The sequence below is a fragment of the Amblyomma americanum genome, chromosome 3 (genome assembly GCF_052857255.1).
Source record: "Amblyomma americanum isolate KBUSLIRL-KWMA chromosome 3, ASM5285725v1, whole genome shotgun sequence".
NCBI lineage: Eukaryota > Metazoa > Arthropoda > Arachnida > Ixodida > Ixodidae > Amblyomma > Amblyomma americanum.
In genome coordinates this window covers 117,559,797-117,631,885 of record NC_135499.1, presented here as the reverse complement: position 1 = coordinate 117,631,885, position 72,089 = coordinate 117,559,797, and the positions used below count along the sequence as shown (strand labels likewise).

Sequence of the window (72,089 nt, the reverse complement as noted above, 5' to 3'; positions counted from 1 at the left end):
CTTCCTGAAAGCACGCCTCTTCGATGGGTTGATTAAGTTCAAAATTACTTTTGGTCGACCCATAGTTAATGGCTAGTTTACATCGTAAACATATCAGTTTGCACACTCTGATCGCATTGTGCTATATTGCATCAGTTATTTAGCGTGATCTCTGTGTGCCTGGAATTGGGCGCCCTTGCGGTGGATAAAGATGCGTAGTAGCATCCGGTAACTTGGCAGCGGCCGAAAGTACAGGGGTTCGTTTAGTAGCATATTTTTTTTTAACGTGTCTTCATTTTGTCATCTGTCATGCCACGTACATTCGTTCATATTGTTTTCTAATAAGCGCTTTTAAACTTGATTCGTTATTGCGTGCTTTAAGCTTGCCTTCATTTCTATACCCTCAGCCGTATAATATCAGCAAACTTGTACGCTGCCAGAAGGCCCGCTCTCAGCAGTTTTTATTACACTGTGCCGGCGTAGTGGCGCATTCGTTGTGCTTTGTCTTCACAGGAAATATAATTTTTATGAAGCGTTTAATAAGATTACGATGTTGTTATGATGGGCTGCCTACTTTGAATACACGGACTGGTGCACACACAGACTCGCATGTCGCAAGGGCCTAGTTACACAGTTGATGCCAACAGGTGGCCGCTTTAATTACAGTGGCGCGCATGTTAAAAGTACTGAATACAGGCTCTTAAACAAGCTAACAAACCGTGATGAGTGTCACGAGTTTCGAATTCATTTTCTATTTTATATACTACTTTGGAAATTCATCGCGCCTAATGTTAGCATCAATTTGAAAGGAAGTTAGGTGCTGCCAGCACAGACGTGAGCCCATTGTAGCGCTGTGCTGCAAGTTAGAAGAAAAGAGTGAGGCGTAATTATCTCATAGTGCTGCCTTTATCATAACACTTATCAAAGCATAACATGGAGTGCAATTAACACGACAGTGGCAGTGTGAACAAAACACAGCAGGGTTACTCGCTCTCTCTCTCTCTCTCTTTACTCACCTTTTACCACTCATGCCTTCGTGCTGCCTTCATGAACATAATCCACTAATAGCCATTTGCATATTGTGTTCATTTTCGCAGACAAGTTGAGGCGCACTACACGCCTTCTCCCACCTGGAGCTATATCGGGCGCGCTATCGCAGTGGGGCCTAGCGGCCCGACCACCTGGCTCGTATTAAGTGCGGGGTTGGATCTCCAGTGCCGCCTGTCGGTAAACATTCCTCCTGGCCCAGGTGATTGGGTCCTCTAGGAAGAAAAGCTTGGGATAGTATGCTCCAAACAGATACGCTACGGCGTTGTTCAACTAAGCTGTTTTCGCGCAAAGGTACCAAAAGGGAGCGTTATCGCATACCGGGTGGTTTTTGTACAAATTACAGCGTCGATATGTTAATAGCTGTACTAGTGGTTTTCGTCCATTTGTGTTAGCAGTAGTAGCGGCAATAGTGAGATTAGTGAACGGACTAGTGCGTCTAGTGAGAGAGAAAAGTGGTAGAGGAAAGGCAGGGAGGTTAGCTAGAAGAATGTTCCGGTTGGCTACCCTGCACTGGGGGGAGATATGAGGGGGGCGTAAAAGAATAATAAGTAGAGATATGCGGTCCGCAGCAAGCACAACAAGCAATGACACAGGCACTGAAAGTCACAGGCCGCCGAAGCTGTAGCCTGCACACCTTGAGAGCTGCCGACCGCTGCGACTTGAATTGAACAGATCGAGAGTCCTCCATCACTAACACAAGGCAGTGAGGCAGCGCAGACGTTACAGTGTGAAGAAAGGCTGCTTGCCGTTGTGGCTGATAATGTGTTTGACAACGTAAGTGATCTCGACTTCTTCTCAGAACGATGAAGCTGGAAGATGCGTTGTGCCAGCTATTAGAGCTGCAAACATTGAATTGCACAAATCCAGCATATGTAGTGCATTGCGACCAGTGCGTGTAAAATTGCATTATTGTGTATATCGTACAAAAAAAATGATTGACGACTATTCCGGTACCACGTCGTTACTATCAGAGCTGCGATAATGCAGCTCGGATACACTTACTAGCTAATGAGGATCTGCTGTCTGTGGTCATGTGATCAAAGTTGTGCTCACATGTCTACAGACCCGCTGCAGCGGGTGCCACTAGGTGAACGGTTTCCGGGCGCCGGTAAAGACAAACCGATAAATCTGCGGCGAACTCCGGCAGGTTGACTGAGCTGGACGACTTATTATTACAGGAAAGGTTGTCGAAGTGGCATCGCCTTTTAGTTGGAGCAAAGACGACCCTATCCAACCTGTTTGAGAAGGATACACCCACGGTTTCTACACCGATTCTCTTTTGAGAAATCGCATGACTATTCATTTCCGAAGGGCATTGCTAGAGATTTTTCTGCCACTGTGCTGTGTTTTACTAAAGTAAGTAGGCCCACGACCAAATTGTTTGCGTTTACAAGGACTCCAGAGGGAAATAGCAAACCAAGCAGGACCCTAAGCTACATGGATAGGCGATCGGCTTAGAACACAGCCAACTTCTTTTCTGCGCAGAAAGGTAGCTGCGTTTCTCACAAATTCGCAAATGAAATTCTCCATACCCTCCAACATTCACAGGCCCTCCAGTCTCGAAAACGTTATGCAATATTTTTCGAGTGTGTTAACTAGATCCCTCCGCCCAATAAGATGCGCCACTTCCGAGCGTGAATGGCGTTGAAAGGTCACTATTCTGAAGTTTCTGAGCACAACGGCTACACTCGAGCCGAGTGCATGAATGCTAGGCGAAAGCCTTAGCGTTCCTGTTTGTGCGTCGTCTTTTTGTTCGCCTGTGGTTAGGTCTGTTGCAAATTAGTGACTGTTCACATTCTTTTGTACGCTCCCTGCTTTGCTTTTGAAATTTTTCATCGGTACTTGCACATTTATGGCGAAATAATGTTACGTGAATCCACGCGGGGCGTCACTCCATGTACTTCGCTTTTGCACAATTTTAAGGCTTATGAAAACAATGTTCTCGACAAAAACGACATATTTGTTATCGCATGATAGAAATCTATCATTCCAGTTCAACTTAGTGTTCCTCTTAAGTGTCCTTTTAAGTGTCCGTTTTTTTTTTGCTAAAATATTGTTTTAACAATCAACGCTCTTATCCAGCGCAGCGAAAAATAACCTTTAAGCTATCATTGCAGTTTCTATGCATGCAGAGGCAACTTCTGACATGAACATTCTGTTTAGAAACTGAATTTGGGACGAGCTTGAAAGCACGTGAACATTAAAGCATACGCTCACCTAGTGTTGGTTTCGAATAACGCGTAATGTGCAAAAAAAAAAGAAAAGTGCCGATCAGGTGCGGACAAAGGGTGAGCACCAATACTGGTGTAGAGATTTACGATGTCAGTGCACGTTAAAGATCCCCAGGTGGTCGAATTTATTTCGGCGCCCTCCACTACTGCACCTCTTTCTTCTTCCCTTCTTTCACTCCCTCCTTTATCCATTCCCTTACGGCGCGGTTCAGGTGTCCAACGATATACGTGACAGTTACTGCGCCATTTTCTTTCTCCCCAAAAAACCGATTATTATTATTATTATTATTATTATTATTATTATTATTATTATTATTATTATTATTATTATTCCTTGTGCCTACGATGATGTACTACATTCTATCGAATATGTTATCACTTCTCATAGCAAGCACAAACTACTCATTTTAGGGGATTTTAATACTCCAGGTATTAACTGGAATACCTTTACATATTCTCACAACAATCATTATGTAGTTAGTAAGTGCAACCGGCTTTTAAATTTCACAGCTTTTAACACCTTGCAGCAACACAATTTAATTGAAAACTGTTGTGGTAATGTTCTTGACATTTGTTTATCTAATTTTGAAAATGTTCGAGTCTCGACATCTGACATCTCACTTACTCGCTGTGACAAATTTCATCCTCCAATTCTAATAACGGCTTCGGTTTCTGTCCGACCTTCTGCTAATTCAAATCGTGCGCGGAATTCCCCCCGTTTCGCTTACGCACTTGGCGACTATGTTGGTCTCGTCGGTTTTTTCTCTTCCGTCGACTGGTCCGTTTTAAACGAAATCAGCGATGTTGAAGAACAAGTCCGTCGCTTCACTGAAATAGTTCTCAATGGTATGCGCCAGTACATACCTGTGCACACTCCTACTCGTAGCAAGTTTCCGTTCTGGTTTTCCAAGGAACTTAGAACAGCGCTGAAACTTAAGGAGCGGGCCCACCATAAAGCGAAACGCCCTGGGCTGGATACATGGGCAGCTGAATTTCGCCGCTTGCGTTCTCTTTGCAAACGCCTGTACAAGCGGGATCATGAGTCCTATCTTGAATATTTAGAGAATAGTGCCTCTAATCGTCCTGCTGAATTCTGGCGATACGTTCGCAAACGTTCGAATAAATCTGATAGTCATATTCACTTAGTTGACTCTCATGGGAATGAAATTCGGAATGTCGCTGACGGCTTTGCTCAACACTTTTCCTCCGTGTACAAATCTCCACGTTGCGATTCCGTACGCCTTCCAGCTGGCGCACCTAATTCCGTTCTTCTTGACGAGAAGTTGGTAAGTGAGAGTCTTAAGTGTTTGAAACCATCTTTGTCCCCTGGACCTGATGGCATTCCAGCCGCCATAATAAAAGCCTTCAATAGTACCTTCGTCCCTGTTTTAACCACGATATTTAATAAGTGTTTGAAAAATTCTGCCTTTCCCCGCGTGTGGAAAACGGCGCGTGTTTTCCCTGTCTTCAAATCAGGAAACAAATCTGATGTTTCGAACTACCGCCCCATTTCTCTTCTTTGTGCAACCTCTAAGCTTCTTGAATTAGCTTTGCACAAAGTACTTTCCTTCCACCTCAAACATGTAATCATACATAATCAGCATGGTTTGATAAAAGGTCGTTCTACTACAACTAACCCTGTGACTTTTACGACGTATACATCAGCTGAAGTCCTGCAGAGGAGTCAGGTAGACGCTGTGTACTGTGATTTGAGCAAAGCTTTCGACGTTGTTACTCACTCACTACTTCTTCAAAAGCTTCTGCTGTTTGAGATCGACGTTTCAATTGTAGCCCTCTTACGCAACTATCTTCTTGATCGGTCCTGCTTTGTCAGTGTAAATAGACAGACCTCATTTGTTTACACTCCAACCAGCGGAGTTCCTCAGGGCTCGGTATTAGGCCCGCTTCTGTTCTCTGTTTTTATCAATGACGTTTCCTCCGTGGTCAAAAACTCCTCGTTTCTCCTTTATGCGGACGATATAAAAATGTTCAAGGCAATACATACTCTTCATGATTGCTTGTCATTGCAATCGGACATATCCGCCTTCTCTGATTGGTGCTTGATGAATGGACTCACTCTCAATTCATCTAAAACCAAGGTTGTCTCATTTACGCGTAAAACGCACAGTCTTCTCTACTCTTATTCTGTGAATGGTAGGCCGCTGCCCAGGGTAGATGAAATTAATGACCTCGGCGTACTTTTCGACCGTAGCCTCAGCTACTCCTCTCATACAAAACGCATTGCTCTACGGGCTATGCGTACACTCGGCTTCATCTGCAGGCTTTAGAGAGAGTTTCGATCCCCACTTCCTTTCTTAAAGCTCTACCTCTCCATATGCTTGCCGCTTTTGGAATATGCGTCTGTTGTTTGGAACGGCACTTGCCAGTCGAACTGTGAAAAAATCGACAGAGTTCAGCTAAAGTTTTTACGCATATTTCAACATCGGTTTTCTTGCAAAACTTCCAGCTCTCGTCCCAGACGGAGTAACTCACTGCAGCTTCCTTCTCTTAGCTGCCGTCGCGTGAGGGCAGATATAATTTTCTTGTATAAACTTCTTCATGGTCACATTCTGTGCCCTCAGCTCCTAGCGCGTATCCTTTTGCGTGTACCGCGAAAGAGCATAAGGGAATTCAGACCATTCCAAGTTTCTGCGCTCCTGCACTCCCTCTCCCCTCTGGACAGAATGCAAAAGCTGTTTAATTCTCTTTGTCCCCGCCTTGATATATTCGAAAATTCTCTCCCTTCCTTTATATTGGATGTCCGTGACGTTCCAATTTGAGCACTCTTTTTCTCTTATATAACTTCCCCTTTCATGCATTTTGTCTTTACTACACTTGTGCGTTTGCACCGGTATTATATTGTTTTTTCTCTCCTTAATTGTTCATCACGTGTACTTGTTTTCATTAATATTATTTCTTTAATACTGTGTACTCACGCCTGATTGTCTGTAACACGTTCACTAATTACGTTTCTTATTGTGTATGATTGTATTTCTAGCTTGTATTTCAGAGGTTTCTTATTCGTTCATATTAGTATTGGCTTTATTCTTGTTTGTATTTTGCTATATGCTGTACTTGGCTGTTATCGGTCGTTCTTATGTTCATTCTCTTTGTTTATTGTTTCATTAGTTATTTATATGTCTGTTGCCTGTTCTAGCTATTTTCATTTACTGCTGTTCTCGCTGTTTTCTTGTTTTCGCTTTTTTGCTTCATGCTTGCTGTCACGCCTAGTTTATGTGTATTTTTTTTCTATCGCCTTGACTGCTGAATTACCTCCCCTGAGTGTCTTCCTTTGTAGCGAAATAAATTTACATTTTGTGCGTGTGAATGGTGTACCAGCACCAAGACCTTTGGGTTGTTCCTGGGCACTGAAAAATAAAGATTGATTGATTGATTGATTATTATTATTACGCCGCATGTCGTGAGAATATGGCTTTTAACATCTGTAAATTCTTCGCTGAACGAACAAATGAAATGTTTTCTACGTTCATGTGAAGACAACTCCTGGTTTAAGCCGTGGTCAGCGGACTGAGGCTGCCCTCTCTGCAACTGATTAGGCTTGTACTCGAAAACGTTTTTAAATTACGGGAGATTTCATGGTTCCTCGAACCACTTCGGCGGACATGAAAAGCATATTTACTTATTTGGCTCCAACACACAGGTGATAGACGCAAGAGGCGTAGAAATAGCGAGGTACCGAGAGGCAGCTGGCGCGAACCGAGACAGAAGGCCTGCTTTCTCCAGAAACGAGAGGAAAGAGATAGGATGTACTTAGATATAACACGCAGGGCGACACAGATTGTAGGCCTCTCATGTTCCGAAACACGACGGTCGCGTTTGAGATATAGCTCGAAGGCAATCAGTCGCTCTGTATGTCTTTTATTAATGCCAAAGCATTACCTGGCTATGTAGGCGAAGTGATGTCCGCAAAATGTGTCGGCAGCAGTTGTGTCGTTCTCAGAACAGTTAGGATCAAACGAATGTTGTAATCGAGAGAGGATGATGTGAGAGATGTGCGACAAAGTTTAGTATCGATAGGATGATTAGTTAATTATTTAGAGCCAAAAAAGTAGAAAAACCATCGAAGTGTCGCGGACGTAGATATATTGAGCGGATGGGAAAACAACCATGGACGGCAAATTAGTAGAAAAATAGGTAAAAGAGAGGAAATGCAGTTTGAAATGTATTGAAATGTGTTTGGTGAGTGATAATTATACGAACAAGAACGTTTTATTTACATAAAGTAATTATTTAATTAGAAGTAAAAACGTCGGACGACCGAATAGGCCGGCCGGGGATATAGTGGACGCTCGGGAAAGCAGCGATGGGCGCGAAATTTGAAAAACCAAAATATGTTATTAAACCTAAAGGGGGATAATAAAAATAATTGGTTTTTGAAGAAAGGAAACGCCGCAGTACTTGTCTCATATATCGTAGGACATATGAACCGAACCGTAAGGGAAGGGACAAAGGAGGGAGTGAAATAAGAAAGGAAGAAAGAGGTGCCGTAGTGGAGGGCTCCGGAATAATTTCGACCGCTTGGTGATCTTTAACATGCACTGACATCGCGCAGCACACGGGCGCCTTAGCATTTTAGCATTTTGCCTCCATAAAAACGCAGCCGCCGCGGTCGGGTTCGAACCCTACCGCGTCTGCTGTGTTTTAATGGTAATTACTCATTGACAGCCACCCGAGCGCAGCCATATGGCTACAGGGGAAAGCTATACAACTTTTCCAGGAACTTCGTAGTTAAAGAAAAAAATGAGGATAAGGGAAGAACTTTTTTTCGCAATTTTGATAGTTTCTGGCTCTTACCCGGTAGCGGAATTCTACAGTTGACTTTTTCAGCTATATTCGGAAAAACTACATTATTATCTTATACTATCAGACGTTATATTTGGCGCCTACTCGATTGCGGCGCTCACCCGCTTATATAAAAAATATGTATATATTGCGCACTGGTCAAATATTAAATATTTCGACTTGGTTGTCTGCCTTGTACATTTGTCACATATGTTGTAATAGAAGAAGCAAGATATCATGTTTGAAGCGGGAGCCAGTGGGGCATTTGAGCTCGATGGAACAGCCAAAATTAATGCTTGAACAGTGTTTTAGACTGTGTTTTAGAAAACTGACGACAGTGGTCATTAAACTTTTTCGGTTCAGTCACTTCGCGCATTAAACCGAGAAAAAAATACTACTATGAAATTCTTGCCATTCATATCGCCATTTCGCTGTCCAAGTTGAGGCCGAAAATCCGAGTTTAATTTACACCGGACTCGACTGAAGCTGGATGACAGTCCCACTGAAGAGCTGCAATGCAGTGAAATACATACGGGGATCAAGGAAATATGCTCGTTTGCTGCAAACGTCGGACACAAAGTATCAACAATATACGTCACATCCGCTTTGAGTTTGAGCACTGCACTGCTTTAGTGCAGCTGCAATCGCTATGATGGTCGCATAAAGAAAACCCGAACAGGAAAGCATTGACGACGCGGTGTCGTGGCGTCAACAAAGTACGTACCTGAGAAACATACGGTTCATTGTGTTGAAACGCCTCGGAAAACCTGCCGAACGCACTCAGTCACTACTTTTTGCACTTTTTACTTGCTTGCAGGAACAACTTTTTTCTGTTCAACGTACATTGTTTCGCACACCGTGGAATAGCAAAATATTCACATTTTTGAAGCGTATGTTTACGGTGCAAACTACTGCGACTGCCCGCGACGTGAAGAGCAAAGTGGATGCGCGGCTCTCCCACCGTAGCTGAAGCGACCAAATAGAGCCGCTAAAATTCACCTAGGAAGTTTTGTTTGCTTGGACTTTTGCGATAAGTTCGTATTTCCGAGGAGCGGCCGCTACCCAAACGCGTGAAAGCACAGGTTTTTGCAGGTGGACACCATCGTCACGTACCTGAAAATGCGATTAATGTGCCCACTGACCCAGGGAGCCAGATCTGCGCGTCTTCAACTTTTCATCGTCAGTGCCAGTTTACCGTAATCTACGCAATTGGGTTATGCTGCAGTGACACGCTTCTACAGCAATGTTGGTGACGCCAACGCGCATTGCTCTGGTGCCTTGTTTCTGACACAACGTTGCCCACGCCAACGCATTCAGCGCACATCTCTCCGTAACTACCGCCACAAAAGCTGAAGGCTCGGATATTAGTTTGATAGTAGTACTAGGGGCTTAAGAAAACGATGTGCAATAAACCACGGGAGCGTGTGCTGCAGTTTAATATGAGTCGTGTTCGGCTGCGGCAATAGCCTAGTGAGGAAACTGAAGGCTATCGCCGCAGCCGAACACGAATTTCCTCACTGTGCGCTTTTCCTTAGGATACCTGAACAACCTCTCCAGAAGGCAGCTGACTCAGGCACTTAGAGTATTTGTTCCCTGTACCGGTGTATCGGCAACCTTTTCTGGAGTTCCTTGACACCAGTGTATTAAAACGTGTTAGGCGAATGTGCATTTCTGCTGCTGCAAAAACATTCTTCCCTAAACTGTACACATCCACGCTGCTTGTGAAGGCATGGCTTCACGCTGAGGAGATGCTTGCGCCATGGACGGTGAATTGCCGCCTAACCAATACACCAGAGACAATTGACCATTGTTTTGTTCTGTGCACTTATGGTGTGTTCTTCTGGGACATATTACAACGAACAATTAAGAAGGGCATTGACATCATACCCTAGAGTATCCGTTTTTTTACCTGTGGAGGCAAACTGTGTTGTGTCATATGATCTATTTATGTTGCTTGGACTATTTAGTCCCTGGAAGAGCTGCATGATGGACCGCCACGCCGAATCACCACGGTCGACGAAATCATTGTTTCCTGAACAATGCGCTTTGGTGCGGGGAGTATATGCTGCCCTCAAGAGCAGCCTAGCTGGCTCCCCTATCTGGATGCTTGTTTGTGCCTCCCAGACTTTTGATGTTTTGGAAGGTGGGATTGTGCAGGTGTATGGTGGCCAGGTGTTTTGTGGCGTAAGCATGATTAGATTTTTTTCGGCACTATTTTTATGCAATAAAGAATAAAAATACTGCGGCGATAGCCTAGTGATCTCTCGAGTGGCCAGCGAAGCTGAACTGTTCGAGGCGCTGTCGGTTCGAGTCCCAGGCGTGGGTATTTACTTAATTTTTTTGGTTTATTTCTTTCACTGGCACAAACCCACGAACACCGCAAGCATACAAACTTCCCAAGATCTCGCTCAGTGGTTGCCCATCGGCATAGTGCTTTTGAACTAAAAGGTGTAATCATGGCGCCGAACCATGTTCCAAAGTTTTGGTGGTGGTCTAAAGAGAAAAAAAATGGCTGTGGTTTAACCTGGAGTGACGCGATAGCTACAGCTGGCCGAGTGGCACTCGCTCAGTCGAATTGCAAAGTCAGTCTTTCGCCGCTGCGTTTCGCTGGGCGTTCCTTAAGTGAGATACACTCCTCTCACTCGCTAATCTCCGCAAAAAAGAATACGTATACCCTCACCGCCATAAACTTCCCTGGAAAATTCCTGTCACGTGCACAAGTTATGGCCGCCAACGCATTGAATACACACTCCACACACTTAATGACTTCGCGAGGCAAGATATAGACATTACGGCACTTAACAAAGCTGACACAATGCAGTTGTTTGTTAACGACCATTAGTGTAACAAGAGACTACTCCTTTATACTTTCTTTTTCACTGTGATTTCTTTTTTCCTTGTAAAATGAAAAAAAAATATTGAATTGTTACAGTGCTGTCATTGTTGCCAGGGTGGTTGGAGCTTTGTCAAGCTGCTATTGTGCAGCTTTTTCTAATACCCCCTTTTACGCCATGTATACTTTATTCTGGTGAAAATAAAATTGAGAATTGAAATTGAAATTGAAATCTTCGTCCCTGGACGTGGATTAACACTCTCCTCCCTCTTTTTCTCCACTCATGCCCTCACTCCCCACTCGGTTTCGCCAGCGCGCCGCGCGGCCGGCAGCGGCTCCGCACTACGTGACCAGCCCCGGGACCAACCTCGTGACCAGCCACGGCGCCGCCACGGTGGCCACGAAATGGCTACACTGAAGGCTCGAAATGCTAGCGTAATCTAGCTATCACTACAAAGACAGGCTATTCATTGGCCTTACTACTCAAATTATACGTCTGCTGACTATTGTACGAAATATCATGCGCCTCTAGATCAGGAAAAAACTGAAAATAATTCACTAAATATGCACAAGCAAGCAAGAAATGCGCATCCTTTTATTGTTAGCTTGTAATGAGCGGTTTTTCCTTGCATACGAAGCATACGAAAAGGTAAAACATGGGCAGATGCATGTCACGCCGGGTTGACATCTGTGAAGCATCTGGACGCCGCTGCGAAGGCAGATTTATCGGAACTGTCTCGTCTTTCGAGTTTCCTTCAAGTCCATGGGAGAGAGTTGCAATGCACCTGTTCTTCAACAGCCACTGGTGGTTAATCGTGACTAATTATTACTCCAGATATCCGGAACTGAGTCGTCTAGAGAAGCTGTCATCTAGTACAGTGATCAATCACTGCAAATCAATTTTCGCCCGGCACGGCATTCCCGAGGTGGTAGTCTCCTATAATCGTCCGCAGTTCTCGTCCTCCAGCTTCGCTAAGTTTGCTCAACAATACGGGTTCAAACACGTCACATCAAGCCCACAATACCCTCAGAGCAACGAACTCGCTGAGGCTGCGGTAAAAATCATCAAAACCTCAATAAGAAGACCCAAGACCCGTACCTGACCCTCTTGTCCTACAGGTCAACTCCAGTGAAAAATGGATACAGCCCCTCTGAACTATTGATGGGGAGGCGGTTGCGGACAAAGATTCCTCTGACTCCCGGAAGGCTTGCTCCCCGTTTGCCAGACGCCACTAAACTTCGGAAATTTGACACCCAATTCCGCGAACAGCAGCGAAGAGATTACGATAGACGACATGGCGTACTGCAACTTCCGACCCTTATGGAAGGAGATGAAGTCTGGGATACAGACTTAAAGCGAAAAGGGAACGTGGTGTCGTCCGCAAGCGAGCCTAGGTCTTATATAGTTGACACTGGGAACGGCACTATACGGCGAAATCGAACCCATCTTATCCCTTTTCTCAAGCCTGCGAAAGGAGAGAGACCACCAAGACGTCGCATACGACGAATCTCTCCCTCGGATTTCAGTTTCTCAAGAAGATTCCCAAACAACCTGCGCTGACGAGTCAGGATATTAGTAAAGCTGTGCAGTGGATAATAAGCACTTCCCGTTAAGTAAATTAATTACGCCAACCTTGGTTTCGTGAATGAGCTTCCAACCATGTCCAGCTCACCTAGACGTTCGAGTTACTGTACAGGTTCCCTGAGTTGCGCGTTTGTTTTCCCTGCGTCGCTACCGCCTTTTATGGCTAAACGTGATCACATGGCAGAAAAGTATCTATGCACTGCGGGGACGCCAACCCCTTTGCATCATTTCGCACTAGGCCGTTGCTAACAGTCGATTCGTACACCTATTTTTCTCGTGGTTTGCAGCATTTTATTTTGTCTTAGTGCAAATGCTAATTGAAAACGCTGTCTTGTTACCAATAAACGCCATTTTATCACAAGCGTTCGCTGAGTGTTAAAAAGAAAACGTTTGTCATTTTTGGAGTTTATAACAGATGGCGCTACCCATCCACATGGGGTAAAGCCCCTTGATATTGAAAGTAGCGACACTCTCCTCCACTCCCCGCGTTTTCCTCCTGGATTATCCTCGCCCGCCGGCTGTGCGCGCTGCGCACGGCACGCTTCGCAGGCCATCGCGTGCTCGCCGTCCCGATGTGTTCGCAGGCACACGTGAGCGCGCCGAAGTTTGCGCTTTTTTTTCATGCTCTATTATGAAACACAGCCACAAGAAAGTGATGCAAAATGCGTGACTCTGCCACGAACCACATTTATCACTCTCTCGTTCGAGCACTGAAAGCACTAAACGTGAGCGCTTACGGCATGAACAATCAAACCGCACTCCATGCTCCTCAATACGGCAGAGTTTTTATCAGCCTGAGATTTTGCGTTGCGTTTTTTATTCAATATTTTTCAGGTCACTGACGCTCCGCTAAATGTAGATTTGACCTAGCACTACATTTTCGCGGAAATACTGTTCGTGACGCTGTTTCTTTGCACTCGTGCGAGGTAAAGATTGCTGTAATTTGGGTAACGAAGTCGTTTCACGAGTGAGTGAGTGGCTGCGAAAATGTTGAGAAATTTTCATTATTGCGCGTTATGTATTTTTTAGCAGGTTTCAGCGCGAATATTTTAAGCTTGGCTCCTCGGAGTGAAGCACACGCCGTTGCTTTATTGCCGTCATTACAAATTTCACGGCTGCTTGAAAGAGAAGAAATTTATTTTCTAGTTTTTTCGTTAACTTTATTAGCTACTGCAGAAGCGAGCCAGGCCAAGGGTTTAGCTTAAAATTTTGGGGTGATTGCTGGTGCCAACAGAAGAGTTTATTAAGTGGCAGAAAGATATGGTATTCTCTTGATGACTCATCTACGCTAATCCATCGAATGTACTCAAGGAATGCTTCAGATGCCCGTGCTGAATCAATATTCAGCACTGTAAAGCGCGATCTGAAATGATGTATTCATTCCGTTACTAAGTGCGTCTCACAGAAACGATTTGTATTCTTATGAACTACGGAGCTAGAGAATCTGATGTTATTTTTAAAACACCATTCAATGCAGTTGTCATGACAATTTAGAATGCGACGTGCTCGCTCTAAAAAGCACCTTTTCTGTGACTCGCTCCTCCGGTGACATCAGATCTCGAAATAGCCGTAGACTTGCGCGCTGTCGCGATGGTGGAACGAGCACCTTAATCTCTCTAAAGATTCACACCCCCTATAATCTATCAGACAGACGATGGTATAACACCGTTAAAGCTACCAGGCTAGAGCTCTAAGGCACACGGGACAGAGACTGCCGTACACGCTACGAATACCAAAATGTTTTTCTTATTTCCACAATTTCAGTAGCACGCGTATTCACTAGCAAAAAAAAAAAAATTAGACGTCGACGATGCAAACGTTTTTCGCGGAAACCCACACTAAGGTTCAGAAGTAAAGTGGCTATAAGACGCGTAATCCTCACGCCAACAGACGCGAATAGAACACACAGAGCAACGTCGTCAAATAGAAAAATTAGCGGACATTGACTGGTCTAACCTCACCTCTGACTCTTGCTCTCCTAAAGACTTCATCGACTTAACTTTAGATTTTTCTTTAACTCAGTTAGTAAACCAACCTACACGCGGAACGAATATTCTTGACCTTGTTTTGACTTCATGCCCCGACAATTCAAGCATCGTCTCTACTAGTGAGGGATTCAGTGACCATCTGATTCTTAATTTTGCAGTTAGCATTCCATCACATACGCGGCATCTAACGTCTAAGCTCATCTTCAACTATAAAAAAGCTGATTGCAAAGCTCTTAACGTTGGTCTGCAAGAATTTTGCTCCTCGTACCTTTCCACTTTCTCTTCCCGTACCGTCAATGAAAACTGGACCTTATTTAAAGAAAAGTTGCTGTCATTAATGGTTGCTCACGTACCACAAACTTCATTTCGGGTCAACATTTCTAAGCCATGGTATCATAGGTCACTTCGCACAATTAAGAATAAAAAGAAGCGCTTATTTAAAGCAATGAAAAAATCTGGATCTCCCTCTCTGAAACTGCAACAGAAAGACTGCGAAAAACAATACTGCCGTGCCGTTCGTAAAGCGAGACATAAATTTTATTCTCATGATCTTCAATCCCTTATGCGCAACAACCCTAAAAAATTCTGGCGTACAATATCCCCAACTAACACTCATACCCAAATCGCTCTACAGGACAATACCGGAAATTTCATTACTGACGAAGAAAGTGCGACTATCTTTAACAATTATTTTACTTCAGTGTTCACCCATGAAGATCTTTCTAACATTCCTGCCACCGCCGAAGTCGACTACAGATATATGACCCCCATCGAATTAACTGTTGAAGGCATCGCATCACTTATCAAAAACCTTAAAATGTCCACTAGCTCTGGTGTTGACGGAATCAACACCAAAATTCTTAAACTCACTATAAACTCGAGCAGCTTAATCTTGTATCACATTTTTCAGCAGTCTTTATCTACAGGTGAACTTCCGTTTGATTGGAAAATAGGCAAAGTCATCCCTGTGTTCAAATCCGGAGACAGAAGTAACATCAATAACTACCGACCTATATCTTTAACCAGTATTGCATGTAAGCTCCTAGAACATATCATTGCTTCAAATGTTGCGCAGCACCTTGAACAAAACCGCTTTTTTTACCCTCATCAGCACGGTTTTAGAAAAGGACTGTCATGCGATACTCAACTCATGGAATTTACGCACGAAGTTCTGACTAACATGAATGATAACCAACAGACTGATTGCATTTTCATCGACTTTTCTAAGGCTTTTGATCGGGTAGCACATTGTCGTTTAATTGCCAAATTCTCTGCTTTAAATATCGACTCATTAACGCTATCATGGATTAGAAATTTCCTCTCATTTCGCAAACAATTTACCAGTATAAATAATTGTTCATCCTCTCTCTCTGAAGTATCGTCCGGTGTTCCCCAGGGCAGTGTCCTGGGCCCGTTACTATTTTTAATATATATTAACGATCTGCCAACCGACATTACCTCTAACATCCGTTTGTTTGCTGACGACTGTATTATTTACCGCAGAATTTCTAATCAAACCGATCATATCGCTTTACAGAAAGATCTAGACCATATAACAAACTGGTGTTCCATGTGGCTAATGCCGGTCAACACTGATAAGTGTAAATTAATGACTTTCAGCCGTAAACTTTCAAACTCTTCTTTCACCTACTCGCTCAGCAGTAATCATGTGACAACAGCGTCCTCATATAAATATCTCGGCATTCACCTAAATCGAAACCTTTCCTGGTCGACACACATTAATAAAATTACAGCTAAGGCTTCACGAACCCTTGGATACTTAAAGCGTAATCTTCATGGTGCACCATCTGACACTCGAAAACTAGCCTACCAGACGTTTGTCCGCCCACAACTAGAATTTGCATCACCCATCTGGTCACCTCACCAAGTGTATCTAACACGTAATCTCGAATCTATACAGAACCGTGCTGCACGCTTCATCGCTCGTGATTATAACCGGCATTCCAGCGTCACTAAGATCAAGTTATCGCTATCACTTGAGTTTTTAGAATCACGTCGTACCGTAGCCCTTCTTTGCTTATTTCATAAAATGATTTTCAGTCTTCACAGTCACACATTACCTTTGTCACGGCCATGTCGCACATCTCATCGCCTCCATAATCATAGCAGCTTTACGCGTATTTTTGGTCATACAAAAGCATTCAACATGTCTGCTCTCCCACGTGCCATAAACTATTGGAACAGCCTTCCTGACGATGCTACTAATACCAGAAATCCTGCTACATTTCGTGATAAAATAACCGCAATCTTCGCCTAGTTGTCTCAGTTCTGTGTATTCTTGCGAAAAATGTTTTATTGCTGCTTAGAGTGAACTAACTTGTGCACTTTTTAGCCTCTCTGTCAAATCGTGTTCCATTTCCATGTTGCCACATTTTGAAACACGTAATTATTGTGTGTTGTATTTACTTTATTTGTATTCTTCTGAGTGCCTCTTGCTAACTATTGTATAAAGTTTTTCTTCTGTCCTTATTTTCTGTCCTTATTTTGTGTTTTTTTTTGCGCTGTTCTCTAACTTCTATGTACTGCCCCACTCACACAATGCTCCAATGTAAAGGAGCCTGTGAGTAACTTGAATAAAAAAAAAACGACGCACAATGATCAGAGAATTAAGCAACGTTATCAGTTTCCTGATGATCTCGCAAGAAGTTTTAAGTATGCACACTAGTATAGGTACCACGAGATGCACAGTACTTCGCCTAGGACGGTGTGCTTTGTCCGAACAAATTCCTTAAGGGCGATGTCGACATACTTTTTTTCTTCGGCTGATGTCAATTTTTCCTCCAGTAATCGCGAGCAGCATGACACCATTTTCACTCCGGCTTGTGCAATGAAATGCACCGCAATCAGACATAACGTGGCACTAAAAGTTGAGTTCGAATTGTCAGAGCGTAAATCAAGAGAGCTGGACCCGCAGCAGAGGCAGACGGGCTGCACATGGCGCCGACGAAAAAAAAACGTAAGGAAACGATCCTTTCCAGCGCGTTGCCTGGGCGACGGCCGGGCGGGCCTATCATCGTTCAGAAAGCGCCAAGCAGAGTCGGGTGAGGAGTATGTGCGAGAGTTCGCGGCGCGGCGGCAAAGTTCATAGAAATGCGCTACTTTCGATATCAAGGGGCATTAACGTGGGGAGCATTTTGTTCCTAACTCATTGAAATGGGTCTTGGTGCAGCTGCCGCATTACTAGCAATGTGTGTCATGCGATGCAACAGTAATATGCCTAGAATAAGGCAAGTTCGGCATCCAGATTCAAACGGACTGACCCTGCAATCGCTCTAACCACTGCACCACATCCGCGTGCTGCGTGCAAGAGTCAGGGCTTTCCCTATAATTCGAATTTTTGGCAGAGTAATATGGCGTGCCTACGCGCAAATCTGGGAACCACGGAGGAAGGAAAGAATTCAGGAAAGCATGTTACGTCAGATTTTTTTGAAGCCGGACGTGAAAGCTCCGCCGGTCCCTCTTTTAAGTGGCAGCCCTCTCAGTTTCCTTAGGGTGCAACCATATTAAGCTGTCCCGAAAGCGCTGTTAAATATTCTAGCATTGATCGCAGCCAGGCTGCGGGTTACAGCATCGCTCCCCGGTGTGCGCTTATGCCAACAACATTAACTTCTGCCACATGCGAAAGCCTGCCAATATGCACCGACTCTTAAAGCTCACATCTGCTCAGTAAAGCTAATGAGATATGCGATGGCGAGAAAGAAAATAAAGCTCTTTAAGCAAGGCGAAATGGCGGGATTCTACTTGAAAGGAATCACTGAATTATAAAAGTTACGAGGTGACCACTTCAAAGATGGTTTGAAATTAAGCACCGTCTGATCACTTCCAGTGAATGATGTGGTCAAGGGTCCAGCTAGCATTTAAATCCACAGTGCATTTCAGAGTCCGTGACTGACCGAACATGGCAAATAGAGCGGGTTTGCTTTGAACTGACGCTTGCACATGCGGGCGGTGCCATAGTGGTTCGCCGGCCTGCTGCGTATGGTGGCTACGGCTGCACGGGCGCGCAGAGTCCGATCCTGGCACCGTTCTCTTAATCGGCGTCGCCAGATAGCACGTAAAGATACTCTCGAGATTGAAGTTCTTACTGCGCTTCACGAGCATGCAGCTTCGCATCTGCGCGTAGTTTACTTACAACTACATGCAATTCCCACTTAAACTAGATCGCTGCGGTTATCATTTCGCCGAGGAGTGTCAAGGACCATCTCTTAATGACCGTCTCATTGGATATGCTGACGTCAGCTTTTCGAAACTGTCGCGGTGGCTCAGTGGTCACGGCGCTAGGCTGCTGACCCGAAATACGCGGGTTCGATCCCGGCCGCGGCGTTCGAATTTCGATGGAGGAGAAATTCTAGAGGCCCGTGTACTGTGCGATGTCAGTGCACGTTAAAGAACTCCAGGCGATCAAAATTTCCGGGGCCCTTCACTACGGCGTCCCTCGTAGTCTGAGTCGCTTTGGAACGTTAGACCCCCATAAACCATGAACACTTCACAGGTTCCTTTGCGGTCGCGACTGCAGTATTTCGACGGGGTGGAGCGCAGAAAGCCTGTGGATACCGAGGTTTCGTTGCGCGTTGAAAAAAACCAGTAGGTCGGAATTTTTCCTCCACTACAGTTTGCGTGCTTATCGACAGCGTATATGGGGAGCGCAAAAGGCCGCTAAATATTGTAATATATTCTAGCCAGCGCAATAATCTCTAATGTGTTACGGGTCATTTCATTTTGTCCGGCTGCTTTCGACTTGTTGAGTGTGGCACGGGCTCGAATTTTTTTTTATTCCCCGTCTGCCGTCCTCCTGCGTTTTGTCGTTGTTGGCACCGTCTTGCACACCGCATTCCCAGTCTCTTCGAGTGCCTACGCGCATGGACATATTGGTAGTTCAGACAGCGAACCGCCGCTCTGCGTAGCGAGGACCAGGCCATTCGGCTGTCTTCAATTTCACTGATTCAGATTATTGCACACTTACCTTTTAGTCACTTTATATTCGTGGGAGACGGAATTGTCAAGAGAAAGATGGAAAGCGCAGAGTGCCCGGGGACGCGTCAGAGAGTTCGATCGACGCCTGATTGCTTTCAAGGCAGACGTTATGCAATAGCTGCGCGGTGATGGCCTTGCGGTGCGGTCCTACATGTAAACTGTAGATAGATAAAGAGGAGGAGGGAAAGACAGGGATATTAACCAGACAGGGGTTCCTATTGGCTACCCTGCACTGGGAAAGAGGAATTAGGGGACTAAGAGGAGGAAGAGAGAAGGGAAAAAGGCATAACACACACACACGCACAACGCTGTCACAATTTGTCACTCAATCCAGTCGCTCTCGAGTAGGCAAAGAATGCCTTGTACACCTTCAGGGCAGTCGACTGCTGTGGCCACGGACCGAGGATCTTTTGCTCTGTTAATGGGCGAGGATCGAGGCGGTCCAGGGCACAACACAGTGTATGTCTTGCACTCGCAAATGCAGGGCACTCACAGAGTAGATGAGCGATGGTCTCCTCACAACCGCAGCTTTCACAGGCAGGACTGTCGGCCATCCCCATCCGGAAAGCATAGTGGTTGGTAAAATTAACGCCGATCCATAAACGGCATAACAGTGTTGCGTCGTGACGTTCTAAGTTACGTGGAAGACGAAGACGCAGTTCAGGGTCCAGTGCCTTGAGGCGGAGGTTGCAAAACTCTCCCGTGTTCCACGCTCAAAGTGTGAGCTCCAGCGCCAAAGGGCGAAACCCACACGCAGCGTCAGGTCTTGATATTGGGATCCTCACTGGAAGTCCGTCGTTGTGAGCAGAACGCGCAGCCGCATCGGCCTGGTGATCACCGTTAATGCCACAGTGTCCTGGCAGCCATTGAAAAATGATGTTATGACCTATTTCCACAATCTCCTCAGATCTCGGTATATGCAGACGACATCTGTATTTGGGCATCAGGGGTGACCCGTAGCTTTAACTGTAACTGTAGCTTTGTCATTTTGTCTTGGAACCATTATACTAGGACGTTACCTTTTGCCTCGCAGCCGACAGTGCCGCCATTTTTACTTCCTCATAATCACTGTCCAATCTCATTTTATTTTGCTGCCTGGGCATTGTTTTGAGACGCTCCTACACCGGTGATAACTGCGAAGTTTGCAAACGTGTGGCTGTTGAATGCGAAGACCGTGAACTCTAAAGCACATTTCGCAAATTGCCGCTAAAAAGATCAGAACGAACGCGCGTGAAGATCACATGAAGGTAATAAAGGAGCAAAAGTTTGGCATAATAGGACAGTAAGCAGGACGCTTATTTGGAACGAAGCCTGCAGGGTAATGGAGCGCGATGGTGCGCCAAATGCGTGTTCCTAGTCATGAAATAGAAAAAAAATATTGCTAAAACTACCTGAAAAAAAAACTTCTTCATGTCGCAACCTATTTCAGAATATATCATCGACTGCCAAAGAAAGGGAAACTCATGAAAATCTAAAGTATCAATTGGCACACAACAGCTGAAAAGAGGTGAAAATGTTGTGCGGCATTTCAGATAAGAGGTCACTTAGTGGGTTCCTCCAAGAAAAGCCACATCGGTGCGAAAACTGTAGGCGGTGCAGCGCTGCAGCTTTTAATGCGAAAGCTCTGTTCCGATGAGTAAACCCCGAGCAAGGTCTTGCGATTTTTGTACGCTTCCAGAGTTTGTGGATTTGTGCTAAGTGAAATAAATAAAAAGAAATAAAAAATTATCCATGATGGGAATTCGAACCTGTGGCGGCGCGAACAGATAAGCTTCACTGGTCACTGCGGGAGTGCACCAGGCTAACACCGCACTTTTCTTCTTTATTGCCTGCTGCGGCAACCAGAGAAGCACCCCGACCATGGCGGGTGGAATTAAACTTGAACATACTCTCGCTGTATGGTTTTCACATCGTCTTTGTCCTCAGCAAATATTAACACCAACTAATATTTACCCTTTGAGCTATGTGGTGGTAGTGACAGAGAGACGAGCGCAGCATGAGTGGGCGTGGTTGTGAAACGTTGCGGCAAAAACGCGGCACTAGAGCAGTACGGTTTGGCGTTGGCAACACTGCTGCACAAAAGACGCGCTGGAGCATTTGCGCCTGCGCGCATTTAGCAAAATGGAAAATGGCAATGACGATGAAAAGTTTAAAACGCGCATAATTGGCTCTCTGGGTCAGTGAACACCTCAATCGCATTTTCAGGTGCGTGGCGGTGGTGTCCACTTGCGCAAAACTATGCTGTCCCACAGTACTTCGTGCTTACAAATACTAAGTCGAAAGCCACTTTTTATCTGTGCTCGTGAGGATGCGCAGATGTCTACGGCCATGAAACTGGTTTTTGTGTCGGAAAAGTCTATTCTGCCTCGGGAAATTTCCGAAAACACGTCTAGCTTGAGTGTTATGTTTTATGACGCAGAAACGTCTCGTGCCCCACAATATTTCGCAAATTTAGAGCTACCTATGTATTACTCCAGTCTCGGACGCTTAGCAAAAATAGGTCACCACCGCTTTCCGCAACACAATGGACGCTCTACACAGCATGCTGCACTTGTGTCCACATTGGCCTGCATGAGACTAGTCCCGCTTTTGCTGTGCGCCATGTTTACGCCTGGATGGTACATTTTGAGTAGTCTAAAAATTTCTATTAAATCCAGAATAAAAACTAACACATTTCCGTGTTTCCTGTGCTGATTTCGCGCATAACGACAGCGGGTTGCTCTGAGCGGCGACACACTTCCTCGAAGCCACAGCAGAAGTCCTCTGCTGCGTTGTGCGCACAGCCGAAAGAGTGTCACGATTCTGGCACGTGTGTAATGGTGTCGACCAACTGTTGCGCACTTTTTGTGCCTACACCGTGGCCGGTTTTATTTTTAGAAAGGTAACTGGCGGTCGTTTGTGCGGATCACTCCGTTTGCAGTTGGAGCTCAACCACGTAAGTTTCCTCAGGTTAACTGGCCGCTGCATATCTAGAAAGCTCTATCATAGTAAATAACGCTTTCTCGCACAGAAACAAAAAGCGCAAATTTTTATTGGTCTTTTACGTCCAGAAACGCAGTAGATCTTCTTCTTATGCGGAATGCCGAAAAGGCTTATGAAAAAGCTTCTTCGTAAGCCATCCGCAAGTTCTGTGGGTGGCGGAAAATCTTCAAGCCCCGACCAATCGTTAAAGAAGATGACGTTTCGGCCCCGGCTTACGGGGCCTTCATCTTCTTTAACGATTGGTCATCTTCTTTAACGATTGGTCGGGGCTTGAAGATTTTCCGCCATGAACATACCCGACCAGACGGGTTTCCGTCGAACCCTGGACTTCAAGTTCTGTGGGTATGAACCCAAACATAAAATATCGATTTCTTTGCGATTTGTCCAGTGCGCAGAAATTATAGAAACGTATGGTTTACTTGCTGCTATGACTCATATGGGCTCCTTAGAACTATATAAATTTATAGCCTTCAAATTATTACTGCAGTGGGAAGTGGTGGAAGTGTTTAAATGGTTTGAGAGCTCTGAGCACTTTTAGAGCGTCACAATTCTGCCTCCGTTGTTTTTCTTGTATCGAAGAAGTGTTAGTTTCTTTCGGCATCTGAACTTGCAAGGGTATTTCAATAATTTAGTTCACATCTACACTGCGCTATCAATATTTTTAAAACTCCCTAAACTGAGCGCGTAATAATATCAAACACCTGAGAGCGCTGTCTTTGATGCATCCACTTTTATGTAGGCAAAATGTGCGGGTCCAGGGTGGCACGATATTCGGAAATAGCTTCTTCAACAATATCGCGGGAACAAGGGAGCGATAAAAAGCAAAACCTTCGTAATGAAAGAAAGATGCGGGAAAAGAGGGAGGCCGTAAAAGCAATAAATTTGGGGCTGATGGGTTGCGTAGGCGACGAAATCGCTCGATAGGAACATTGAAGCGGGAACATGAAGGTAAGTTGTACACCAATAAAACACTGTTAGCCTTTTTTTTTACTCAACTTTTATCTGTTGTTGACAGAATCGTAAAAGTTCCTAGTTTAATTCCCCATTTGAACTCTCATGCAGCGAATATTGTGTTACGTCATTTTTGTTTGATGTGCATCCATCTGAGCTCTCGACACAAATGGCAACGAGGTCTTTCGATCGTGGATAACAGGGCCCTTTGTTACAGCATTTATCAGCAGATGGCACTTCCACGCTTCATGCTGTAAAGCCATGCTGTCAAGAAAGGGATGTAGCGTTTTTACAAATAGCCGGTGACCCCGGGATCTTCTATTTCGCTCGAGCTTTCGAAGCTCCGGCGTACGGCCTCTTTGCGCGAACCGGCTGGGTGGCACATTAGAAGGGAGCGAAGCTTCGTATTCTTGTCTCTCAGCAGCGCTAGCCGTGCCACTTTGCTCGTATCTTGACGACACTCGTCGGCCCAATATCGTTGTTCATAAAAGCGATACAAAACTCCTGGCAGCCGAAAACTTGGGCCCTCGACCAATTTCAGTTATTCGAATTCTCGAAGAGCGTCGCTACGTGTTCTTCTTTTTGCTTTTTCTTATTTTTCGCCAGACGCAAAGTCTATTTTATTGTAGTCTAGATATTTATTTCAATTTATTGACAGCTTTTCATGGAAAATGCACCGCAGTTATTGGACCCATAGCCATCTGCTATTCACGGGTCTAAACGAAAAACTGTTTAAAATCCAAGCTGCAGCACATCAGAGAACAGAAATTAAACACCAAAAATAGCCACGTCGTGTCAAGCACACCATCAGAATTAAAAACAAACAAAAATATTACTGTTGCACATTCTCTTCTTACAATCAAGTCTGTGCCAACTTGCGTAAACGAAACCGTGGATTACGAATTTCTTAAACAACCCTTGCGATAGACATTAATTCATTGCTCGTTACAATATATTGTAAGATATGCCCATCTATAAGCTATGTACTACAGCTTTTTGCAAAAAAGAAAATTGCATTTTAGCTGCCACCTTAAAATTAATGGCTTGCTTTATGTGCACTGGCAGTCAATAATACACAAATGCCACGCCTGAATTGAAATATGCAACGCGTGGGCGCTAACATAATTTAATATTATCGCAAGACATAGCACTTTCTTTCTAGTTTACCTTTACGAAGTGCGACATTAACTCGCGTACAGTGGAGAGGTCGGATTTCTGAATGACTCTGCCGCACTGTTCCATCTAGCGACTGAAACGTGAAGTGGTGCAGGGAAAGACGGGGGTCGTGTAGGACACATGTGAGTATTGTCTCGAAAACGCCCCACGACGGTCGCGAGGGCAGCTCGATGGTGCACATGCGCAGGGGGGGGGGGGGGGGGGGGGGATGTGGTGGTGTGATGCTTGCCGTGGATGGCTCAGTGTTTTTCGTCCATTTGTGATGTAGTTCGGCAGGCTCTCTAATGCCATAAATAATTAGGAAGTAAGTGCTCATTAGCATTCACTCAAGCGCAGCTGTACGGCTACCATGGATAGGAGCTCACCGCTACCAATCAAAAGAAAAGTATAAGACGGTTACATATTCATAGATGTCACCTAACGGGCAGGAGCTTTGAGGCTAACGAAAAGACGACATTTATTGAAACGCATCACGGTGACCTAGTTAAGTGAAAATGATTGGGGTGTTGTTAAGACAAACGAAGAAAGCAAATGGGTCTGGGAATAAATGACAGTTAATTATAGTCCAGCTGAAATCGGCTGGAAATGGGCGTCGGCAGGACATGTAATATGAAGAGAAAAGAGTGGATCCTTTCGACTACGGAGGATGTTCGAAGAGACTGAAAACATTGGCAAGAAGCGAGATGGTCACGTAGGCATAGCCGATTCTTAATTTTTCGGGGATAAGGTGGCCGCAGATGGCACAGGAAAGGTTAATTGAAGGTCAAGGAAAGAATAGCACATCCTGCAGTGGTCTCCGCTGGGCTATTGACAATGTGATGTGTTGAGGTTGGGGGAAGAAACGACCACGTTTACTAAAGTTGCTATAGGCCTGGGTGCGTGCCGTTATGTGCTGTTCCCTTCCCTCTGACAAAAGGATATTTTGAGGCTGGCCACTTCATCAAGGGACGCTGAGATGGAGCAGCTCGGGTCAATGCCCGCAGCTGTGCGTAGTCTTCAATAAATCGATATTCAAATAACCACCTTGGCTAGACTGGGATAATGAACATGGAGGCCGGCGCAGAGACGAAGATATCGCGGGGCATGAGGAGGTCCGAAACGTGGGACGAATGTCGATGCTTCACTGCAAGCCATCTGTAGGGGAGGGGGGCTGCATCACATTATTTTAACTCCGCGAGTCTGGACCTACCTAAACGGGACAGTCTAAAGTAGTGAGATGAGCGATTTCTTGCTTTCATAACTGTGGAGATTACGACTTTGGCGGCACGATGCATCGGGCAGCGGAATCAACAGATGGTACTTCGGACGCACTATGCTGGGGCCAGGGCTTCAATAAAGTAGGACGGCTTAGCTATCCCTAGAGGCGTTCTTCGACCTAATAATGTGATTAATGATATCTGTCAAGAGTATTGCAGAGGGCTTGTTCAAGAACGCGGGCTCTAAAGTAATAGTTTAGGATGTTGTGCGCACTATATTCCCGATAGTTTAATGTCCCTTTGAGAGGTGCGAGAAGACGAAACTGTTTCGAAGGCAAACGATATTCTGTTCTGTGAAGTTTAAGGATCCACGCTGCTAATGAGGTGATGACTTTCATCGATTCTTAGCGGAAGTGATCGAAAACACAAATCAGCACCATCGTCTTCACCCAAAATAAAGACAATTAGAACACGAGTCTGGACCGTGACGAAATGCACAGTGAGAGAGAAGTTAGCGAAGCCAGCACAGAAGCTCATTTCTTGAGCGTCAGTGGATAATAAAGACAGCTCAAGCTTTGGAAAGGCAAAGGTCCACTTCAGCTGTTTAACAATTTTCTACTACAGGTAACGCTGTTTTTCAATATGAGGAGGGCACCTACAGCTGATTCACATGCTCGTGTCATTGGCATTTTCAGAGTATTGCATGTCTCTCGCGGAATTTTCTCTCTGAGTAGGCTGAATATCATGAAATTGAAAAGGACGTTGGACTGAACAGACATTTAGTGGTGACTGCTGTTGAAACGAAGAGGAAGAAGGCTGGTAGTCGAGAAAGCATTGCTCAAGCATTATATGGAAAGTCTGAAAGCAAGAAAACGCAAAAATATAGAGCAAAAAATTACTCAACTAGGTTTTGCTTGGAAAATGCTTTTTGAAGCTGATGGCAAACACCAAGGGCACTACAGTTATTATATAAATGGCACCTGAATGAAGTAAAAGCCAGGACAAAAAGCGTGCTGTTTAAACAGCACTGTGCATGAATTCAGCAGCAGTCAGTTATGTGGAGAGGAAGACGCGTAATTATATCACAAGCACTCTTTTTCCACCGATATGAAAAACCTTCTAATCCTATTCCAGGCATTAGAGAAAAATCACAGGTTGTCTAAATAAAATAGCATCGAAAATGCGTGGTGAATATTATTCCCATCGGATGGGTTGTGCGCGGATAGAACATGTTCAGGCGCACGTTAATTAAGCGAACTGTGGCCTAAATTATTAGCGCTTCAATTATTTTTTCGGTGAATGCTGGTGCTATGTATATGAATAAAATAACACGGTTTCGTGCGCGAGAGAAGAGCTGAGCTGTAATTTCGTTCAGTGTTTTGCGACCGCTAGGCTTGGTGACGGCGTGTGAATTCGCGGTGCTTTGGTGGTTGTGAGTCTATATAGAGCGGCCTATAAGTACGGAGTGCACCTGATGCACATGTGTGGCCCCTCGTGCCATGGAGAAGACTCAAGTTGTAGCTTGCAGCTCAAGGCTTTTGCGCTTTAGCCGAGTCCACCTATTTATCGGACCACAGAAGGAAGATGTCACAGTACGGAGAGAGACGAACATGGCGTATCTTCGGTGTGGGAAAGACGAGGAGCTCTCTCCCTGCTTGGTTTTATTTACGAGCATGGCCCTTTATTGATTAATATGAATATATCCTGTTAAAAAATTAAAGCTTCAGTCAGACGGAAATAGAAGAAAAGCAAGAGGTTTCTAAGCGGAAAAGTATTTTGCGAACGTTCAGCTTGCATGAACAGGAGTTGCTGCGGTGGTGGCTTACGTAAAAGAATTTTCGGTTTCGAATGAGAACGATGGGAATAAAGCAAAAAAAAGGAAACGACAGTCGTATGTGAGGTACATTTTGGAAAAGGTATCTTCATACGCAAGGTCGACAACGAAACATTATTTCATTTGCAGCGTACATTTATGCTGTAAGAATGCATTTGGGCTGTCTGCTTTTCAATTGCAGGAAATTAATCCAGTACCGGTTGTGAGCATGCGATGTACACGTGAAAATCTTACTTTTTTTCGGCGCGGTTTACGTACGCGCTCTAAATCTGCCGTAAATTCTGCAATGTGCGCCGACGTGAGAATCAAATAAGGTGGTGACGACCAGAGTAACGCGACGATAGCAGGTAATTGGATTTCGCACCTCAGAGGGAGTGAGAGGGAGCATGGGCGTCCGAATCCCGCTTGTCGTTTCTCTTTACATTTACGAAGTTTGGATCCGTGCAGCTCATCGCCATTTGCAAAAAAAAAAAAAAACAGGCCGCCGATTACAAAGTTAAATGCGCAACCTCTGGATGCTGGCAGTCCGTGGTACATGTGACGCTAGATTTTATAAGTAGCTTTCCATTTAAAAGGGGGGAAACACAAATTAATTATTTTAACTGAGTACCATTGCAAGGATTTTAGAATTGTTCCTAATTTTCTTTCAGCATGCCTCTGAGTCATATTACCTTCCGCACCTCCGAGGCATCTTTCAGCAACATTACTTGCGTAACTTCAGCAACAGAATCTAGGCAGCCAATAAGATTATTCATAAGCAGATAACAGTTTCGTGTCTTTTGTCCTGGGTTAAGTTGGGAACACTCCCTATGGAGTTCAGCTGCAGGAGTGCCAGCAATACCTTTAGCGATTGTAAATTATTGTACCTTGTTTGACCTTTCTCTAAAGAACCGCTACACTCATGCGAAGCCAGGGTGGTTCCCACCATCTGAAAAAGTAAGCGTACATTGCCATGACACGAAATTGAAGAAATGAACATCTGACCGAGCAGATAATATAACCGAGGGGTTCTGATTCCGGAGCGGGAAGAGTTGCCCTTACGCCATCACCCAGTTTTCATATTTCATTCTTACACGGAAAACTGTTTCCACCACAGATTTCTCACATAATCAGACCGCATTGTGCGATTTGCCATAAGCTCTCACTCCACTCCAAGCAAGCACATAAAAATTCTGGCAGGCACACACAAACTTCAGTAGCGGCTAACTATATACTCACTGCACCAATGTCGCTGCTCTAGGAGCAAGAAGCTCGTCCAGCGTGATGGCTGAAAACGTTTGTTGATTATACGCTTCATCCTCGGACATTAAACAGATTTACCATAAGAAAAAGGCCACAAGACATAATAGCCTTCTCCATAGGCCAGAAAGAATCTTATACTCTCCATCGTGATCTCACTGCCCGTAACAGTTAACTGCAATATGTCCAAGAGGTACCCCGCATAACGACATAGAACGAAACAATGATCAATGGTCTTTGACTGACCACAAATGCAACAATTCACCGACCGTGGCACAAACATTCTTGATGGTCTTCTATGATGAATGAAAAGAAAAAAAAAAAAAACAGAACAGCAGCTACGTTGGCATAGTTGTTTATGATTTCAATGTGGCATTTGACATAATTTAACACAGTATCGTGGATACGAAGCTTTCAGCGCGCCCTCCCAGAACTCCGCAGTTGCCTATAAAATACTGGAATAAATGCTATCGTAGCTTTGATTTTATCTGATACTGCAATAGTTTTTTTATAAAGTTTCTACAAGATTTAATTGCAAGTCGTTTGTTATCCGAATTCATATTATCAACTTACCTGACTGGTTAGCATGTTCTAAACACTTCTTAAATGCTGACGATAGACCTGAAGTCTCAATCACCTCTTCCCTTGAGATCATAATTTCCAAACTCAACGATTACCTCAATAGCATATCTATGTGGCACCGAGTGGACCACTAACTAATCATCCTGCAAAAACACAGGTAATTGTTTTCTGTTCAAGGTTTAAAGCTTTTAGAAATAATATTCTGTTACCACATTTTATGCAGACTGGTGTTGAATTTTTGGCATAGAAGCAGAATTTTTATTACAAAAAAGCCTATATATCGCTCTGCGCAAAAAAAAAACAGCTAATGGCGTGAGGGTGCTCGTAATGGCTGGACATTAGTGCCATTTGACTACTATAATTAAACTATAATGCGCTTTCGTTCATAGCCACCCTAATTGTTGGATCGGAGCATGAAGCCTCACGTTTCATTCGCAGACCACACTGAGGTAATATATACAAAACTGAGCCCTACGCAATGTTGCTTTCTCGTTACGCTGCTAATATGCGCAGATTTTTTCAACAAATTAATATATGTACAATTTCAACTAATCACGTACATCTAATAGCTTTATATAGCATTTTATGAACGTACGCTTGGGCTTATTCATCGGGAATAACACAATAATCAAAATCTTGCAAGATTAACATAAAGTACTAACTTCTTGGCAAAATCCGCACAGATTGGATTGGATTCGCTTCAACTAAAGCTTGGAGCGCCATCACTATACATATTAAGCTTAGATCATTTCTGCATTTTTGGAACGATTATGGTGATATTTTAATTTTCAATGAAGTAAACAAACACTTGTGGAACTATTCCACATTCTCCCTCTGCGGCTACTACCTATGAATTCAGTGCAATGGACATTTCTATTGTATTTTCTTGTGATACTGCTTGTATCCTGAACTTTTATTTTCGCAATACTTCTTGTACAGCACGCTCTTGTTAAGTTAAGCAAAGGCCCTCGTCGGCAAAAACGAATCCTCAGCGTGTCCCTCGGTTGAGACAAATTTTTGCGCCGACCGTGAACCATGGCCACAACGTCCGTGTAGGGTGCGTAAACATGGAAGAGTCCCGGATGTCACGCGTCAAACATTGACGAATTTGTCCCGGCCAGGAAGCTCTGAGCAAGTCGCCAGCGACCTGTCGAGGCAGTCGCTTGCTAGTATATTTCTTGCGACACGACACCATGTCACAGAGTTCGTCCGCAAATCCACGGGGCCACTAGAAATGACCCCATGACACGTACCATTGGTATCGGGATTTTTGTTTCAGCGGGCTATTCAAGCCACGACTCGTGGCAGCCGGCCGTCACGTGCCCAATATAGGCGGCCGTGTTTCATATGACAGGCCGCTGAGGCTGCACGTGCGTTCCGTGTTCCGTGCGCACCGCCAATTTTTTTTTGACGAAAACCATGGATTCTCCGCTATGAAACTTCATGTACGGCTTGAAAAAATAAATGTGCTGTGCGATGTCAGTGCACGTTAAAGGTCCCCAGGTGGTCGAAATTTTTCCGGAGCCATCCACTAGGGCACCTCTTTCTTCCTTTCTCCTTTCACTCCCTCCTTTCTCCCTTCACTTACGGCGCGGTTCAGGTGTCCAACGATATATGAGACAGATACTGCGCCATTTACTTTCCCCCAAAACCAATTATATATATATATATATACACATTACCACAGTACCAATGAATCCAGTGGCGCCATACTGCGGCCGAACTGTTTTAGATAGGACTTGCGTGCCTTGCGCACTCTAGGGCTAGAGGTTTTTATCTTCTTTCTCGATCGAGCTCCTCGCTGTCTTTCACGCCAGCACGCTTAATTAAACCTGGTTTGAGTGCTTCGACCGTTTATCAGTGACATATCTGGTGGAGCCGCTGGGTAACGGTCCATGTACGCTGACCTCGAGGACACTCTTGACGTCAGTTCCCAACGCGTGGCTACAACACCAATCCACAAGGCGAGTCACCGCCTGCGAGGCCTACAACCAGGGTTCAGTCAACTCGCAAGATCAGCAAGGGCCATGACGTCCGCTACGGCTAGCCAGACAAGTCAGCTTTCCGGGAATGCCCCGCCGTTCGTCCTTCACACACCTCGGTCGCCCCCATCATTCCACGGTGAGAGGTTTGAGGACGTCGAAGACTGGTTGGCCAGCTTTGACCGAGTGGCGGGTTTCAATGAGTGGGACGGCGAGCGCAAATTGCGGAACGTGTACTTCGCACTACAGGACTCGGCCAAGACGTGGTATGAGAACCACGAAGCTTCCTTCACTAACTGGGAGATCTTTCTCCGAGAGGTCTTAGCCATGCTCAACACCAGCGAACGAAAGGAGAAGGCTGAAATCGCCTTGCAGTCGAGGTCGCAGGAGCCGAACGAGAGTGTCGCCATGTTCATCGAGAACATGACGCAGCTCTTCAATCGCGCCGACCCTGCTATGCCGGAGGACAAGAAGGTACGCCACTTGATGCGCGGCGTCAAGGAGCAATTGTTTGCCGGGCTGGTACGTGACCCGCCAAGAACGGTGGCCGACTTTGCCAAGGAGGCAACAAGCATGGAGCGTTCTCTGCAAGAACGGGGCGCGCACTACGGCCGTCAGGCTAGTATAGCAGCTGCTCTCCACTATACGCCCTCGTCGCTACCCACCGAGGAGCTTCGAGAGCTTGTGAGGAGCCTGGTGCGTGAAGAACTCGAGAAACTTCGCTTCGAAGCTCCACAGGCCAGCGTTGCTGCCATACCGGACGTGGTCCGAGATGAAGTCCGGCGAGCTGTTCAGTCGCCACCAGCTCCGCAGCCAGCGCCCTATGTGATGACATAGAGTCAAGCACTACAAAGTCGTCCTGGGCCAGTGAGACAAGCCTTTTCCCCCGTCACTCCTGTGCCTTCACCGCGGTACCCAACTGCAGCTGTACGCGTCGTACCGCAGGAGCCCCTGTCCACCTTGAGCAAAGCGCGCGTTTGGCGTACGCCAAACAATAGGCCGCTCTGCTACCACTGCGGGTAGCCCGGCCACATCCTCCGCCACTGCCCCTACCGCAGAATGGGCTTAAGGGGGTTTTCACCTGACGCACCTCGACCACGCTACGGAGAACGGCCGCGGGACATCGAGCAGTATCTGTCCGATAACATGCAGCCAACGACCTCGTGGTGACGCCAGTCCCGGTCGCCATCCCCAAGGCGGTTTTCTTCGCCAAGCCGCCCGTCTTTTTCTAGCCAGTTCAGAGGCACGTCCCCACATCGGGAAAACCGAAGACGGCGTCCCTTGGGGGTAGGGCCGCCGCTATTGGACCAAGTCAAGAGCCTCCACCCGACGATTCGCGTCTACGATCCGACCGACGACGACCTCACCCGACGACCTCAACGACAACGACGTGCTGCGACCGACTGGTGTCTGCCGAAATCCCAGTAATCGCTGATAATCGCGATGGGACCCCACTTGTGGATACCGGCGCTGATTTTTCTGTAATGAGTAGTCGGTTAGCCACGGCCCTCAGAAAGGTTCTGACCCCTTGGTCTGACCACAGATCCGCACCGCCGGCGGCCATGTGGTTACGCCAATTGGCGTCTGCACGTCACAAATCCAGATCCGCAGTGCTATTTTCCCTGGTTGCTTTGCTGTGCTGCCCGAGTCCTCCAAAGACCTGATACTTGGTTTGGATTTCCTTCGGGAGTATGGTGCTGTCATCAACCTTCAGGAGCTTGTCGTGTCATTTTCCACTCAACCCCCTGTTGACGGCGATCCTGAGCCACGCGGGACCAAGTTACGCGTCTTTGACGACCACGTATTAATCCCGTCGCGAGCTAGCATGTTTGTTACCGTAGATTGCAACAACATCACTGGAACTCGTGGCATTACTGAAACCAACATGTCGCTGCTCCTTGATCGGCAAGTCTGTGTTGCTCGCGGGATTGTTGAGCTGGACAATGGCCGAGCCGAGCTCTTGGTAACCAATTTTGGCTGTAAACTTCAGTGTTTGCCCGGCAGAACAGTTATTGCGTATTTCGAAGAACTCGGCGACTTCGCGAGACAGCACGCTTTGTCCGAAGCCTCGGCATCAGTCGAGGCACCGACCACTCCCATAAAAACTAACGTGAACCCCAACCTCCCGTCTAATCAAAAACACTGCCTCGAAAGCGTTATCCAGTCTTTCTGTGACTGCTTCGCCCCGACCTCTAAGGTTAGGCAGACACCGTTCACAAAGCACCGGATTATAGTCGACGCCAACCAGCGGCCGTTATGTCAGCCGCCTTACCGGATCTCTTCAAAGGAGCGTGATGCCCGTACTTATATGGCCGCCCTTTCAGGGTCGTCAGCGTCCAACACTCGCTCTGTTAGCTTGCGAACCTCAAAGATCCCTCAGGACTGCTTGCACGCTGGAGCCTTCGACTTCAGGAATTCGATGTCATCATCGTCTGTAAGTCTGGTAGGAAGCACAGTGATGCCGACTGTTTGTCTCGTGCTCCTATCGAGGACCCCCGAGCTGACCCCGACGACGATTCAGTTTTTCTTGGCGCCATCTCCACGTCCGTTCTGATTCAACACCAAAGAGACGACAGTGAGCTAAGGCCCCTCATTGAGTATCTCGAAGGAAGCGATCAGTCTCCCCCACGAATCTTCTCACGCGGACTGTCGTCGATCTGTTTACGCGACGGCATCCTGCATAAGAGAAGTTACAGCTCGACAGAAGCTGTGTATCTGCTCGCCGTGCCTACGGCTCTTCGCGACGAAGTCCTGCAGGCGTTCCATGATGACCCATCTTCTGGTCACCTGGGTTTTTGTCGAACGTTGGCACGAATACGGCAAAAGCACTACTGGCCCAGGGTTGCTGCAGTTGTGAAGCATTACGTAAGAACTTGCCGCGAGTGCCAGCGTCGCAAGACGCTGCCGACTAAGCCAGCCTATTGATCCGCCTCAGGTCCCCTTCCATCAAGTCGGCATGGACTTACGCGGCCCATTTCCGGTGTCCTCACTGTGTAACCGCTACATTGCGGTCGCCACCGACTACCTCAGTCGATGCTGTGAAACTAAACCTCTTCCCCGTGGTACCGCTGACGAAATTGCGAACTTTTTTATCCAAAACATTGTGCTTCGTCACGGTGCACCCACCATCGTTTTAACTGACAGAGGAACAGCGTTCACCTCGGCCCTTACGCAGGAGGTTATGCGCCTGAGTGGCACCAGTCCCCGCAAGACATCCGCTTACCACCCTCAAACCAACGGCCTCACCGAACGGCTCAACAAGACGATCGCCGACATGATTTCCATGTATGTCGATGCGGACCACCGGAACTGGGACGCCATACTCACTTACGTCACATTTGCCTATAATACTGCAGTCCAGTAAACGACACGCTTCACTCCTTTTCGTTTAGTACATGGTCGCGAAGCCACAACCATGCTGGATGCAGTGCTGCTTCCAGCTAGCACTACCTGTTCTGTTATGGGTGCTGCCCAATTCGTTCGTTACGCTGAGGCCGCCCGCCAAATAGCTAGAGAGCGCATCCGGCACCAGCAAGTTCTCGACGCTCGGCGCTATAACCTCCGCCACCGAAATGTGCGTTACCAGCCCGGCGAACAAGTTTGGGGCCATATTTTGGCCCCTACGAGGTGCTCCGCCAAGTCAGTGAGGTGAACTATGAAGTTCTCCCCCGGGGAACAGTTCGCTCCTCTAGACGGCCGACCCGCGAAGTCATGCACGTCGCACGGATGAAGCCTTACCACGCCTCTAGCGCTTCAGGCGTGTCTGCACCAGCCACCGGAACATTGGCCGTCCCTTGCCTTCCTGCTTCTCATTGTTGCGGCACCGATTCGTTGCCCTTCAGAGAGGGGGAGTAATGCCACAGTACCAATGAAGCCAGTGGCGCCATACTGCGGCCGAACTGTTTTAGATATGTTTTGATGCATTATGCATATGTTTTGATGCATTGTTTTGATGCATTAGATATGTTTTGATGCATTGATGCATTATATGACATAATAATGAGTGCAGTGAGCAGTTTTTCCCGGGAGGCTATTGCCGATATTGTTTTTCACAGTTACGTTAGGCGCACAACGCGTTGTTCGATAACTCGTCTCTATCCTTCGCGTTTTCTCAGCACTCTGCGGTAGAGGTTAAGAACTGTTTACATGAGGAGACGTACACATCACGGGGGTAATAAGAAGCAAAATAGATTTCCGTCGCGGGCATTTGTCACACGCATGCGCCGCTGAGGCAAGAGGCAGCTTGCATGGCCGGCTACTAAGCGAGGCCACAAGCCTCACTTCTATCGCAATGATATTGTTATCATGCTTCTCTGCTGGCTAAAGGGACGCCGTACCCCTGATATCGCGCTGATCTTCATGTTGAGATGAAGGGTTAGGAGGATAAAATTGAATGAAATACAAAAAACGATAATATTAAACTGGCCCAAATGAAATTTAGAGACGAAGAAGACACTTCTTACTTGTAAGTGTAGTTATAAGTAAAATAAATAAGAGTCGATGTATTTACTCGAAAAAAATAGATAATTGTCAATCTTTAGGCCTGCGTAAATTATTTATTAGGAAGAAATTAATTTGCTCCTCAGAAATGGTTAGCGGCACCACATAGAGTTAACCAGTTTTTAAAATGACACAACGACATTTTTAAACTACCGATTATTCTGTTTAAAGAGACGTCTCATGCGATCCAGTTACCTATGTTGAAGGAATCATTGTTGTCGGAGCATGCAAACGAAAGTTATTCCACTTAGAAAATTTAAAATAAAAAGATCATTCGAAATTGCATTTCATTCGCCCAGCGCCGACACTGCGCGCTAGGAATCATAGCTGCCCATTGCATACCTGCCGTGGCAGCTTGGAAGAGATTTTGCCTTGCCAGGGTAGCCCACAGCGGCGCCCTTAAACGGCGTCCTCCATCCCCGGACGCATCTTAGAGACGGGGAGGGGCTACTAACGCAACAAGGGGTGCTACCCCATGTTTTCTTGTAATTGCTTTGGCTTTCGCAGCATTGGCTTTCGCATCATCAATTGCCCTCCCCTCTCGCCGTCCTCTTCTCACTCCATTTCCTGTTTTGCCTAAATTCTGTCGCCCTTGCCGCGGTGGCTCAGTGCTTAGGGCGCTCGGCAACTGATCCGGGGTTCCCGGGTTCGAACCCGACCACGGCAGCTGCGTTTCGATGGAGGCGAAACTCTAAGCCGCCCGTATGCTGTGCGATGTCACTGCCATTAATGATCCCTAGGTTGTCGAAATTATTCCGGAGACCTCCGCTACGGCACCATCCTGTATCACTCCTAAATGCCTTCGCTTACGGCGCGGTTCGGGTGTCCACCAAGATGTGTGAGACAGTTATTGTGCCATTTCATTTCCCAAACAACCAATTTACAATTTACTATTCTCTTGACATTTTTGCTCAGGGTGTGTCTACGTGTCTATTTGTTTTTGTAGCGAGAGTTACACTAGGCTACCAGTCGAGCGTTTTGCGGTGGCCGGGAGAGACCAGTTTTGCTCATGCGCAGTTACCATGGCAACCGGAGAGGAGCAGCAGGTGCTGCGTGCTCTTCGCTGTCGCCGGCCGCGCGCCCGCTCCACCGTCCGAGCTACGCGCGACATCACGCGGATGAGCAGTTGTGCGCATGCGACAATACCATGGTAACCAGTTAGACCCCACAGATGCGCCGCGCGCTTCGTCGTCGCCTCGCCGCACACAGCTGTATCACAAGAACCGCGCGTCGCATGCGCAGCATTGCGTATAAAAGTCGGAGATTTAGTGGACGGCTGTATCACAACGTTTCTCATGGATGCAGACAAGGAGAGACGAGCCCCTGCTAAACGGCGGTGTAGAAAAGAGAAGATTAACTCTTTCTATCTTGACGTTGTCACGTGGCAATTGACCACTCAACAAAGAGAAAATGAGCGTAAGAAGGCGAAGAGAGCAGCGGAGACGCCCGAACAGAGAGAAGAACGGCTTGCCAGACTTGCCAGACGGCTTGCCAGAGATGCCAGACTGCCGAGTGTATTAGACGGCGCATAGCCGCCGAGATGGAGCCTATGAAAGATGGCACATAGCCGCCGAGATGGAGCCTATATGCCTCTCATTGCTAAACATACAGTGACGACAACAAGCTGAGCCATGAAGATGTACCTCTCGCTACGTATATCCTGGCATAGCCAAGCTAAGCCACTGCCAATTTTTTCCTGGTTCTCCTTATCGACAATTCTAATATTGGCCGTCGCCTTCATGATAGCTAAAAGTGGAATTGCATTCGTCGCCCCTATCGTATCCTTATTAACTTCCATGCTCTTCTACTGCTTCATTTACTTACAACGCTCCGAGACATCAATGTTTTTATCAATTTCGGGAATGTAAAGGAACGAAGTTCAAACACAATCCCCAAACAATCAGAAAGGCGGCGCTCCATCCGGCTGCCACCTCATTCGCGCTTCCGTACATCACTCCTTCGTTCCTACACCGTCTGCCCGAAAGCAGACTTTTTGGAGCAGAATAAAACATCAATTATGACAATTTCGATGGTCTCTTTGGGCGTTCAGGTGCCACCGCGCTGCGCGACAATCGTTTGGGGTAGCATAGAGGTCGAACAAGGCCAGATACCTTTAGCAGTTGCGCGTTGCTAGCAGCGGATATAAAGGCACGTGTTGCACCTCGCCTAATGCGCCGCGTGTCGAGCCACGTGTCGCGGTTCGTGGATAGAACAGACTGAGTTAGAAGAAAGTACGATAACAAGATTTCAAAACCTGTATTGCATGACTGGCCAGCTGGTACGTACCTTCATATTGCTGGCAGCCGAAAGAATAGCTAAAACCGTAAAATGAGGTAGGTCACTGTACAGCAGACAAAAAAATGGTTCGCAGAAAAAAGGAATCAGACCAGTGCCGTTTTGAAGTGGGATGGCATGAGCTTGATTCGTGCACTCACGCTTCCGCTCAGTGCGTGCATAGTGCAATAAAGGGTCTCATTCTGACACTCCAAGGTAATTTTATTCCGTCTTCTCATGCAACGCTTATGTGGTCGCACTATGCTTCCTTACTTACTTCTTAGGGGCACTTGATGCGAATAAAGTTGAGAAGACGAATCAATATTCTTGATATCGTCAAGTTCATTTTGAAGGTTGTCTGATGTGTTTCCTTCTCCCTGCTTTATTCAGATATGGCTTATCCTTAGAATGCTGATACTACTTCTTCAATATCTGTTTGAAGATATGATTTTATTTGTTTCGATGTGTTACATTGTATGATATCTTTGTGTAAGGCTGCTATGTTACTGCTGCCTTCATCTCAGATATCCTTTATTATTTATTAGTTAAGCGATCTCAGTACAACGGTTATCTACGGCACCTATATTTATTAATGATTTGTGTGCGGATTTATTATCGATGTACTAACATGAAGGACAACTCTTTCGTTTTTCAGAAATTTTCTGTTGGTATTCACATCCCCACGGCTCTAATCCTCTCTCCTGTACAACAAACTATATTTGAAAATACCGAGTGGAACCATTTTGAAACAGCGAAAACAGCAAACTTGAACCGAATCTCAGTCGGTGGCCAGGAATGATGCTTGACGTGACGCAAGCGATTACCGCGCGTGTAATTGGTAGCAAGTTTTAAAAAAATAGGTGTATGCTTCCTTACGATTCTCACGGTTCATTCTTGTGTGCATTTTGCGAAGTGCAGCTATCCACCTTACCAGTAATTGTGTGATGGCAGTCCCGTTAGAGCTTACATATCTAGTGAAACGATGAAAGAATCAAGAAGAAAGCTGGACACCACAGATAAGCTTCATTCGAAAGGAAGTTTATGGCGCAAGGTGAAGGCTTGCCCTTCTTGAACCAAGAGCAATGGCCTGCTGGTAAATAACTCAGCAGTCTAAAATCACTTCAACGCTCCACTTATCAATAGTGTAAGCATTCACGCCGTGAGGGTAGTGCAATTCTGCAAAGTGCTTCTATTGATTCTTCAGGGTTAGTTGTGAAGATTTTCGGGAATTTACAGTAACTGACTTCGCTGAAATCGTAACATTGGTCACTTATGTGAAACTGTTTGTACTTGAAAGGTAACTGCTTCAAATTAGCTGTACGAATATGTGAACGAGACTCCCGGAGAGCATTAAGCTTTCACCCAGTAATACATCAGGAATGGCGTCCTGAGTGTGTAACAATTAGCAGACTTTTTTCAAATTTACGCAAGCAGGTATTCAAAGGTATACCTGACTCAGAGGCGGAATAATCTTTGCGAGAGATACAGGCTACAGGTTCTCGTACCTTATGCGTACCGTGTGAGTAACGATAATTATCCTTAACTCCTTTTGCCCGCACATGTAGGGCGCACGCAGTTTCATTCCTTAATGAAGCTGGATCGAACAAGCAAGTTCACTGCTCCGATAATGTATGCGCAGCGAATAGTTGCCAAAGTAAAACAGCCAATTCACTTATTTTGTGCTGCCTCCAGCGTTGTAAGCGTTGTGAGGAGCACGCAACTTTTTGTAATTTGAACTACCCTGCTGCCTTTAAAGCGCTCCACAAAAGGTGAATGTAGGGCACAACTTGTTTTTTTTTTGTTTTTGTTACTCAGTGGAAGGGTTTTTTTTCCCAAGCCATTCCCGCTGGTAGTTCCACAAATGATGAAACCACATCTTCAAAACCATCCAATTTCTGATTTTCAAGATACTGTTTAAGAGCGGGTCATTCGATATTTTCGCTACAGCCCTTTTAATTTGCGGTGGATGGGGAATCATTGAAAGACGACATCTTTTTGCTCAGTTCTTTGCTCAGCCCATGTTCTTTTTTTAGAGCGAACTTAGCGCGGTGTATTCTGCATTTTAGAGAGTGTTAAAATTGCGACCATTGGAATTGCATACGCATCTTTACAACAGGCCTAACTGTATAGTCAATCTTACTTTACATATTCAGGTGCATTATATACAGTACGTTCTCTTCATGCATCCAAAATCTTTGATAACAATGTTGTCAGAATAAGTTGCTAAAACACGCAATTAATGTCCCCCTTTTTTGACTCTGTTGAATAACAGGTACCGAAATACGGCTACTATGTGAGCCATAATTCTTATTTTGTGCAATTTTCTTATATTCGCCTTGATAAACACGGTTCTGCAAAGGGCAAAAACCAGTAAAGTCCTCGCTAGTACGTTTGGAGATAAATTGTTTATTTTGGGCATTTAGATGCCAAATAGAGATATTCAGTTTTTATGCGGCAAACACTGGCGTGATGGAGATGTTGGTTATATTATTCGGGAAAAGAGTGAGGAACCTTTTTTCGTCCTGTATCTAAATGTCAATAAGCGCAAACTAGCCAGACAAAACATTTGGTTCTAGCACGTGGTATATTTTGTTTACTCCACTCAATAACTCCGCTGTTTCTCACGTCACTACTTCTGAGCGGAAGTCTTAAATCTCAAATGTACCACGCGTTTCAGACAACCTCATATATCTGAAGAACTTTCTGCGTTGAATCAATTCTGAAAACAATTTGCAGTTTGCGTGTGTTTTGCCATGTTCTGTAAAATTATCGCTACCCGCCTTTAGAATGCGTGCAACATTTTACTTTATGCGGAAATTAATCTCTTGTCGAAGAGGCAATAGACAACTATTTAGCTTTAGACATTGTTCGGCTCATACTGCTTAAGGCCACGTGCATTTAAAGTCTAAAAATTTTCTAAGGCATCGACATTATCGAAAACTCTGTATGCATAATTTTAATCTAAATTTTATTCGAAAAATGACCGACACCTGCAGCATATCAAACGTTTTCCGCGCATCTTTTCTATCTACAGCGCTACTTGTTAGCACAATACAGTGACACAACACAGTTTTTAAAGATATTTGGTACACCACTTTATACGCTAAACATTAGCCTCTCTTTCTTTTGTTCTGCATAGCTGAGTACACCAAAATGGTCTTCCCAACTTTACTGAATAATTATCCGCTATCGGCGTAACTGGTATACCAGTACGCGCTTTCTGCTCAAGCGGTGGCGTCAGCACTCTTTGCGTTCTAACGACAACGATGGGCGCGTATCACATATGGCAGGGCCCTGCACAAAAATAGGGCGCATCAATAGCATTAGCACAAGTGGCGCATTACCGTCAGCAGGAAATTATTTAGGCAATGCGGATTTTCATTACACAGAAAGTCATCAAAAAATAGGATAGCCTCTGATGAACTGCAAATGGAAACCCTCGGGACGAGGAGTGAGGCACCGTCATTACAACGATAGGCGAATGAGGCCCTTGACTTATGTTTTCATAGCAGAATCGGCAGCAGCCTTTACAGCAGGGGAGCTCTCTTTATATAAACAAGTAACGAAATCACCCACTTGTCGAAAAACAGAAATATACAGCATGTGTCCCCATTACCACACCGTTTGCCCGATAGACACAGCTCTGCCATCTGCTTTGGCGCAGCACGTAGCTTCCTGAAACTCTCCTGTTTGCCTGCTGGCTAATGACACAGATCTAGTTGGGACATGAAATAGGTGCTTTGGAAAATTTTATGACCTGTTCACGTGATATAGCTGAGCCGGGTTCATGTGGGCTCTAGACTTGGTGACCTACTATGTAGCAGTGCGGCGACGCCATTACGTAGCACCTTTTGAACGCCACATGTTGGGGAGTATTATTTGCCTAGGTGGCGCACGAGTAACTAGAATATTTGTGTTAAATGCGAGGCACATATGGAGACAACGCTAAGGGTTCCCTGATATCTAGTGCTGCCTAGCAGAGGTTGGGATGCCATCCAAGCGGGCGTAAAGGAAGAATCTGAAGTGCAGGAGTATCAAACGCGGAGAGCACAGGTAAGAAAAGCAGCAGTTTTATCAAGTTCGGCCTGCAGGATAAAGAAAATGGTGAAGAACACTGACGTGAGCATACCTCATATGATCGGCGATTGAAGTTAATGACGCTACTGGGTGACGATAATGGGACAGTGATGGGTCTGACGATAATTTTTTTTATTCTGATGGTAATGACTCATGACCATCATCATCATCATCATCATCATCATCATCATCAGCCCTACTACACCCACTGCAGGGCAAAGGCCTCTCCCATGTCTCTCCAATTAACCCTATCCTTTGCCAGCTGCATTCACCCTTTGCCTGCAAACTTCTTAATCTCATCCGCCCATCTAACCTTCTGCCGCCCCCTGCTACGCTTACTTTCTCTTGGAACCCACTCCGTTACCCTTAAAGACCAGCGGTTATCCTGCCTTCGCATTACATGCCCTGCCCAAGCCCATTTCTTTCTCTTGATTTCGACTAGGATGTCATTAACCCGTGTTTGTTCCCTCACCCACTCTGCCCGCTTCCGATCTCTTAACGTTACACCTATCATTTTTCTTTCCATGGCTCGCTGCGTTGTCCTTAACTTAAGCTGAACTCTTTTCGTTAGCCTCCACGTTTCTGCCCCGTAGGTGAGTACCGGTAAGATTATGCTGTTGTACACTTTCCTCTTGAGGGAAATTGGTAAACTGCCACTCATGATCTGCGAGAATTTGCCATATGCGCTCCACCCCATTCTTATCCTTCTAGTTATCTCCCTCTCATGATCCGGATCAGCTGTCACTACCTGCCCTAAGTAGACGTATTCCGGCATAATTTCTAGGCTTTCGCTGCCAATTGTGAACTGTTGTTCCCTTGCTAGGGTGTTGAATATTACCTTGGTTTTCTGCATGTTAATTTTTAGACCCATCGATCTGCTCTGCCTGTCTAACTCGTTGATCATGATTTGCAGTTCACCTCCTGAGTGACTCAGCAAGGCAATGTCACCAGCAAATCTCAGATTATTTAGGTATTCTCCATTTATTCTTATTCCCAACTGTTCCCAATTCAGGCCTCGAAATACCTCCTGCAAACATGCGGTGAACAGCATTGGCGAGATCGTGTCTCCTTGCCTGACGCCCTTCCTTATTGGAATTTTATTGCTGACTTTATGGAGGACTATAGTAGCTGTGCAGTTGCTATATATATCTTCCAGTATTTTGACATAAGGCTCTTCTACCCCCTGATTACGCAATGCCTGTATGACTGCTGAGGTTTCCACTGAGTCGAATGCTTTCTCGTAATCAACGAAAGCTATATATAGAGGTTGGTTATATTCTGCGCATTTCTCTATCACCTGATTGATGGTGTGAATATGATCTATTGTAGAATATCCTTTACGAAAACCTGCCTGATCATTTGGTTGATTAAAGTCTAACGTTGCCCTGACTCTATTAGCGATTACCTTAGTAAATACTTTGTAGGCAACGGATAGTAAGCTGATCGGCCTGTAATTTTTCAAGTCCTTGGCGTCTCCCTTCTTATGAATTAAGATAATGTTTGCATTCTTCCAAGCTTCTGGTACAGTCGAGGTCATAAGGCATTGCGTATACAGGGTGGCTAGTTTTTCTAGCACGATGTCCCCTCCATCCTTCAACAGATCTGCTGTTACCTGATCCTCCCCAGCTGCTTTTCCCCTTTTCATTGCTTCTAAGGCTTCCTTTACTTCATCTTTCGTTACTGGCGGGATGACGCATTGCTGTGCACTGCTGTCTTTCTCATTAGCGTTCTGATTACATTGGCTACTGTACAGGTCTGTGTAGAACTCTTCGGCTACGTTAACTATCTTATCCATATTGCTAATGACATTGCCCTGCTTGTCTCTTAATGCATACATCTGGTTTTTACCTATGCCTAGTTTCCTCTTCACTGTTTTTAGGCTACCTCCGTTCTTTAGAGCATGCTCGATTCTCTCCATATTAAACTTCCTTATGTCGGCTACCTTGCGCTTATTTATTAACTTTGATAGCTCCGTTAGTTCTATTCTATCGGTAGTGTTAGATGCCTTCATGTTTTGGCGCTTCTTAATCAGATCTTTCGTCACCTGAGATAGCTTCCCGGTATCTTTTCGAACTGTCCTACCGCCTACTTCTACTGCGCACTCCGTAATTATTGATGTCAGGTTATCGTGCATTGAATGAACATCAAGATCATCTTCCTCAGTTAAAGCCGAGTATCTGTTTTGCAGCGCTATCCTAAACTCCTGTGCTTTCCCTCTTACGGCTAACTCGTTAATGGTCTTCTTCTTCGCTAGCTTTTTCCGTTCCCTCTTCAAGTCTAGGCTAATTCTAGACCTTACCATTCTATGGTCGCTGCAACGCACCCTTCCGAGGACGGCCACATCCTGAATGATGCCAGGTTTAGCGCATAGTATGAAGTCTATTTCATTTTTAATCTCACCATTGGGGCTCTTCCAGGTCCACTTCCTGTTTTCTCGTTTGCGGAAGAAGGTATTCATGACCCGTAAATTATTTCTATCCGCGAATTCGACTAATAACTCTCCCCTGCTATTTCTAGAGCCTATCCCATAGTCACCTACCGCGTGGTCGTCAGCCTGCTTCTTGCCCACCTTCGCATTGAAGTCGCCCATCAGTACAGTGTACTGCGATTTTGCTCTATTCATTGCTGATTCTACGTCCTCATAGAAGCTTTCAACGGTCTGGTCATCATGGCTGGATGTGGGTGCGTATGCCTGCACCACTTTCAGCTTGTACCTCTTATTCAGCCTAATTACTATAGCTGCTACCCTCTCGTTAATACTGTAGAGCTCCTCTACGTTGCCAGCTATATCCTTATTAATGAGGAAACCCACACCTAGTTCTCGTCTACCTTCTAACCCGCGATAGCACAGTAAGTGTCCGTCCTTTAGTACTGTATACGCCTCACCTGTCCTCCTAACTTCGCTAGGCCCTATCACATCCCATTTAATTCCCGCTAGTTCCTCGAGCAGCACTGCTAGGCTAGCCTCACTAGCTAAAGTTCTAGCGTTAAACGTTGCCAGGTTCAGATTCCAATGACGGCCTGTCCGGAGCCAGAGATTCTTAGCACCCTCCGCTGCGTCACAGGTCTGACCGCCGCCGTGGTCAGTTGCTCTGCAGCCGCTGGGGACTGAGGGCCGAGGGTTAATTGGTTTGATCATAGAAGGTTGTGGCCAAGTACTACACCAGGGTGGCCAAATCCTGCTCTGGTGAGAGAGTGCGTTGTCGGTTCTGGTCACCGAGATAAGGCCGCACTCCAGGCCTGGTTATGCAATTCCATCGACACGCGGATTTTTTTTTTTTTAAACCCGGTGGAGAATTGCGCGGCACCAGGATTTGAACCCCGGTCCTCTTGCACGCGAGGCGGATGTTCTACCTCTACGCCATCGCTGCATCATGACCATCACCATGTGATTATGCTTTGACTATGATGGCAATGAGCCTCAACATGGGATTATGTGTTTATGATAATAGTAATGAGCATCGCCATGCAATCAATCGCTTGCTCCATCAGCAACATTGGCTTCTGCTCAAGTTATCAATCTGGTAGCTCGGGTAAGTTTCCAGCTGCACTTTGTTAGGGTGGCGTCCACAGCGCGTTCGTCATCTGTTCCGCCCGGAGCATATTTTAAAGTTCTAGCCTCTCGCCTATAAGCAGCATCTCGAGGCTGGTCTTCAGCTAAACGCCGACCCGCCTCAGTTTCGGCTGTGTCCATGTTCACCTGCCAATGTAATTGATATCTGCTTCGACCTTGGCGCTTTTACGCTTCGTCTTTATTGCAGGCTTCGAATCCCAATCTCTTCCCTGCCGATTCTATTGAACCGATCCTCCAGGAGTTGGTGTGACACCACGAGTGCGACGTGAGTCAAGGACCAAGACCTCGGGCGCAATGTCTTCTCTCAGAGGGAAGCTGGCTGTGGTGACGGGCGGTGCGAGTGGCATCGGGGAGGCGACGTGTCGCACCCTGGCCTCCGAGGGAGCCACCTTGGTCGTCGCTGACAAGCAACTTGAGGCAGCGCGAAAGGTGGCAGAATCGCTGCCAGGTGAGTAGCCAGACAACAGCTTTCTTCGAAGTATTAGTGGGAAAACTGGAAGCTAAGATAGGTGCTTGACTTTTTTTTAGAAATTAATGTTAGGAGCCATGTATTTAGGCAATCTCTTGAAACCGCCAACGTTAGAGTTGTAAACTATTGGTGTAGCTTATAGGGTCTAGCTGCGGCGTGCAATCCTGATGCCGTGAAGTAACGAGCAAAAAATTTAAACCGTTCAGTCAGAAGGTCAAAAACACATTCTCCCAGCGTCGATCGTACACATCATATTGTGCTTTAACTTTTGTTCCAGAAATATTTGAGACCGCAGGTACCTTTCACAAAAGCAATTTTCCGTTCCACATAAGCAGTTACTTCACTTTGAGCTGCTGACCAAGAGTTACAGATATTCAACGGCCATGGCTTCACATCTCGCGTTAGCCTGCGCACGTGAGTTCAAAAGTCCCAGCATTGAATGACTCCTGCTGGATGGGAAGGCGTAGCTGATGAATGTAGCGCTTGTGTGGGAAATCCCTTAAGTTTGTGGTCTCTACTGGATTACACCAAGTTAACCGCTGTCGAATTTGAGAGACGTCGGTGGTGGCTGCGTCTTCGGAACGAAAAGCTGCCCAGCCACAGAGCAGTTTTGAGTCGGACATACTTTTTTAAACTTCTTTTTGTGCTTGTACATGATTCGAGCATTATGTCCTGTGTAGCTTCCAAAATATGGAGTTTGTGACAAATTGTGACAGCGTTGTGCGTGTGTGTGTGTGTGTGTGTGTTATGCCTCTTTCCCCTTCTCTCTTCCTCCTTTTAGCCCCTAATCCCTCTCCCTCAGTGCAGGGTAGCCAACCGGAACCCCTTTCTGATTAACATCCCTGCCTTTCCCTCCTCCTCTTTATCTATCTATGGAGTTTAATCCCTGTCTGACATGCCGGAAAGGCAGAAATTGGAATAAAAAGCTGCGCAGCTAGCACCCGGAGAAAAAGGAGGTAAGGAAGGACACAAAAGGTGTAAATCTACGGTCGGAATCAGCGCGCTATAAAGATATAAACCTTCAGGGGTGCCATCACGTTCCATACAAGGCTAAAAAGCGAGCCATATGGCCTGAAGGCTCTCGACCAAAGCTGTGCATCCTTACGTGGGACCAGAAACGTGCACGTTTGTGCGTTTAAACCAATACGATAGTTTATCGTATGGGTGGAGCTTTTTGATGGGCAATGAATGCTAAAGACTTACAACAGCTTAAAATACTTTCCAAACAAACAGCCAGAATGTTTTATTTTTAGTGAAGCTGCAACAAAAAGCAATAAGAAAAGGAGATCAAGATCACGGTGTCGGTGAGCGCCGCGTGATAGAATTATAACTATATAAAAAATATCTATTCAAGAGTGATTTTATGCACTGCACAAAGGAAGTTAGAACCAAAAGAACTTGTGCCAAAATTAGTTATGAAAAGAAAGCGTTGGAATTTAGGCATGCGCTACTGAAGCCATACTCAATGAGGTCTCACCAAGAGTTTTTAAGCAGAAACTTGTGATTTTAGTTAAGTAGCTTTTAAACCGATGAACCGCTTAAAAGCCTTTGGGCACTAATTAAGCTTTGTGGGTGGGGACTGAATAGATGTGTCGGAAGCTTAGGTGTTCATTGTTTTCGCTCTTTTAGAGGCCTTTCGCCTAGCATTTGTTTTTTTTTTTAGTTTTTATAACGAACATATGATCCTAGCTCGATATACACAACATTTTCATTCAGTTGCTTAACCAATTATGATTCGGTCAATTTCTTCTAAGGCCGTAGTGGATAACATTAGAATTCAGTCTTCACAATATTGTCATCAAGCCGCCGCGGTGGCTTCGTGGTTATGGCGCTCGGCTACTGAGCCGAAATACACGGGTTCGCTCCCGGTCGCGGCGGTCGAATTTCGATAAGGACCAAATTCTCGAGGCACGTGCACTGTGCGATGTCAGTGCACGTTAAAGAACCCCATATGGTCGAAATTTTCGGCGACCTCCAATACGGCGTCCCTCATAGCCTGATAATAATAATGATTGGTTTTTGGGGAAAGGAAATGGCCCAGTATCTGTCTCATATATCGTTGGACACCCGAGCTGCGCCGTAAGGGAAGGGATAAAGGAGGAATTGAAAGAAGAAAGGAAGAGGAGGTGCTGTAGTGGAGGGCTCCGGAATAATTTCGACCACCTGGGGATCTTTAACGTGCACTGACATCGCACAGCACACGGGCGCCTTAACGTTTTTCCTCCATAAAAACGCAGCCGCCACGGTCGGGTACGAACCCGGGAACTCCGGATCAGTAGTCGAGCGCCCTCATAGCCTGAGTCGCTTTATGACGTTAAACCCCCAAGAACCATAAGACAATGTTGACATTTTGGCCGGTTGCCCTGGGGTTCTTTGCGTTCAGCGAGGGTGACATTTTCGCCGTCGTTTAGACAGGCCTCGAAGTGCATAAAACTGGCTACAAAAAGGGCTTCTGATAGATGTCAAAACAGTGCAATCGCTTCATTTTACTCCTCTTTCCGTAAACGTATTCCGTGAGAGCCAGTTGGCGATTCGTTCACGCAGGCGACGGTGCTCACCGCGCCTTGTTCGTGGACGTCGGCGATGCGCAGTCTGTGGAGGAACTATTCGACAGCCTTCACGACTCCTCCCTCCCGCCGCTGACCGTCGTCGTTAACTGCGCTGGCGTCCTCCGGATGGCGCCCATCGCGGAATCCACTGATGAGCTCTTCGATGACGTTATCAGCGTTAACCTGAAGGTGAAATGTCTTGCACTACACTTGCCGCTAAACACGGTATGGTGAGAGCGATTCCATGGTGATAAACACGTGAACGTATCCTGCAACAACTCCATTTCTGAGAGTCTAGTTTTCGGCCATTAAGATTTTAGAGTGATTTATTGAACGAACCTTCTTCAAATGACTAAATTTTCTTGCATACATAATGTTCTCTGATAATAAAACACGATACTTGGAGCTCGTGAATAATCAAGGTACAAGCCCGGTTAAGCATGACCGTGTCTCCAAGGGCTCCACTGCGAGAGGCGCTGGTGCTGCTGTCAGCGGAATTTGATGAGTGAAACAACACGTGGCGCTACGCTACATTGGACGAATTTGACATGACGACACGGGCATGGTTGTGAAGGGTCTGCAAAGTGGAGCGATAAATAACCGCGTCCTGTTTTTCTTTCTGGCGTTAACGCGTTGTCCCTTGTTTACTAGGCAATATTACCAGCATTTCGTACGGCGCCTGGTTTTGGGTGGCTGGGAAACCGATTCGCATCACCAGAAGAACGAGCTCGACGCGTTCTGCTGTTAAGCTCTGTTTATGCACTTTTATTTCTGGTTAATACTGATTGCATGGCGGCACCCAGTGCGTAAAGATTCACCATTCCTGGCACATGCGGAAATTCCTTGTTTTAGCAATGGTACCTGACATCTCGGGTGCCAAGGGTGGTAAGGAATGGTGTCGTGGTCAGAAGGGGCTCCAGATGTTTGTGTCTGGCAGCGTTAATTTCTATGTCAAGGCGTTTATTTGAAGCACAGGTCAGTTGATCTTGGTTGACCGGCGACACGACGGGCACACTCACAGGCGTCGTTCGAAAAACCCAGCTGCACTTCGTCTGCTTCTTCGTTGTCCCGCTTGAACTCGTCCGCTTCTTCGCTGCGCTGCGCCTGTCGGTCCCATTACAATTACTCTCCCTCCGAAAAAGGAGCCATCCTGGCGACTTACGGAGAGGAGAGGATGGGCGGGTCATAGTAAGGCTTGAGGCGCTCAACGTGCACAGTTTCGCGGCCCCGGCGACGGTGGTCCGAAGAGGGAACGAGCGGCTCAACGATATAAGTCACCGGAGAAGTTTGGTGGACAACCCGGTAAGGTCCGTGAAAGCGAGACAGTAGTTTCGTGGCGAGGCCGGGAGTGGAGGAAGGCACCCAGAGCCAAACGAGGGCGCCGGATGGGTATGACGCTGGAGGGTCCGGGGAATCCCGACGGTGCTTCTGATCCCATTGTTGCTGTGTGGTGAAAGAGCGGGCAAGTTGCCGGCATTCTTCGGCATACAGGTGAGCTTCGGAGAGTAAGGTGGTCTCGGAAGGGTCAGGGTGATAAGGAAGGATGGTGTCCATGGTGGATGTAGGCTCCCGGCCATATAAGAGGAAGAAAGGAGAAAACCCCGTTGTTGTCTGAGTAGCTGTGTTATACGCCTACGTGACGAACGGGAGCACTTGATCCCAGTTGGAGTGGGCGGTGTCAACGTACATGGCGAGCATGTCACTCAGAGTGCGGTTGAACCGCTCAGTCATGCCGTTGGTCTTGGGGTGATGCGCGCTGGTGTAGCGATGAACGATTTGGCATTGCTTGAGCAGGGCCTCGACGGCGTCCGAGAGAAAAACACGGCCGCGGTCACTTAGAAGTTCTTTCGGGGCGCCGTGACGAAGAACAAGACTGTGTAGAATGAAGTGAGCGACATCGTTTGCGGTAGCAGATTTGAGAGCCGACGTTTCGACGTAACGGGTGAAATGGTCAACGGCAACGATGATCCACCGATTATTAGCCGAAGTAGTTGGAAGCGGGCCATAAAGATCAATGCCGACGCGGTCAAAGGGACGGCCAGGGCAAGGTAACGGCTGCAAAGGAGCGGCGGCGGGGTGGGGAGGTTTCTTGCGACGTTGGCAGGCGGTGCATGACCGAATGTCCTGACGTATGTAGCGGTACATACCTCGCCAGTAGAATCGCTGACGAAGGCGAGCATATGTTTTCAGTACACCGGCGTGGCCGCATTGTGGAGCGGCGTGAAAAGAGGCACAGATTTTAGCACGGAGGTGTCGAGGGATGACCAACAGCCACTTCCGGCCGTCGGGGAGGTAATTACGGCGGTATAAAAGGCCATCACGAACGGCGAAGTGGTGGGCTTGGCGGCGAAGGGTCCGGGTCGAATGATGCGGCGAGGGAGTGTTCAGGAAGTTTAGCAGCGAGGTGATCCAAGGATCCTTCAGTTGTTCGGAGAGCATATCAGGGATGTTGAACGAAGAGAATTCGTAGGCACAGACGAGGGCAGAGGTTGACTCGCATGGGAGTGGTGAACGAGAAAGGGCGTCGGCGTCCGAGTGCTTGCGGCCGGAGCGATAAATGACGTGTATATCAAACTCCTGGAGACGTAAAGCCCAGCGGGCGAGTCGGCCAGAAGGATCTTTGAGGGAGGATAGCCAGCATAGGGCGTGGTGGTCTGTGACGACATAGAAGGGCCGGCCGTAAATGTAAGGGCGGAACTTGGCAATTGCCCAAATGATGGCGAGACATTCTTTTTCTGTGACAGAATAGTTTGATTCCGCCTTGGTGAGGGCGCGGCTGGCGTAAGCGACGACGTATTCCGGATACCCAGGCTTTCGCTGGGCAAGAACTGCGCCCAAGCCCACACCGCTCGCGTCAGTGTGAACTTCTGCCGGACAGGCGGGATCAAAATGGCGAAGGATGGGGGGAGAGACCAGCAGGCGGCGTAAAGTGCTGAACGCGGTATCGCAGGCGGGGGACCAAGACGAAAGGTTCGGGCTGCCGGCAAGAAGCTGCGTTAAAGGGGCGATGATACTGGCGAAATTTCGGATGAAGCGGCGAAAATATGAGCATAGGCCTATAAAACTGCGAAGTTCTTTTAAGGTGGTTGGTTTGGGGAAGTCAGCGACGGCGCGAAGTTTGGCAGGGTCAGGAAGAACGCCGTCTTTGGAGATGACATGGCCTAATATTGTGAGCTGCGTTGCACCGAAGTAACATTTTTTCAAGTTTAGTTGGAGGCCGGCGTCTGTAAGGCTAGTGAGGATGCGCTGAAGGCGGTGCAGATGGGAAGGAAAATCTTTGGAAAAAACGACAATGTCATCTAGTTAACACAGACAAGTTTCCCATTTGAGGCCACTGAGAATAGTGTCCATCATCCTTTCGAATGTGGCTGGAGCATTGCAGAGGCCGAATGGCATCACATTGAACTCATACAAGCCGTCTGGGGTGACGAAAGCGGTTTTCGGCCTGTCGTTCGCTGCCATCGGGACCTGCCAGTAGCCGGAGCGTAAGTCGAGGGATGAAAAATACTCCGCGCCCTGCAAGCAATCCAGTGCGTCGTCGATTCGGGGTAGAGGATAAACATCCTTGCGTGTGATCTTGTTGAGACGGCGGTAGTCCACACAGAACCTGATGGAGCCATCTTTTTTCGTCACCAAGACAACAGGAGAGGCCCAAGGGCTGTGAGAAGGCTGTATTATGCCGCGCCGAAGCATGTCGTCAACATTGTCACGGATGACGCGGCGCTCGCTCGGCGAGACTCGGTACGGTCGCTGACGCAAGGGAGCGTGGGTACCAGTGTCAATTGTGTGAGAGACGGCCAATGCGCGCCCCAAGGAGGGCTGGGAAAGGTCGAAAGAGTTGCGGAAGCGGCAGAGAAGTTCCAAGATTTGGTCACGGTAAGCGGACGGAAGGTCGGGAGCGATGTTACGACGAAAGACGTCGATGGAAATCGGATCGGGCGCTGTCGCACAACAGGCTAAGGCAGTAACTGGGGTGCAGGCACGGGTATCGGAGAACTCGGAAGCAAGAGCAGGGTCCAGTTCTTCAATAGAGCCGAGGCATTCGCCGCGAAGAACAAACGACGGGCAAGAAAATGGGTTGGTGACATAGATGGCGCAGTGGCCATCGGAAATCGAGACAACGGCGAATGGAATGAGGAGGCGCTGATGGCGAGTGGCTGCTGCGGTAGGTGTGAAAATAACAGGGCCGCTGAGGAAAGAGTCGGGGCGGAGCGGAACGAGGGCTGAAGAGGAGGGAGGTATGTCGGTGTCGGCAGCTACAAGAAGCTTAGCGGAGCGCACAGGTAGGTCACACAACGAAACATCACACAGGGGAGAAAGCTCAAGTTCCGCACGGGCACAATCAATCACTGCACGGTGGGTCGAGAGGAAATCGCAGCCGAGGAGGACATCGTGAGAGCAGGCGGTCAGCACAACAAACTCGATGGTATAGGCGACGTCGTTTATAGAAACGCGGACCGTGCAGGCTGCGATGGGGTGGATGCGCTGAGAGGCGAGCGATCTCTTCGCGGATGAAGTCTAACCTGCTGCATGAACAGGGACTGCTCAGCAGACGAGTAACCAAGGGCCAAGCCAGCAAGACCCCCCGCAGGCGCGCCGGACTGCCGCGTAGATGCACGTTGCTTGCGGAGTTCGTCGAAGCTTTGGCACAGCTGGATGACGGTAGCGACGGAGGTGGGGTTCTTCGCCAGCAGCATCTGGAAAGCGTCATCGGCTATGCCTTTAAGTATGTGGTTGACTTTATCCCCTTCGGACATGGAGGGGTTGACACGCTTGCACAGGTCAACGATGTCCTCGATGTAGCTTGTGAACGTCTCGGAAGGGAGCTGAGATCGAGCACGAAGACGTTGCTCGGCGCGAAGCTTCCGGACGGCGGGGCGGCCGAAAACGTCGGCGAAGCTCGTTTTAAAGGACGACCAGGTGGGAAGATCGGCCTCATGGTTGCGAAACCATAGGTTGGCAACGTCCATTAGGTAGAAGAGGACGTTGCTAAGTTTCACGGAATCGTCCCACCGATTGTAAGTGCTGATGCGCTCATAGGAGACCAGCCAATCGTCGACGTCTTGGTCATCGGTGCCACTAAATGGAGACGGGTCACGCTGGCGCTGCACCCCGTGACAGAGTATTGTGGCAGGGATGGGCTGCGATGGTTCACTCGGACCTTCCGGCATGGTGGCGGAGACGAGGAGCGTTCCACTTCGAAGTTCCAGGATGAGGACCGGGACGGGAACCGAGGCACCTCCACCAAGTGTCAAGGCGTTTATTTGAAGCACAGGTCGGTTGATCTTGGTTGACCGGCGACACGACGGGCACACTCACAGGCGTCGTTCGAAAAACCCAGCTGCACTTCGTCTGCTTCTTCGTTGTCCCGCTTGAACTCGTCCGCTTCTTCGCTGCGCTGCGCCTGTCGGTCCCATTACATCTAAATAAACCACTAAGCTCTCAACGCATATCTCCACCATTGATGGAAAACAGGGATTATGCTCTGACTTAAACGTTCTGTTTCAGCTGGGAATATGAAATTGTGGGTATACAGAGTCCGTGTAGTGGAGAAAATACGTCGCATTCCATGCGCTTTCTACAAGTTGTTAGTATGGTTTCCATGCCACTTCACTATAGTTTCAAAACGTTTTCCGTATGATGCGAATGGCGTCATGCGGATTCCGCGTAATTTAGGACTTGCCCATCGTATTGGCGATTTTCACGACCTAGAGAAGGCGCCTAAAGTAATCCAATAAGGCGGCGTTACGTAGGACGCCTTGTGTGAGCGGCCAAGTATAAAGTCGCGTTTCTTTTAAAATTTCTTGATAAACCCGCACTCCTTTGTGGATGGTGTCAAATTTGCGTGGGCCAGTCTTTCGTTTATCGAGGGTGTGCAGGTATAAACGAAAGACAAGGAAGAAATCGCTGTGTGTGGTTTGAAAACGGCCGCCGTGAAAGCGGAGCGCTTGACTGCCGAGGCGCGTTTTCTAGATCATATAAAAACAAAAACATCAACGACGAAGACGTTTGTGCAACGGGGAAATGGCGGAACTCTAGAAGCAATTTTACACAGGCAAGTAAGATCCAACTATTGCTAAGCTGCTCACGCCGAAACGGTGCTAGAAAATTTTGCCAGTAATTGTGAATTGGGTTTTTATTCAGCAACCTATGCTCTCTTGAATTTCAAAAATTTTATTCACCACATGCAACTTTTAATAATAAAATACGTTTCTAAGCACTAATACCGGGAAAAAGCGAGTTTTCTCGGAGTAGCTAACCAAGCCTTATGTTCTCAGTTTGTAAGCAGCGGATGGAAGGCATGTAATGAATGTAAGGCTGCTATGGTGCAATTCATTTCGCTCGATTATAGTCGATGCTTATCATACAGGCGTCCGACTGCCTAATTTCAGTGACATCGAGGGCGCGGGGCACTAAGAAAGTGTAAAGACAATCAGAATGAAAAGGAATTCGAAAGAAATCATCAATTCACCTACTTTGTGGATAATAAAGCACCATATAACCATACGCGCATGCCGTCACAAGTTCAGACATTACAGAGACAGCCACGCATAAAACTCTTCGCTCTTGCAATTTTTCCTTTAGCGATGTGTGCTCAGCGACGTTTGTTAAGAAATAGCGGCTCTTATTTTTCATAAGACGTGCTAGTTCGGGCTAACCTTTTCTTTTTGAAAATATACGTTCAGTGCCTGACAAGAACTACGCTGTCATTGCTTTGAAAGCGTTTCACCACCACAGCGAGATTTCTTGCTGCTATGCTGTCACTGTATTGTGTGCAAGGAAAGAAAACACGCAAAGAAATTTAGCAGTTTTTCTATTTAAGTAGCCTCGAAAGTTATTTCTAATAGCGCTTCTAAGGTATTTTAGGGCGATAGCCTTAAAGTCCGCGTTACCCAGAAATTCCGGCGTCGGCGTTGTTAGCGAAAAATAGGATTGCTTGGAGTGGCCACGGTGGCTACCCGCCAGAGAAGCAACCTAGGTGGGCCATCTAGGTCCCGTGACCTTTGAGCTTGTGACGCCATCACAACATTCCCAACGGATTGTGAGCAGACTGACCACCGTGGCTGTTAAACTAATTATTGATCGCGAGAGGTGACTCAGGAAGAGCAATTTGAGTCGCGCAAGCCCCACCGGTGCTAGCGTGTGCCATCGCTGGGCACTGGCGCATCCCTTAACCACTGCATCATGGCAGAAGGAGTGGTGTGAGCGCTCCTAGGGACCTATGAATCGAAAGTTGAGAATAACAAATTCCGCATATGTGGCCATTAACTCATTAATGCTATCGCGTCATATCCTTAAGGCGGAGCTCCAGTGTCCCCTCAATTTTTTTTTGTAGAGGGAAACTATGACAACAACTTCTGAATTGGCCGACGAAACACGCGCCACGAAGCTAACGAATGTTTCCGGGCGCGCCGATGCTTCTTAGTCTAGTTCGCAGCCCCACCGCAGCATGGCGTGAATTTCACTAAAATTGCGAATGCTCTGTGCGCTTAGTTAGTATGATTGCGTATGTTCCACACAGTTCACATGCGATTCACACAGAAAACAATGCGAGCATACGGGAACACCGAAATCCTCGCAAGAAACATTTCACTTTGGCTAACCAGGAAAAGATTACATTTATCTTACCGCTCCTTTTCAGGGCACTTTCCTGGTGACCCGAGCTGCAATCCGCGAGATGCTCCGCACTACCGAAACTTTGACCAACGGCGGCGGCGCTGCGATCGTGAACGTGGCCAGCATCGAGGCCAAGACGCCGTGGTTCTCCTGCGGAGCGTACGCAGCTTCGAAGGCGGGCGTCGTGGCCCTGACCAAGGCGGCCGCTCAGGAGAGCGCGCACCGGGGCATTCGCTGCAACGCCGTGCTGCCCGGCTACACTGAGACACCCATGACGGCGTTTGCGACTCCCGAGGAGAAGGCGCTGGGGTCGACGCTGATACCGCTCAAGCGTGCCGCGCAGCCCAAGGAGATCGCCGAGGCCATCAAGTTCCTCTGCGTGCCGTCCGCCAGCTCGTACGTGACGGGTGCCGCTCTCGAAGTCACCGGAGGTTTCCACATGTGACTTCTTGCGCTCAGCGCCATAAGCCACTCTCATTGACGGCACACTGTAGGCTTGGCGAACTTGTCCAGCCGCCATAGTTATTGACATTTATCCCACTGTAACCTCACCTCCATTTTGACTCTGATCTGCGATATTAGGAACAGGCAAGAGAAAACATGCAGAAACCACACGTATTAAATAAACCATGCCAGCACAATATGCGTCCATTTCATTTTGTAACCATATCTTCTCAAAAAAAACTGGGCGTTGCGTGCACATTTGTTGGGAGATTTATCAGGCTGGGAAAGTCAGGAGAGCAGGGGCCAGTAAAAATATTGTTGAAGGACTATAACGAAATGCAACAAATCCCAAACAGCGCTCGTAAACTTAGAGGTACAGATATATCCTTCCAGAACGACTACTCGAGGAACACTTTCAGGATTCACAAGCTGCTCAGACTGCACCAAACATGAATAGGACCAGGCAAAAAAGTGGCATTAATGAATGATAAACTGTGAGTAGATGGGAAGTAGTAAAAGTAGGATGAAGATAAGAGTCACAGAGTCGGGCTACCTGGTTTTAAAAAAAAGCCAGAAACAGTGACTTTCGCCGCCCAGTAATAAGATACCAAATCTGTTAAACATAAATGCCCGCAGTATCTTGAGTAGAAGTGCCGAGCTGGAAGCTGTCATTTCGGTTTGCAATACGCACATTGTCGTTATCACCGAGACTTGGCTCCGATATAGATGACGCCAACGTGTTTCCGCCCTCACATCCGGTCTTTTGTCGAGGCGGATCCTTACCTAAAAGGTCGTGTGGTAGCTGTTTTGGTTGAGCAGAATATTAAAGATTCTAAAATTCAGCAAGCTTACAACCAAGAAAAAAAATTGCTTTGAAGCTATCCTGTTGTGGCATATCTCTGTTGTTCTTTGCTGTCTATGAGGCTCCCGATTCCCCGCCTCAGTTCCTGTATGACAGGGCTGTCCACATCAATCCCTTTCCCCAAGCCAAGATGTTTCTGGTGGGTGGCTTCAATTTTCCAGAAACTAACCAGAATTGACCCGACCATTCTTAGACCATCCGACCATCCTTCGCCATAACCTCCCAAAAGTTTAAATGAGCCAACTCGTCACCAGGGAGCATGTAAATAAGCGCTTGACCTCGTCTTGGCAAATAGTTCATTTCATCAGTTTTCGGTCTCAGTTCAACGCGATGTTTCGGATTAAAACATGGTCTTTTTTCCTTGTCCTTTAGAATTACCTTCTTGTCTGTTGCCTCTTGCTTTCATTTCTCTGAAAAATTTCTCTCGAGCCCAGGATCAAAGTACACTGGATTACCTTAATTACCTAAATGACAGTTTTCAAGCAACCAGTTTTCCCCATGTGTGGAATAAATTTAACGGATGCGCAAGTACAGTTTTGACGCATTCATTCCAAAGTGCTGCCATAGTGGCTCAGTGGCTATGGGGCTCGGCTGCTGACCCGAAAGACGCGGGTTCGATCCGGGGGGCGGTGCTTGAATTTCGACGGAGGCGAACTTCTAGAGGCCAGTGGGCTGTGCGATGTCAATGCACGTTAAAGAACCACAGGCGTTATAAAGTTCCGGAGGCCTTCAGTACGGCGTCTCTCTTAGCCTGCGTCACTTTGGGACGTTACACCCCCATAAAGGAAACATTCATTTCTAACAAAATCAAGATATACCGGAAAAGAACGGCGTGGTGTGCTCGAGAAATATTGCATTTAACAAGGTAAACCAAACGGTTAAAACGAGGCAGCACCTGTCACAGCTTTATTCATTCTAAGCAATCTAAACTTACTAATGCTGTTAGGGAAGCCGAATCATACTATTTTAAGGGCACTTTTCCGAGTGTTATTCGGAGTGCACTAAATAAATGGTCGAAATCTTTGACGAAAAAGAAGAATGACTGGTGATCAAATAATCCATGATGTGGCGCCCCCGCTGACAAAAACAGCCATTGCTGCGGAATTTGTTTGACACTTGCCTAGTATATTTTCTGAACATTATACACAACAGCACTAAGGTAATCTAGCGTGCTCAGTTGTCTCTGATATTGTACCGCCCTTCGGTGAGATTGTCATGTTGTTGAACCTGAAGTAAAACACGTCATCTGGACCTGACGGAAAACTCAAGTTTTATGTAATGGTATGTTGCAACCATGTCCAAATTTCGGGTTATCATTTAAAGTGTCTCTTTGCCATGAAGTAGCTATCCTTACGACTAGAAAACAGCACTTTGTGCCGGTTTTTAAGAAAGGAGACGGCTCGATGGTTTCGAATTCTCGTCCGATTTCTATTACTTCAGACTGCTGTAAACAAGTTGAACATAACATGGTTTCGAATTCTTGTCCGATTTCTATTACATCAAACTGCTGTAAATTAGTTGAACATAACATAGCCAACAAAATAACAAAGTTCTTCACTGGTAATAATACACGCTCTTTTCAGCATGCATTTAGGAAGGGTTTTTCTACTTTTAGACAGCTGACCTCTGCTATTCATAGCGTTAGAACTGTTTTGAATAAATATGGCCAGATTGACGTTACATTTTTAGACTTCAGGAAAGGGTTTGACCTCGCTTACACCTGAGGTAATTCACAAACATCATTTGATCGGCCTTCCGTGTTTCCTACTTAAATGCGTGTCTGCATACCTCACTCACCGGGCCAAATTTGTTTGCATTTATGGTGTCTTCTCGAATAATCTTCCTATAACTTCACGAGTGCCACAGGGTACTGTGCTTGGGCTTTTTTTGTTTCTAATTGATAATAAGGACATTTTCAAAATATGTGACTAAGTTCAACTTAGGCTCTTTGCAGACGACTATAATCTGTTTCTTGAGATTAACAGCCATAGTGATCAATTAGTACTGAACTCTAGTCTTAACGACATCTATTCATACTGCAGAAAGTAGGACATGAAACTGAACACTGAAAAACCCGTCTTCATGATTAAAAAACAAATGAATCGCCCATTTGTTCCAGTACACTCTTCCGTCACAACCTCCAACTGAAGACACTGAACATAAATAGTCTGGGATCATTATTACTATTAAACACAACTGGAACTGCCATGTTTTTAATGAACGCGCCTCTCCGCACCAGAAGTTTTCACTCCGCCAAGCAAGCTCCGGCGGATGTAAAGCTCTTAGCATACTCATTAACCATTAGACCCAATATTGAATATTCTTCCACCATCTCGAACCCGTAAACAAGAGTTAACGCACTTGAAATCCTCCAACGCAATTCTTTTTGTTTTATTTTTTCTACTTATCGTTCAAGAGACTCGGAAATTCACCTTATGAAGGATCATAGCGTACCAACACTTCGAATACGCCACAAGATTCAGGCTAACACTTTTGTTTCTGCTAAATCATAATAAATTGTCAATGAGCCCCCCTCTTTACCTGAAACCGCGCGATACGCCTCTGAGAAGGGACCGGCATGAACAACTACTAACTCCTTACAATTTTAAAATAAACGATTTCATATAGTCGTTTTTCCGCGCACAATTAAAGAATATAACAGACGGCCACCTCAGTTGAAAAGTAGCATCGATGCGATTCGTTTAGTTGAATCCTAACGACGTGAGAAAACTACACTGGTATTGCTTCTCTGAGTACTATTTCCATGTGTTTGAAATCATGTAACTTTAGTGCACAAGCACTAATTCCCGAGATATAATTGGCCCACTGAGTTTGCGTGAAGCTTGATCTTGAGGGTGATCTTGGATAAATCTAGAATAGCTACACCCAATGCAGAAATAAAATAAATATTGGTGCGACTAGGCTTCGAATCCGTGATGGCGTGAACATATCAGCTTCGCTCGCAACTGCCCAAGAGCACTACAATACTACCGAATCTCATCGCGTCTCGTGTTAAGCTGCGACACATTAACGCGCTGTGCAGTGCACATCGTCGTCCTCATGAACTAATATCACTATCGAACTAATGTAGCCCCCAGCAAAGCAAAGCATGAGCTAACCAGGCAAGACGCATGATTTCCCACGTCTACTAGCTTCAACTACGTTGCTGTTGTTGTTGTTCCCTCAAAAGCTATATTAAACCATTAACACTTTTTCATCGTTGCTGTTATGTTTGGCGTTGGCGTATTCTATTGGTTTATTTTACAATGGGATTTAATTAATACACCTTTTAGTGCTGTCTTTATTGCATTTGGTGTATCGATTCTGATTCGATTATATTTGGTTATCCTTGACTGTAGCCATTATTGTCTTTTGTGTACCAATTCTAAAGAGAAAAAATGAAAATTGGTTTTGGGGGAAAGGAAATGAGGCAGAAACTGTCTCACATATATCGGTGGACACCCGAACCGTACTGTAAGGAACGGAATCAAGGAGGGAGTTAAAGAAGAAAGGAAGAAAGAGGTGCCGTAGTGAAGAGCTCTGGAATAATTTCAGCCACTTGGGGATCTTTAACGTGCACTGACATCGCACAGCACACGGGCGCCTTTTGCTTTTCGCCTCCACCGAAACACGGCCGCAGCGGTCGGGTTCGAACAAGGGTACTCCGGCTCAGTAGACGAGCGCCTTAAGGGTAGCGGATCGGGCTAGTTGGTGCAGATTTGACATTTTCAGAAGCGCTAAAACACCGAGGACGCAGAGGGAACAGATGTTACCAATTCTACTTTGATTCCCATTTTGTTGTACTTTCCATCCCGCTGGGGCCCGTGTAGGAGCCTGTCGTATATTGCAAACAGAAAATAAAAATTAATAAAACAAGATTTTACACTTCACGAAAGAATGTGGGAAATAGTGTGTGAAATTTGTGCAGATTGTGGAGATGAAATTTCCGGGCGCTGCTCATATTTGTATATAATTAAATCGGCAAGTACATTGAACAGTATCGGTGGCTACTGCTGTAACTCTGGAGAATGGAAGGGGAGCGCGGACAACACTCCGAAATTAACGTACTTGACTCGCAAGCGACTCCTTAGTCTCACTTACACAATCCCGACATGAGCGGGTCATGTCCGGTGTCGGGCTGAGCAAGTTCACCGCACATCGATCACTGCATGTTTAAATTAGGTAGGCACTAGAATGTGACGTTCGTCGTTGCGTGCCCTCTGAGGCTCAGCGACGCGAGTTTAAAACCGGCTCCTGCCTCTTTCTGCTCTTCCGCGCAGATAAGTCTATTCCTATAGGGGTGAAGAGGATGAATCGACATTTGTGGGATGCTTATGAGTTAACCTCATATTTTGAAAACGGACAGTTTTTTTATACTAAATGGTTTCAATTCTGGAAGATATAAACAATCCAGAGGTGTTCCACAAGGAGCAGTACTGTCTCCTGTGCTGTTTAATATTATAATGAGCTCTATTCCCAGCCATCAACATATTCGCACGCACGTCTATGCGGACGACATTGCATTTTTCACTGCTGCAGCTCTCTGTGTACGTATGCAATGGTACCTGAATTTGTTTGAAAGTTGGTTGTGTTACTTACATCTCACCTTAAATGTGAACAAGTGCGCTGTACTTGTTTTTCAAATGAAAGATCCTGTGCATCTGTCTCTCATTTGCCAGCGACAAAATATTCCTCAAGTTAAGTCATTAAAATATCTTGGTGTCATTTATGATGACAACCTCACATGGCGCTCTAACATTGACCATGTTGCAGCGAAAGGGGCTCGTGCTCTAGGCATGTTGCGTAGATTAAGTAATCCCCGGCCTGGAGTGCGGAGAGATGCACATTTGCTGATTTATGTTTTGTATGCCCGACCAATTTTATAATTTCAATCTGTGGTGTTTTCTGGTACGGCTGCTTACAAAATTCGCCCGCTCGTTCTTTTGGAGCGCGAATCGCTCCGGTTGTGTCTTGGCCTCCCCAAATTTGTGGCCAATAACGTGCTTTATCTTCAAGCCCGTATTCCTCATTTATTACCTAGATTTCATTTCCTAACTGTTCAGGCGTACCTAAGGATATACGAATATGATTTACACCGCTCCTTGTCTGTTTTTTGTTGCCAGCTGACTTCCTTTTTTGGAGTCCACGGGCCATGATTTCATACCCCGCAGGTAGTTATGGTACAAAATTTGCTTGATCCTTTAAATGTTCTTTTGTAGAACATCCTTCCGACAAAAAGAGTAGTTCCTCTGTAGAAATTGTCTATGAAGGCATTTTCTCGGAAAACGCTAAACATTTTCCGCCCCACATTTTAAATGATTTATTAGAAAACCATTTACAAATCATACCTATTAGCTTAACGATAGCTACTGACGCCTCCCAATGTGATGAAAAGGTAGGAGCGGGAACATATTGCCCGCTTCTAGATTGGTGTTTTTCTGTGCCGCTTCCCGACTACATCCCAATTTTCCAAGCGGAGTTTCTGGCGGTGGTGCTTGATCTTCGAAAATTAGAGCTAGCTTTCTCTTCAGTGGCTGTCATTAGAATCTCTTGGTGTTTGTCCCTTGCTTCGGCTGTGGATTAGCCAATTCTAAACACGTTCCATTCCTTACTCCCTCCGCATTTGAGCCTTGTTCAGTTGATATGGGTGCCAGGTCACAGCGGAGTGACAGCCAATAAAGTTGCGGACTGCCTGGCAAAGGCGTCCCTGAATGACCCCGTGCTACCTATCGTTCCGGCTACAGCGTACGTCACAGGAGCCAGGTTTCCAAGACAGAATTTGTTAAGAATGACAACTGGATCTCTTTTCGGATCTGATGATTACCACGATTACCTGAAATATTCATGGAACAGGCAATAATGCCATTCACGGCAGCTTGAGGTATCTTTATCAAGACTCCGCTGCCGGATCCCACCCTTAAATTTTTATTTGCACAGGTCTGGGATGGCGCTTAATCCCATCTCCGTATTCTGTGGTAAGCACGAAATCATAGACCATTTTTTGTTGTTTTGTCGCCGGTACACCATGATGAGAAGACGGTTTTTAGAGAAACCACTACAATAGCTGGCCCATTCAAATTGTTGTTTGGAGCCACCATGCTTGGGTACAGCCACAAGTCTTTTTTTACCGCCGTCCAAACTTTTTTAATAGAATCAAATCGGCTACTTTGGTATTTTTAGCTTTTTCAATAATATTTTTATTCTTAGTATTATCATTATCATTTAACCACTCGGCTCTAAACATCAGTCTCGATCAGCTGCGTGTGTTACGCATTTCTCGTTTCATTTCACAATTTCTTTTTGTTTAGTTCTTCCTACTTGAGCATTCATTTTATTTTCGTCCAGGAAATATTTAACTGAAAAACTCTCTGTGCCCCCAATTCTTGGCCAATCCCCCTATGTGGGCAAGTGCCATTGCATGAGGGAGATAATAATAATAATAATAATAATAATAATAATAATAATAATAATAATAATAATAATAATAATAATAATAATAATAATAATAATAATAATAATAATAATAATAATAATAATAATAATAATAATAATATAATAATAATAATATTAGTATTAATAATAATAATAATAATAATAATAATAATAATAATAATAATAATATTAATAATAATAATAATAATATAAAATAATAATAATAATAATAATAATAACAATAATAATAATAATAATAATAATAATAATAATAATAATAATAATAACCCATTCCAAGCGGTGGGGTCGACTCACGCTGACCCGACGGTCGCTTGTCCTGACCAGCTAGCGTTTGCACCAGGTCAGCAGGCAAATTTCAAGTCGACAGGCCGACTTCACCCGACATTGTCGAGATATTTAAACGTCCATACATCAGCACACTTATGGCAGTCGTCGCTACCCGCTTGTAGTTTTCAGTCAGCTGCTAGAAACGTGTGGCTATGGTTATATCCGCTTTGTGCTTTTTTACGGCCTGTGTATTGCATCGTGAGCTAACTTTTTTTCCCTGTTTTCTTTAATGTCGCACGCTCACCGCGCTTATCTGCTCATGGTATGTTAGGAGGGAGAGAGGAAATCGATTTAATAAGGAGAGAAAGATCGATCGTTCAAAGAATCCTTGACATCGAGCACAAGGGGCTGTGGATCGTCCAGGTGTTTCGACGCCAGCCAGGTAATTCAGGAAAGAGGAAAAAAGGAAATTTGATGGCTAGCGTGCAATAAAAGGGACAGTGCTCCCGACTGGCGTTGGCTGACGGTCACTTGGTGCAAGTGCAACAAAACTGGAGGAGTTCCAGTGCAGAGTGCAATCCATAAGCAACGCTGAAAATGAGCCCATTTCTTTTTTTTTTTCTTCATCTTCATTACTGCTATACGTATGTGTACAAACACCACTTACCCTTTCTGTATCTGTCGTTTTTCGATGCCGTGTTGTTCGTATCTATGAGCAGCACAAACATGAAGTTAATACATTCCATAAATCAGCTGTTCTGCCCTTAGCATGCCCTGCAGCTGTCTTGAGATAATCCTGTTGTAGCGAAAGTTACTTTGGCCACGAACTCGCAGTTTCGCCGTGCTCACATTCCCACCGTGGCCGCACCGCACCACGTGACCAACCACGTGATTGGTCCCCTGACCAATCGCGTGACGAACCACGTGACCAGCCACTTCGAATCTCCTCGCCATCTGGCTTGACGTCAGAGGAGAAGCCGCGTGCCGCACCGTCGGCTTCCGACCTAGCTATGCCTTAGCTTTCGCTAGGGATATCCTGGCATAGCCGAGCTAAGCCACTGCCAATTTTTTTAGAACAACCTGACAGAGCTAAAACACGCTTCTGATATGCCGCATCCAGGCAAAAGGCGTTGGCAGACGCTGGCCACTGCGCAGGCTGTGCGCGTAACGGATACTTATGCGTTTGAGTCTCTTCCTAAAGGAGAAAATAAAATAAAATTTAGCTTGCGGCGGAGGCCTCTCATTCCGTCGAGCAAAATGACGTATCTTGGAGATAGCACGAATGAGGGAAGCGTGGTGCTATTACTCAAATGGCGACGGTTGAAACTCCGCCATAATGAGTCCTCACAGACATTTTGAGGGATCACGTTGCTTCAGCATACCCCTGCCCATCGGAACCTCACAACGATAAAAACAGAACAAGGTTTTCTCACCATAGCAAGGGGTGGTGTTCATTGAACTTGGTATGCGTAGTACAAGTATAGAGAGACGCAGGAGACCTGTTGAATGGAACGCCTTAGTAAATAAGCTTATACGTCGAAACAAAACTTAGCGTGATCAGGAGTATAGACTATGATACGAGAAACTTAGTTGACTGTAGTGTTGCTAGATTGGTGCAAGAGAAAAATAATTATTAGGTCATTGCTTAAAACGTCGACCTTTGCCAAAATAAGCCAAAAAAACTGAAAAGTTTTATACGATCAGATGACCTTTACTTTGCATCGTCTACATATCACAGAGTGAAGCGTACCTAGGATTCAGTTTAGATAAGACATTATTTTCGCATTTCGCTGAAACCAAACAGAATTTGGCCTCAATACTTTTTGCTATTACGGCACTGGCGTAGGTTCACAAAGTATGTTGCGATATCAGGCGCTCAGCAGAGGGAGCTATTATTTACTGCACGAAGGACGCACTTAAGAATTAACGGCGCCGCTGTTGTATCAGCTCGTGTAAAGAACCTCCACGTCCCCGCGCTGGCCAGAACAATTGAGAGTAGGCCTGCGACGTAATGTACAGCCATGAACAAAGTCACCTTCAAAGAAAGAAGGGCGACCAGAGATTACTGGCATCGTCCAGCTACGGCGATACGAAGGGATAACGACAAACATCGGTGCAAGAGTACAGACAAGTCCGCCTAGATCTGCATAATGGTTGCAATCATACCGAGAGGCATGAATTTCATGCCTTTGTTGCATCTATCATTTCTACGATCTGCAATAAAACGCTCTGTGCTGTTACGAAAACATTTGACTACGTTTTGCTTCGGTCACTTCGGTTCGCTAATGCGCATTGGCCAGTGTTGCCACCGTGGGTCATTCCACTTGAAAGGAGACGTAGGCATCGTCCTCGTGCAGTGTTTACCTCGTTAGGTCATGTTCTTGCGGCTACACGGAACCATCAGGAGTTTTCGGTCATCCCTCTGATCGTTCACATCGCGTTGTGTTTGGCTGCGCGCGTGGCTCGGGGGGGTCGCCGATATGCGCCGTGTCTTGTAATGATTCGATATGCGTGGGTCATTAATTGGTGCATCGTTTTTTTAGAAGGAGGGAAAGGGGAGAAAGAAGTTACGGTACAACTGCTGCCACCGCTTCTTGCTTCTTCTCCACGGTTATCATCCCCAGCAGCAGCCTGACGGCGCCCACTGCCGGACAAAGGCCTCTCTCATATCGCCCCAATCATATCTCTGTCCTAAGGTTCCTTCTCAGGCGATAAGGCAAATATTCCGGCAGTTTTTCTTCCTTTTTATGCTTTATGTGCTTTCCGGCACCTTTAAGAGCTTTTCATTTGCATCTATGTATTCGTATTTTGAAGAAACCTTGTCTCCTATTAGCGCCGTGCGTTGATGGCATTCAATGGGTGGCGTTCTCTTTGCTTATGGACCGCTGGAAAGAACATATCAAAGGGTTGTGCTTTTAGAACCGCTTTGGCGCGCAAAAACGGCACGCTGCACCATTCTGAAACATGCGCGTTTGAATTGAATGTTGCCAGAACACTTGCACCGATGCAGCAATGACGGAGGATACTTTGCGAGAGCTTCGCCCTAAATCACCCACAATGTAAGCAAGGCGCAATTATGTAGTTGCTTTCTGGGTTGTGGTTGATCCTTTAGGTGTGAATACGCCGAGTTCCATTGATAGATGTAATTAGTCTAATCATGGCTAGGCCTGCATGTGGTGGCAATCGGATAGCCGAGAAGTGCCTTCCTAATTAAGCCTGCAGCCTGTATAGGTTATAAAAAGACCGTTGACCTAGCGCATCAAGCCCTTTGAACATGAGGTAATCGCTGCACGTTTGAGATTGGATGGAATAACTGAATCTCGGGCCGCATATTGAAAATAATTTATCACTTGCTTGAAGCGACATTGCATAAAGTCTGCATTCTGAAAACATGTTCTTTTCTCCCGCTATTGGAAGTATTATATACTTTTTTAAAATGTTAAAGGGGCTGTGAAACATAATTTCAGTACAATTGTTTTGCCGTTAGGTTTCATGGAGTAAGTTAGAGTGATAATAATAATAATAATAAACACCTTTATTTTCAGACAGCACATTTACAATTCTTATAACAAGTCTGCCCAAGCCATAAAGACTTGTCGGGCAGTACTCGGTAGTCGGTGAATGACATATGTGAAACAGGTGTGACAAGCAAGCAAACAATGATAAACCTTAATATGAAAAGCAAACAAGAAAAAGAAAACAGATTAAATAACCGACATATGGGTCTTTAAGAAGTTCCTTAATTGTGACAGCGAAGAAACTGAAAAGATCGAATCAGGCAAAGAATTAAAAATTTTGGGTATGTAATAATTACGAGTGAAGTGGCCATAATGAGTGTAGCAGCGAGGTACCGTGAAACGGGGGTGATGTCGAAAAGAACGAACAGGAATGAAAGGAACCAAAAATTCGCTCTCCCAAAAGTGAACACGAATAACTACATGATGGAAGAGGGCATCAAAAGAGGGCAGCTGTAAAAGCGAAAACAAATTGCAGTCAGGTGAAGCATCCGTGTTGCATGCCACGGATCGAAGGATGTTTCTTAGTATGGCATTTAACTTCATTCGCCAAGTTTTTGAGCAATGATAATATACAGTGACTCCATATCTCAGGATACCATAAATAAGAGCATGCGCAACAAGCTTGCGAGTCTGAAAAGGTAATAAATATCGAACATTGTATAGTACACATGATAAACCACGAAGCTGGTTACATACTACAGTAAGGTGACTGTTCCAAGACATATCTCTGTCAAAAAGTATACCAAGGTACTTAACACTATTTGAAAAATTAATAGGAATGCAACAACAATTAAGACAATGCGAAGAATGTAAGAACAATGGTTCAACAGACGAAATCTTTTTATGGGGATTATGAAAACAAATGAGTTTAGTTTTTTGTTGATTAACTGAAATCGAATTACTTAAAAACCAGTCCATAACATGCACCACATCTGTTTTAAGAGCCTCCATGGCCAGAAGCAACGAAGCATTTGTTGACAACAATAACGTGTCATCGGCGTATTGAAAAACATAACATTCTGTCACAGCATTTGATAAATCATTTACAAATAAATTGAAAAGCAAAGGCGATAAAACAGAGCCCTGTGGAACACCTGCCCACAGAAATGATTCAGAACTTCGAAGCCCGCTGATTTCAACAACTTGAGCCTGATTAGAAAAATAGACTTTCAGAAAATTATTAAAAGGACCCCTAAACCCCATGACATCAAGTTTCTCAAGCAGTAGGTCATGCCGAACACAATCGAAAGCTTTGCTAGCGTCCAAAAACAGACCAGATGCGAGTTGGTTATTAGTATCGGTCGTACCGCGTACGTTCCGGTTTTTATATTTTAATTGTATAGGCCGCAAAAACAAATTCATGGTGCGGATGGTGTCACACACAGTGGCTGTTAATAGCAATTAATATTACATCACTGGGTGGGAGCTTGATGATTGGGCAAACAGTAAATATACACAATAGATAGGCGGGAAAGTTGGTGATACATATTCAAGGTTAACCGCACGAAAAAACGGGGACGAAGAGAAGAAAAACACAGGACAAGCGGTGACTCTCAACTAAAGTTTATTCACAGAAAACACAAAAATACAAGGAAAAAGGCAACAACAAAAGAACAAAATACGTGTTACTACATTGGATCAAGATTGGCAACCTTACTATCCCGCAGGGAAACAGATGGTTTGCTGACGCACAATCTCGGCTGTTTTCCTTATTTGGTAGGCTTCGACAATTTCTGTGGTCAATTGGTCGGGGTGTTTATAAAATATGTCACTATAGTATGAAGAAGGAAAACAGGATTGACACTCTGGGGAATGATTAACGGATAAAGATTGGCAACCTTACTATCCCGCTGGGAAACAGATGGTTTGCTGACGCACAATCTCGGCTTTTTTCCTTATTTGGTATGCTTCGACAATTTGTGTGGTCAATTGGTCGGGGTGTTTATACAATGTGTCAATATAGTATAAAGAAAGTAAACAGGATTGCCGCTATCGGCAATGATTAACTAAATTAGTAGAGCGGGTAGAGTTCTGTTCTCTGAGTCGTGCGTTAATACATCGTCCCGTTTGTCGTATGTAAATTTGACCGCAGGACAGAGGTATTTTATACACTACACCCTCAGAACACGGCTAAAATTTCTTATCATTCTTAATCCCACAGAACGCTACAGATTTATTAGGATCCCGAGCCTTATTTTCCGGAATTGAGCAAATTCCATCGAGCTTATTTGGTGCCGAAATACACAAAATCAATTTCATATTTATGCCACATATTTAGGACCATGTGACAGGCGGTGTATATATAGAAGGGCTGTGAACTTTTTTGTTTTCTGTTCTTTTTGTGAACAAGGCGGCAAAACCGAGGTTTTTAGCTTTTTAAACCTTTTATTGGAACCCAAAGTGATGAGCTCATCTGGATAACCTGCATCCCTAAGCCTTTTAGCCTGACTATCGAAGAAAAGTTTCATAGTATAGAGAGATGATTCTGACAACGCCGATGACAAGGATGAAGCAACAATTCCGCTTCTTACTGTCTTCGAATGATGCGATTTATATATCGGCAACAGTTTTTTGGTCAGCGGTAAGTATTTCCAGCACATGCGTCCCTTCTCCGTAGGCAAAAATACAGACAGGCTATAACAGACAGCTATTAAAACGAAAATTATGGCGGCAAAGTTCAGAGAGAGAGAGGCAGTCGGGCTTAGAGAAAAAAATGATTGTCAACAGTATTTTAGCTCACTTCAAATACAATAAATAGACACTAGTAGGATATGTACCACACGCAATAAATAATTAGTCGACCGTGACGCTAGTAACAAGTATGACAAAAAGTAATAGAAGCCAAAGACGTAGGGATGTCACTTCTATAGGACTGATTGCAGTAGACTGCAACTAACACAGCGCAGGGCTTATAGGAGATCGATGGAAGAGTCCCCTTTCTTGCTATAAAGAAAAATCTCGGAAGCTGATATCGATTAATTTAGGCACGTTTCAGGTTCGAGCCACATTTTATTCCCAATATGTTCTCTCCGACTGCCCCTCGTTCTCTACAATTTATTGTCGCGAGCACCATGATCAGCGTCTTTTAAGGTGCTTGCAACGAACTTTCCTTATCGTCGCTAGCTCTCAGACCATGCAGGCTTGGGATTATACTAGCCGTGATAGTCACGTGACTGAATTCCTCGTGATAGTGAATAATTTCGAGAATGTCCCATATATGGCCTTGTGGTCCAATAGTGTGGGCAGGGGGCGCTCTTGTGCCAGAAACTCGGGCTATTATATTCAATGTTTTTTTTTCTGTGTCCATCCACGCGCGGCAAAATCTCTGGGCGCTGATTAGAATTGACAGTTTGAGCGCTTTCGAACCATGCCGCCAAGCCATAGATAGCTCTGTCTCCTCCGACACTGCTGCCCGGTGGAGCCTATCCTCACTGTCTTTTCACTGTGTTTGTTTTTTCCACCATGACGAATGACGGACGTGGATAGCCTGCGGGTGTGGCCGGCCATGCTCCACGCATTAGCGCGTCTCCTCCTCCTGCAAGATGAATAGGGCGCGACGACGGGTCGCCTGGATTTAGCGGAGGGGAGACACGACCGCGGGACGCCCTAACTGGGATTGACGCCCGTGGTTATCGTCCCCGGCGCAAATGATGTTTTCGGCCCAGCGTGTCGCACTAGACATTGACTTCACATTGCTGGCAAACAACGTAACATGAAGGGAGCGAGTTGTGGTGGCCGAGAGCGTACCATTTCCAGCGTCCGCTCTTGTTTGTCCGATTGTTTTCATATCGGGCCTTAGACCGCGGAAATTTAGGCAAGCTGATTCCGCCCACAGGACACTTCTATTTCTCTTTATTTTTATGTGCCGTCTTAAAAAAAATATGCCTTTCCATAGGCGTACCGTCGCCAGCCTTAGCTATACGTTCTGCATTTCGCTGCCAACAGAGGACTGCTTAGCGCTCTACGCCGGCGGCCAGCGGCTCTACGCCAGGGGAAAGTCTATTAAAATATCTTAAAACTGTACCTGATATGTCTCTACAGTAGCAATGTAAAATTTTCTGCAACGCAGCTTTTTTGCA

At 45.9% G+C, this 72,089-nt stretch overlaps 1 protein-coding gene across 1 annotated transcript; it reads left to right on the top strand.

Annotated features, from left to right (window-relative positions):
- Positions 1 to 46,035: 46,035 nt before the first annotated feature.
- Positions 46,036 to 57,060, top strand: LOC144123257 ((3R)-3-hydroxyacyl-CoA dehydrogenase-like). Its single transcript, XM_077656117.1, has 3 exons — positions 46,036 to 46,279; positions 48,845 to 49,038; positions 56,492 to 57,060. Exons 1-3 carry the CDS (start codon positions 46,126 to 46,128, stop codon positions 56,909 to 56,911), a joined length of 768 nt encoding a protein of 255 aa, XP_077512243.1. The 5' UTR covers positions 46,036 to 46,125; the 3' UTR covers positions 56,912 to 57,060.
- Positions 57,061 to 72,089: the final 15,029 nt, after the last annotated feature.

Coding starts and splice junctions, on each gene's coding strand:
- LOC144123257 (XM_077656117.1), top strand. CDS start 46,126: ATGTCTTCTCTCAGAGGGAAGCTGGCTGTGGTGACGGGCGGTGCGAGT. Junction 46,280..48,844: donor GGTGGCAGAATCGCTGCCAG/GTGAGTAGCCAG, acceptor TCGTTCACGCAG/GCGACGGTGCTCACCGCGCC. Junction 49,039..56,491: donor TTATCAGCGTTAACCTGAAG/GTGAAATGTCTT, acceptor GCTCCTTTTCAG/GGCACTTTCCTGGTGACCCG.